The sequence below is a fragment of the Lampris incognitus genome, chromosome 20, assembly GCF_029633865.1.
Source record: "Lampris incognitus isolate fLamInc1 chromosome 20, fLamInc1.hap2, whole genome shotgun sequence".
In the NCBI taxonomy this organism is placed as follows: domain Eukaryota; kingdom Metazoa; phylum Chordata; class Actinopteri; order Lampriformes; family Lampridae; genus Lampris; species Lampris incognitus.
The window spans coordinates 23,950,284-24,021,422 of record NC_079230.1 but is presented as its reverse complement, the minus strand read 5'-3'; the positions used below and the strand labels follow the sequence as shown (position 1 = coordinate 24,021,422).

Below are 71,139 nucleotides of genomic sequence, written 5' to 3'. Positions count from 1 at the left end.
ATGAGTCCCCAGAGTTCATGACCCTCTTCCCCAGAGGAGTCAGCTATAAGGTGGGGCGCAAAGAAGCCTTAATTCTGCCAACGTCATACACAGGAAGTTAGTTAATAAAGTAATTGTTAATGTACTTCTGGTGGACCTGTAACATCAAATGCCTTTTACGTTTAAAACTCTCACTTTTGCCTGGGCTTGGATTTCTTGTTTGCCACAAGTGCATTTTCTATCTTTTTCTGGAGATGGGTTAAGGGGAGGGGATGGATTCAGTGCAAAATCACAATACAAAGACAAGGTGAATTTCTGGAGACAATTGGACAATGTAATGGCAGGCATACCAGGAGATGAAAGAGTTTTTATTGGGGTAGACTTGAATGGACACGTGGGGGAAGGAAATGGCGGCGATGAGGATGCTACAAGGAATGATATGGCTATAGTTAATACATATTTCCAAAAGAAGGACGATCAGACAGCAACCTATAAGTGTGGAGGCAGAACTATGGCAATAGACTACATTTTATGCAGAAAGCACCACTTGAGGGAAGCTGTGAACTGCAAAGTAATACCAACCAAGTGTGCAACAAAACAAAATAGACCACTGATCTGCCAAATAAAGACAAGCAAATCCAGAGTACAAAGACCAGCAGCATGGAAGATTCAATGGTGGAAGTTGAAAGAGGAGGCAGGCAGGCGAGTGCTAGCAGAATCTCAAGGGGGTAAAAAGAAGGGACAGGAACGTTGGTAGTGGGAGGAAGAAGTGCAGCATTGCATGAAGAAGAAAAAGTTGGCCAAAATGAAAATGGACAAAAATAAGTATGAGCAAAACAAGAATGAATACAATTCAATTCAATTCAAAACTTTATTGCAGACTCAGGGTCCATAACAGACAAACACAAATAGGTAAAAGACAAACCCCAGACAATAAAAAGAGTAAACACAATAAAATAACATAAATGGAACAAATCAGTGTCTTATAAGAAGGCAGCTATACCAGTGGTCCCACTGCCGGGATTGGTAGCGTGTGGCCCTGAATCTTATATTAGTTAAACCCTTGATGATTACAATATCAGAGTCATTGCGCCGGCAAATAAATTTATGCATGAGATTTCTTAGAAGAGCCTGAAAGGTATTGACTCCTGCAGCCACAAACTTGCAGACCAGTGCTACGGGGACTAAGAATGACAAGGTCATCTGCATACATAATATGGTTCACCAAGGTATTACCAATCATGCACCCAGTGTTACAGGCTTTCAACTGCTTGGATAAATCATCAATATATAAATTGTAGAGAACGGGAGACAGAATTCCCCCTTGTCTGACACCATTGCTAACCCCAAATGGGGCTGAAACACTATTACCCCATTTTACTTGCATAGTCTGGTGGGCATGCCAATAAGCCAGAATTCTCACAATGTATTTAGGCACCCCTCTTTGACTCAATTTAACAAACAACACCCTGTGATTAACACGATCAAAAGCTTTAGAAGCATCAATAAAACACATAAGAACTGATGAGTTTTGGCCTCTGTATTTGTTTACAATTTCCTTTAAGGCATACGTATATACATAAGCCAGTGCCGTGTTTAGCTTTAAAACAAAACTGGTTATCCGTTGAGTCGATAAAATTCATGCACTCTATCCAGCAGTATTCTTTCTAGGACTTTTCACAGTATGCTGACTAGAGCTATAGGCCTGTAGTTCTCTAGGCTGCATACTTTACCTTACCAGCTTTGTCCTTAATGTCTGGCAATAACAGTACAGACAACATTGAGCCTGGTAACAAGCCATGGACCATAAAGCCAGTAAAACAAATAGCAAGCTATCCTTGGACTGGCATATTTAAGGTGTTCAGCAGTAACATGATCTAAGCCACTTGCTTTGTTAACAAGACAGCTTGTTTATAGCTTGGTACACCTCGTGTGACATGATCACCATTGAATTATCACTCTCAATATTGTCCACCTTATACAGAGCACTTTGGGCATAGTTGAATAAGGTACTATAATGCTGTTGCCATAACTCAGCAATATTTTCTGTACTGGAGATACCATCAACAGTGCATGGTAGAGATGTTTTATAGTTGTTGAGAGCTCTCACTTCTTTCCAAAAATTAGCAGGATTATTTCTTAGCAGCTTCTTAGCCAGGGAATCTGCCCTCATGGCTTGCTCATTTTTACAGATGAAGCGAATGGCATACTTGTATCTTGCATTAGTGAGCTTCTTGTGTTCAAGCTCAGGCCCTTGTCTGGGTCTGCGTGCCATAACCCACGATTTAAAGGCTTCACGGACTTCTTCATGATACCCAGCTACATACTTGTTCCAACAGGCCTGACATTATGTTTCTTATTTTTATACTTATAGTAGGACTTACTACCTTCTTACAGAGCACTAACAATATCATCATACATGCAGCAGAGATCTCTGCTATGATCTCTCCTAGATTCCTGCAGATAACCACACTTAACCAAGGCCTGTTTAATGTGGGATTTCTCCCCTTCCCTGACCACTGTGTCGGTGGGGACATTGTCAGCTGTCACCATCTTACAATGCTGTGATTGCAAACACTCCCAAATTCTCTGTGACTAATACACATAGCCATTGAAACTCTAGTTAATGGTCACACCCATATTTGCATATGAAACTGGTCATTGGTTTCGGTCGTTATGCAACGGTATTGTTTATAAGGGGTGGTGATACCTGCAATCAGTTTAGACCGAAGAGGTCACTTAGATGAGTGATGAAACGTATATGTCAATAAACGTATCCAGGTGAACTGATTCAACCTTCTTTGATTTTCTTACTTGGATTATTGAGCATGCATCAAGAGAACATACAATAACATTATGGGAGGGAGTTACTGAAGTGAGGAAGTGAGACTTTAGGAAGGAAGTCATGCCTGGAAGAAGTACCACAGATTTGATATTTGTACTCAGGACCTTAGCTGAAAAATACACTGAAGGACAAAAAAAAATGCACTGTGTACTTACTGATTTGGAGAAAGCATATGACAGAGTACCAAGAGAGGAGTTGTGGTATTGCCTGAGAGCAAAGGGAGTAGCAGAAAATAACATCAGCATAATTCAGGACATGTACAAGGACTGTAAGACCGCAGTTTGATTTGCAGTGGGAACAACAGGCGAGTTGAGGTATAGGTAGGACTGCATCAAGGATCGGCGTTGAGTCCTTTCCTGTTTGTGATACTGAGGGACAGCATCATAGAACATCTTAAGAAAGAGCCATCCTGGAGCATGATGTTTGCTGATGACATCGTGCTAGCAAACAAGGACAAGGAAAGGTTGGAGAAAGATCTTGAAGATTGGAGAGAAGTGCTAGAGATCAGAGGACTAAAGATAAACTGAACAAAGTCAGAATACCTGTGTATAAATATGCAAGTAGAAAGTCTAGGACTGACCTTTGGGGGAGAAGATGCCCCAGAAGTTAACGAATTCAAGTACTTAGTCTAAAAAAATACAGACAGAAGGCAGTGGTAAGAAGGAAGTCAAGAAAAGGACACAATCTAGGTGGAATTCATGGAGAAAGGTGACTGGAGTACATTGTGACAAAAGAATGCCGTTGATGGTAAAGGGCAAGGTATACAAATCAATGGTCAGCCCTGCCGTGCTCTATGGTATGGTAGCAGTGACAACAACAGAGAGGTTAGAATCTACATTACAGGTAGCAGAGATGAATACGCTGCGTTGGTCCATGGGAGTAGCTAGAAAAGTCCGAAAGAGAAATGAAGAAGTGAGAACTATGTTCAAGATCAGAGGAATTGATGAGAAATTGAGAGAGACAAGATTGAGATAGTTTGGACATGTACAGAGAGGAGGCATAGACTATATGGGAAAGAAAGTATTGGACATGGAAATAACTGGCAAAAGAAAAAGAGGAAGACCAAGGAAAAGATGGAGGGACCAGATAGAAGAGGAAATGAGGAGGGTGGACTGCGGGAGAGGGATGCGTCAGACAGAAAGCTATGAAGAGCAAAAAAATGCTGTGGTGACCCCTGAGAAGCAGGGAACAAGCCGAAAGAAGAAAATCATGATACAAAGCCATGAACAATCTTAATATTGCAGCATTTCCCCTACATCACAATGCTGAAGTACAATGAACAGATACTGTTAAGAGGTTTGAGTCAACGATTTCTACATCTGTGAATGTTTGAATTTGAATTGTCTGAATGTTTACTCAGGTGAGCATACTCATGTTTTAAGCCTTTGCAATGCATGAGATTTAATATATATGCATTTTGTTATACTTTACATTGTTGCAGTTTTCATGTTTTACTGTAGATATGAGGGCATCAAGCCTTATAGAAATCATAATACCACATCACAATATAACATTATGATATTTAAAAACCACAATATGCATTGAATCGACACTCAAATATTGTAATATCAAATTGGGAGGTACCTGCCAATTCAAAGTACTATCTTTGTCCCAGCCATTAGCACTCATGGTGCTTGTTTGATTCGAACCATGGACAGTTTATTTTAAAATATACTTCTTATGTTTGTGTAAGTGAAGTTTGAATGGATCACATATGCCATGCAGTCCTAAAACAATTATATGTGACCTCACAAAGCCAACTATGTCCCCTTCTTTCCACAAATGATTTATCTTAATGTTTTTACTTGCAGGAAGGTGGTGTGGAGTCGGGCTTCAGGCGGGCTCAGGACTCTGGGACGGTGCATAGATTGTACCAAATCAAAGGGAAACGCAACATTCGTGCCAAGGAAGTGGAGCTGTCCTGGGAGAGCTTTAACAAAGGGGATTGCTTCATTTTGGACCTTGGAGAGGTGAGGAATAAAAGCTTTATTCATTTACAGTGGATATAAAAAGTCTACACACCCCATTAAAATGGCAAGTTTTTATGATGTAAAGAAAAAAAAGAAGCCAAGATAAATCATGTCAGAACATTTTCCACTTTTAAGGTGAAACTGAAACCTATAAAACATTTTAGGGGAGAAAAAAAACATAAAACTTACAATAACCTGGTTAAATTAGTGTGCACACCATTTTTATAATTGAGGATGTGGCTGTGTTCAGAATTAACCAATCACCTTCAAACTCATGTTAAATAGTACAGTTAGTATACACCTGCCATCAATTAATGTGACTGTGATTAACCCCCAATAAAGTTCAGCTGTTCCTGTAGGATTTTCTTGACATCTTATTGGTTGCATCCAACTGCAAAAGCCACGGTCCACAAAGAGCTTACAAAGCATGAATGGGGTCTCAATGTTGAAAGGCATCGATCAGGAGAGGGGTACAAAAAATTTCCAAGGCATTAGATATACCATGGGACACAGTGAAGATAATCATCAAGTGGAGAAAATATGGCACGACAGTGACGTTACCAAGAACAGGACATCCCTCCAAAGTTGAAGAGAATACGAGGTGAAAACTGGTCAGGGAGGCTGCCAAGGGCCTACAGCAACATTACAGGAGCTGCAGGAATTTCTGCCAAGTACTGGTTGCTCCCAACATGTGATAACATGTACTCTCCATATGTCTGGGCTGTGGAGCAGGTTGGCAAGACGGAAGCCTTTTCACACGGGGGGGGGGCAAACATCCAAGCCTGGCTAAATTTTGCAAAAAGATACATCCAGTCTCCCAAAACCATGTAGGAAAATGTGTTATGGTCTGATGAGAACAAGGCTGAACTTTTTGGCCATAATTCCAAAATGTATTTCTGGCACAAAATCAACACAGCACATTACTAAAAGAGCCCCATACCCACGGCAAAACCTGGTGGTGGCGGCATCATGCTTTGGGGCTGCTTTTCTTCAGTCGGAACTGGGGCTTTAGTCAAGGTGGAGGGGATCATGAATATCTCCAAATACCAGTCGATTCTGGTGCAAAACCTTCAGGTGTCTGCTAGAAAGCTGAAGATGAAGCGGAATTTTACTTTTCAGCACAACAACGACCCAAAGCATACATCCAAACCAACAAAGGAATGGCTTCACCAAAAGGTCAGCATTTTGGAAAGGCCCGGCCAGAGCCCAGATATGAATCCAAGAGAATCTGTGGGGTGACCTGAAGAGGGCTGGGCACAGGAGATGCCTTCACAATCGGTTCTACAACGTTTTTACAAGAGAGGGAAAATATTGCCAAGACAAGATTTGCCAAGCTGATAGACTCTTACTCAGAAAAACTGAGTGCTGCAATAAAATCAAAAGGTGTCTCAACAAAGTATTAGTTTAGGGTGTGCACACTTATGCAACCAGGTTAATGTCAGGTTGTTGTTTTTTCCTAAAATGTTTTTCGCTTGAATTTTTACAAGTTGCAATCTCACATTAAAAGGTGGAAAATGTTCTGACGTGATGCATCTTGGTTTCCTTTTTTTTCCATCACAAAAACCTGTAACAGGGGTGTGTAGACTTTTTATAACCAGTGTATGTCTGTGAATCAGCCGAATCAACCATGCATGGATTTTTCCAGCTGTGTCCTGCTGCACATTCAGTTTCAGTCTTTTTTTCATTGTATGTCACAACCCTGTGAAAAATTGTAAAATTTAAGTATATATTTTTAAAGTTTGCTTAAGTATAAAAAGTATTCAATAAGTCTAAAAGTACAAGTAACGTTCATCTTCTGCAAGTACAACGGAATTAAAATAAAAGTACATATGCTTACTTTTAGTTTAAACGACTTATACTAAAAGTGTATTTGTAAACTTTTTTTTTTCTAAGGGACTAAGCAGTTCATCTAGAGTAGTTCAAAGTTGGTTGCCCTTTTTTTTTTTTGCCTCAGTTGTAGTTTTCATGGGAGGGTGTTCACGAACTGTGCTGGGGTCCAAACCAGCAGCTTTTCAGTCACACATCTCCCCTAACCTCTAGACAACTACAGCTTTGTGCTGTATGATATGGGAAATATTATTATCATGATTGGGAATTTTATGTGAAATCAATGTGTGTGTGTGTGTGTGTGTCATGATATTGGCTTACATATGCAAAAACACCATGTTTGAGAATCCAACTAAGGTTCATCACATTGAACTGTCTGGTAATGTAAAGTATAATATCAAGCCAAAACTAGTTTTCACATAATACTTCCTCAAACACTTCAGACACCATTTTGTGAGAAATTTTAGGTAACAGATTCTCACTATCATCAATTTAGACAATAAAATATTGTACCATGATATGACAACATTTGAATTTTTGCCCGATAGAATACCATTGAAAGACAATAAACGATTATATTGAATTCATGCCCAGCCCTACTACTGACTACTGTGATTATATTGGGCAAAACTGACATTAATTTCCAGAGCGGTGACAGGCCCCTGGTAATATGGACATGGAAATAGACATTTGTGTTTTGGGATTGTGTTTGGGGTCTAATCGGTCTTCCTTGGCCCTCAGACCATAATTTCGTGGATCGGCTCCCAGGCCAATATCTTTGAGAAGCAGAAGGTGCGGGAGATCGCCTCACTGATCCGTGATACAGAGAGACATGGTAAAGCCCGCATCAGCGATATCAGTGAGGGGGAAGAGCCACCAGAGATGCTGAAGGTAAACGATGTGAAGACCAGTTCTGCCTCTTTATGGTTATCCTCTCAATTCAGCAATCACTGTTTAGCCATCTTCAAATATCTAAATTTATTCAAAAGGCCTGAGTAAAAGTTGAACTTAGGAAACAAAGTTACTTGCAATCTTCCTCTCTGATTGGTGTTCACTTTCTCTTACTTTTTATCATAATCATGAAGGACATCATCAGTATTAACTGGGATTTGTCACTTTCATCAGTCGGTCAGGTGATAGTTAAGTCGGTATACAAAAAAATATTTTGGAATCCAGACTGACCAAAATTGAAGCAATAGTGTTTTCTGACATCACTTACTTTAATCTTCATGTACTGTCTTTCTACAATATCAAGAATCAGGAACACTTTGTCATTTCACTTCATGCACTTGCGTACATGAAATAAAACGAAATGCCGTTTCCTGCAGCCCACAGCAATACAACACAAAGACAAAAACACATACAAAAACTACAAGAACACACATACCCAAACTAACACCTATGTCCAAACTAAACAAAAAAAAATCACTGTCCAAGGGAACGAACGCCAGCCAGGATGACTGCCGTAACCGCCGGTCTGTATGGGTTAGCAGTTAGCTTAGCTCGCCCTGCTTCCGTGTCCTGTCACACCGCCCTCGGCGTTTCTTCCTCGGGCGCAGCTCCAGGCAGGGGCCGTGGTCCACGGGTCCACCAGATGAAGCAGACCAAGCTCTCCCATCCGATCCAATGCCAGTTCTCCCAGCCAGACACCCTCGACAAACCTCCCCGCACTCCTCACGACGACATCAAAAACACCACAGACAACGCCAGCTGAGGCCACCGCCAGACCGCCCTTGGTGTTATCGGAACTGCCGGTTTGCATGGGCTAGCAGTTAGCTTAGCCTACCCCGCTCTCCCAGCCGATCCAGCGCCAGCTCTCCCAGGCATCAAACAAAGAGAAAAGTTAGACGCAGACATGGACAAAGACACTGCATGGACAGTGCTGGGTGAGGCCACCGCATATGTGAATTCGCGCTGCCATCTTCCAACACCGGCACTGGGTGCGGCCGCTGCAAATGCAAATTCGCGCAGCCATCTTCTCCAGTGTGTGGGGGGAATATATATATATATATATATATATATATATATATATATATATATATATATATATATATATATATAAAAAGATAGATGCTGGGGGAAAAAATTAAGTTGCCCCTCGTTAGCGTCACACACCTAGTTATGGTGGACAGCAACCAATGAGAGGATAGGAAAGATTTGAAAAATTACAACCAATGAGGTAGGTAGTTACGATGCACAGCAACCAGTGGGGGGGGGGTGAGTTTCCTCCGTAGGGTGTCTGGGCTTAGCCTTAGAGATAAGGTGAGGAGCTCGGACATCCGGAGGAAGCTTGGAGTAGAGCCACTGCTCCTTCGCATCGAACGGAGCCAGTTGAGATGATTTGGGCATCTGATTAGGATGCCTGCTGGGTGCCTTCCTTTGGAGGTTTACAGGCACGGCCAACTGGGAGCAGACCCCGGAGTAGACCAAGAACTCGCTGGAGGGACTACATGTCCAATCTGGCATGGGAACGAACGCCTTGGGATCCCCCAAAAGGAGCTGGAGGGCGTTGCTGGGGAGAGGGACATCTGGAGTGCCCTACTTAGCTTGCTGCCACCGCGACCCGACCCCGGAAAAGCGGCTGAAGATGAGATGAGATGAGCAACCAATGGGGGGGATGGAAAACATTACAACCAATGGGGTAGGGGTTGGGGCTTGTTTTGAAAAAGCAAAGATTTAAAGGGCCGGGGCTTGTTGAAAAAGCATACATTTAAAATATAACAAGATAACGTCAAATGAGGTACTTTACATATATATCATTTAGTGGAGTGGTGCAGGGGCACAGTTGGACAGGCAGACAGTTAAAATGTAAAAATATAAAATATATATTAAATATACATGGGTATAAATATAGAATTCCGTTTTTCTATTTTTCTCTTTTTAAAAGCACTCTCCCACTTCAGCTTCTTTCAGCAAATTTCTTTATACTCATGATGTCATCAGACACATCATTTACATACAGCCAATCAGATCACATCATCAAATTATGAAGCCCTGCCCACCTTTACCACCACCTCTCACTCAAATGGCAGCTTGGGAATATTAATGAGGACTAGACCACTCCCTCACAGTTTTTAAACATTTTGATTTTGTTCTGACTTTGAAGAAGCTCAACCCCAAAGAAAAATTTTTTTTTTCAGACACCAATGTTCTGTGGCATTTCTTTTCAATTTTCTTATTCAAACTCACTCCAACCAACCCCGTTATCTTGATGGACAGGTGTTGGGATCCATGCCAGAGCTTGCAGAGAGCACTCCAGAAGAGGACAGCAGAGCAGATGCCTCCAACTCAGCCTATCTCTACAAGGTAACTTCAATTACAAGACGCTGAAGCTTCAGCAATTTGCCAAACCAGCCTTCTTTTTGTGTCAATAAAGACCAAGTTATCTTTTCTGTTCTTTCGTTCATATTACTGGTAAAATAGGACATCCATCTAATTCTAAAAGTTAAAAAAAATTCTCGTGTGTGTACTCCACAGGTGTCTGATGCCACGGGTTCAATGACGATGACCAAAGTGTCAGAGAAGTCCCCATTTGCCAAGGAGCTGCTGGTGCGTGATGACTGTTTCATCCTGGACAACGGAGCCAACGGGAAGATCTTTGTCTGGAAAGGTGAGGACATACTTGACCCTCAAGCGATGACTTGCACCCACTGAAATGCATACTGGGCGATGCAAGTGATACTGAATATCTCATTGAATTAACCTTTAATGAGCATCATGAAAATGCTGACTATCATTCTAATGGTGAGGTGACATTGAGGCGAGACAATAGTTATTAGAGCAGCTCAGCCACGTCATCACTTTCTAGGACAAAATTAGCTGCAAGATGGCCGATGGTTCACGTGGCAAAATCCCCATTATATTTTCGCGTTTGAAAAAAAACTACATCTCCCAAATAAGATCAGCGTTTCACACACAGTTAAGTCACTTTTTAATTTTGTGCTCCAAGTTGAAAGCTTTCTTATAGCAGCACTATTATGATCCCCCCCCCCTTTTTTTCTCCCAGCCAATTACCCCACTCTTCCGAGCCGTCCCGGTTGCTGCTCCACCCCCTCTGCCAATCCGGGGAGGGCTGCAGACTACCACATGCCTCCTCCGATACATGTGGAGTTGCCAGCTGCTTCTTTTCACCTGACAGTGAGGAGTTTCACCAGGGGGACGTAGCACGTGGGAGGATCACGCTATTCCCCCCAGTTCCCCCTCCCTCCGAACAGGCACTCCGACCAATCAGAGGAGGTGCTAGTGCAGCAACCAGGACATACCCACATCCGGCTTCCCACCCGCAGACACAGCCAATTGTATCTGTAGGGACACCCGACCAACCCCGAGGTAACACGGGGATTCAAACCACCGATCCCCATGTTGGTAGGCAATGGAATAGACCGTCACGCCACCCGGACGTCCCATGATTTTTAAAAAAATTATATTCTTATTCAAATTTTACAGTAGTTACAGGGCATTACAAACAGCAATAGCCCCCACCCCCGCCCCCAACTCCCTTCTTCAACCTGTAACAACAGAAGAGAGAATGGTAAAAGCAAAAACAAAAAATAAATGGATATAAAAATATAAAATAGTAAGGGCTGCAACAATTAGTCAATTAGTCGATCGACAGAAAATTAATTGCCAGCTGTCTTTATAATTGATTAATCATTTAGTCATTTCAAGGAAAAATACTGAAATTCCCTCGTTCCAAGTTCTCAAATGTGGGTATTTTCAGGTTTCCCAAGTCCTCCATGACAGCAAACCACAGATCCCTAGTACAGGTCAGCAAGCCCGTTGGGTCCTGACACGCTGAGTCAGTTTGGGCTGGGCTTGGGCCATTTTTTTTTTTTAAAGACTCACTGAAAAAACTTTTCATTTCTTCATTTGTGTGGGAGGTGTGAGTGCAACAGGGTTATCAAATTCGTCTCATAAAAGCAAATTAGTCTCATAAAAGCAATCTCATAAATTTATCAGCCTTTAATTTCATGTACTTGGTGTACCAGCACGGTGGTGCAGTGGTTAGTGTGGTCGCCTCACAGCAAGAAGGTCCTGGGTTTCGAGCCCCAGGGTAGTCCAACCTTGGGGGTCGTCCTGGGTCGTCCTCTGTGTGGAGTTTGCATGTTCTCTCTGTGTCTGCGTGGGTTTCCTCCGGGTCCACCGGTTTCCTCCCACAGTCTGAAGACATGTGGGTCAGGTGAATTGGCCATACTAAATTGTCCCTAGGTGTGAATGTGTGTGTGCCGGCCCTGTGATGGTCTGGCGGCTTGTCCAGGGTGTCGCCACGCCTGCCGCCCAATGACTGCTGGGATGGGCTCCAGCATCCCCGCGACCCTTAGTAAGGATAAGCAGTTTGGATAATGAATGAATGAATGTATTAGAAACACCATTTGCTTGCAGAGGTAGTGGGAAAGTGAGCCCTGAGCGTGGCCATATGTACGAAATTCACCATATTACGAATTACAAAACCGTCACTCATGCAATGATATGCAGACCTACTAATTATGAGGATAACATAACAAATAGGTAGAGAATCGAAGACTAAATGGAATGGTACGGGGTATAAATGAAGCAGAAAAATAAAATAAAATGGCAGCGTAGAGTCAGTGGCATTAACGTGACTCAGTACCCGTGAACACTTCAAGTTACAGCTCCTCATCTGGAGGAAGTCTCTGCAGGGCATTGAACAATGTTAATCATTTGGGGCGTCCGGGTGGTGTAGTGGTCTATTCCGTTGCCTACCAACACGGGATCGCTGGTTCGAATCCCCGTGTTACCTCTGGCTTGATCAGGCGTCCGTACAGATACAAATGGCCGTGTCTGTGGGTGGGAAGCTGGATGTGGGTATGTGTCCAGGTCGCTGCACTAGCACCTCCTCTGGTCGGTCGGGGCGCCTGTTCGGAGGAGAGGGGTAACTGGGGGAATGGCGTGATCCTCCCATGTGCTACGTCTCCCTGGTGAAACTCCTCACTGTCAGGTGAAAAGAAGCAGCTAGTAACTCCACATGTATCGGAGGAGGCATGTGGTAGTCTGCAGCCCTCCCTGGATCAGCAGAGGGGGTGGAGCAGCAACCGGGACGGCTCAGAAGGGTGGGGTAATTGGCCAAGTGCAATTGGGGAGAAAAATGTGGGAGAAAAACAATTATCATTTGAATCCGTCAAAGATTATTTAACTTTCTCCCGCTTAAGAAAGAACATCACATGTTCAAGCCATGTACAGATGGGGGAGGCTGTGCGGACTTCAGTTCAAGAAGAATTCTGCGACAGGCTAACAAAGTTGTGAAAGCGACAGTGTCTGCTTGTTTAGAGTTTAATGAGGACAAATCTGTGGAGACACCAAATATGGCTATTACAGGTTGCAGGTTAATTCAAAGAACATCAAGAAAGGGTCTTAAAGATTTAATGCCAATAGGTTTGCAAACAAACATATGACTGAGTGAGGTCACAGGGGGAAGCATGACATATGTCACACATGTCACTTATGTTCGGCTAGATTTTGGATAGCCTGGATTTGGAGAAATGTAATCTATTTAAAACTTTGAACTGTATGAGCCCGAGATGGGCACAAGAGGTGGTAGTTTGGACCTCGTCAATCGCCTTATCCCACCATTCCTCAGCGAGTTCAACCCCCATTTCTTGTGCCAAAGCAGTTTTTATTGTTTATAGAATGTGCATCCAGCGACATAATAAATGAATAGATGTGGAAAATGGCTGCTGTCTGTTGGGGCAGTAAAGGTATGAGATCATCCCAGACCTGATTGGGAGGTAGAGCAAGAAAGTTAGGAAAATTGAAGGTGACATAATGCCTAATCTGAAAGTAACGAATGAGATGAGATGGAGGTAAAGACAATCTAGAGAATTTAGAGGCCAGGGTAGGGATGTTAACGAAAGTGTCATTTACAAATAGGTCTTGGAATGTCTTTATACCTTTCCTCTTCCAGAGAGAGAATGTGTCATCTGTTAGGGATGTGGGGAAAATGGGTGATTTCTATCGACAGGACTCCGAAGAGATGCAGAGAAAAACTTCCAACTTCAACTTTCAACTTTAACTTAAAAGTGTCTGCAAAATTGGTGCCAAATCTTCAGTGTAGAGAACGGGATTATTGGTGAAGCAAGAAGGGCTAGTTTAGAGAGAGGAGCAGAGTAGGGCAGGGAGCGACATTGAGTTAAGAGATTGAGCCTCTAGTTGGCACCATGGGGCATTGGGAGTATGCAGCCAGAACAGGAATTTATGAATATCCGCTGCGTCCCTGTGGGAAGATGGCAGCGCGAATTCACATTTGTGGCAGCCTTACCCAGTACCGTCCATGCAGTATCTTTGTCCACGTCTGCGTTTAAGTTTTGACTTCATTTGATGGCTGGGACAGCTAGCGCTGGATCAGCTGGGACAGCATGGCCTGCTGCGTCTTGTGAGCCCAGGGACCACGGCCCTGCCTGGAGCTGTGACTGAGCCGGTAACACCGAGGGCAGTCTGACAGGACACGGAAGCAGGGCAGGCTAAGCTAACTGCTAGCCCATGCAGGACCGGCAGTTTCGATAACACCGAGGGCGGTCTGGCGGAGGCCTCGCCTTGCCTGGCGTTGACTGTGGTGTTTTTGCCGTTGTCGTGTGGTGTGCGGGGAGGTGTGTTGAGGGTGTCTGGCTGGGAGAGCTGGCGTTGGATCGGCGGGAGGAGCCTGGTCTGCTGCATCCAGTGGGCCCAAGGACCACGGCCTGGAGCTGCGCCCGAGCAGCAAGCACCAAGGGCGGTGTGACAGGACGCGGAAGCGGGGCGGTCTGACAGGAGCTGAAAGTGGGGCAGACTAAGCTAACTGCTAGCCTATGCAGACCGGCAGTTCCGACAGTCTTCCTGGCTGGCATTCGTTCCCATGGACAGTGACTTTTTTTTTCTGTTTGTTTGTTTAGTTTGGATATACGTATGTGTTAGTTTAGATATATGTGTTAGTTAGTATGTGTGTTTTTGAAGTTCTTGTAGTTTTTGGATGTGTGTTTTTGACTTTGTGTTGCACTGCTGTGGGCTGGGGGAAATGATATTTCGTTTCTTTTCATATAATGAAATGACGAATAAAGTGTTCCTGCTTCCAGAAGTTGAATACATATTTGCTGCCCCGTCGCACTATTGTGAATTTTGAAATGGTAATTAACACACAAGAGCAATGTTGCTAATAAAATGGCTGGCTGGATGGCTGCTCTATTGGCTATAGTCATACTTGCATCTCGTTAGCAATAGCTTTCTTGTGAGTAAATTGCTGCTTCCAAATTCATAGCATTTAACTCAAAGAAGAAAATCAGTTGGTGGATTTTCTCTGTGTCAATCACAGACATTCTTTCGGGCAAATGTATTTTTTTCAAATGTAACAACAGAATGGGGTTTGGGACAATGAAACACCCGCCATCTTGTACTGCTACAAATCTACTTTCCTGTTGACTGACAGGTAGTGGAGCCAATGCCGAGGAGAAGAGAGAGGCCCTAAAGATGGCGGATAACTTCATCAAACAGATGGACTATCCGAGGATGAAGACACAGGTAAGACTCCAGCCACTCTGAACTTTTGAATTTTGCTGTAAAATCTGTACCGCCCCGTGCCGAGCCAACTAAAAGAAATGCCAGCTTATTTCCACCCTTCCCGTAACATCACTGACTACGTTTACATAAAGTTAGAAAAAAGTCGATTTATTGTGTTAGTCCCACTAAAACCGGACTTTTAAAATACATGTAAACGTGTTAGTCTGACTGAAATCGTACTAAATCGAATTTCTCGAAGTCAGACTACCACACCTAGATAATGCGGTTGGGGATCGATTTAGTCTGGCATGTATACATTTCAATCAGCCCAGAACTGGCCTAGGCATTCTGTGCATGATCCATAGTTCCCGCTGCGGTCTTTCATCCAATAGCAACCAGCTGAAAGGGGGCGTATCGTCACCTACCGTACCAGGGTCGGACATACTTCCGTCAATAAATCGATTCTTGTATACTGGGAGGACAGCAGTCCAATTACATGGCCTAATCGAGCTAGAACCGTGGCTCGACTTAGCTGTGCATGTAAACCCATTGATTGTAAGCCCTCAAGTGAAGCTATCGTCGACTTAGACCCTTCAGCCAATAACAGTAGCTTGTTACAAGGTAAAATAATTGTTTTATAGGTCTGAGAATGTGGGAATAATCTGGGAATGCACTATTAATCACAGTAAAACAACCTTTACTACTGAGAGTCGTTTTCTGTGGCTGGACAGTGATATTCATTACATCTGGTCATGTCATTTCACACTGACAGATTTCAGTTAGGTTTTACAACATTTTGGTTTTGTCTGCAGCTTCTTACCCTAAACTCTGTATGTCTTCTTACAGGTGGAGATACTTCCACAAGGCAGGGAGACCGTCATGTTCAAGCAGTTCTTCAAGAGCTGGAACTGAACATTTGACATGAAAGTCACAGATGTTGCACTCGTGAAATTATTTCCAAACCAACTATCTGTTTTTCAGCCTTTTGTCAAGAGAGCATCTGATACACATTGTTTTTTTTTAACGTGTCTTCTTATGTGTATATATTTGTAAGGTACTCTATACTAATATTAGTTACATTAGACATAAGTAGACTCAGGTCTCACAACTTGTGTGTTCAAAATTTGTCTTATCAAGATGCATCATGTGGGCAAAATTGGCCACTCCTTCTACATGTCAAATGGTATTCTAATTGTTTTAAAGCCAAGAGGACATTATATAAATTAGCTTGTTTTTTTACATTTGTTTAAGAGCATCATAGATGTATTTTCCTACATTTGAAAATATGAAAATAAATCCAAATCTGAGTCAATTTGCATGATAACTGGTTTATACATTATTTTCGTTTGCCAGTTGTGTTGGTTATTAATGAAAACTCCATTGTGTGCCTAAAGACCTTTACCCACCGGAGATATAACATATCCACACCTTATTCCTAGCCCCCATGATACCTTGCCTGAATTATGGGCGCGACTTCTGGCGCATCCTGTCACTGAACTGGAACTGGTTTTTTCCATGGTAACAGTACACTAACTGTCTTTCTTAGAGTGATTTGTACGGGGTCTCATTCATTCATGAAGATCTAGCCAGCCAAATTAGCTAATGATGTGGGAACACAACCTCACGGAGCTCAAAAAGGGTGAAATAATAATACCTTTGCCGTCCGGAAAAGATGGTTGGGAAGATGACGTGAAGAAGTGGCCTCATATCAGGTACGGTAGCATTTTTAGCTTTTTTGTTGAGTCCGTTGCCTGTGAAGGTAAGGGGATGAACAATTTAAAAAGCCCAGAGGCGTACCAATATCTACACAGCAAAAGAGTCGGCCAGGTGTTATTCAAGGATGTTGGAAATGACTTTGTCTACCTAAAAGCAGACATAGAGCCGAGTCAGAGCATGCACATATCTCATCATAAGGCTTGGGTGTTAGCATCAGTGACAGGTGACATACAGACAGCGGGTTGCTCATGTATTGCAGAACCAGGACGCTGTTATAGTCATGCAGCAGCAATTCTGTGGAAAGCCAGTAAAGTAATGACATGAAAAGACATGAAAAATTTGATTTTACTGTGAAATCTTTACAAATAAATTTACTGAACTGGAAATTGTACTGTACTTACATTAATTCACTGCTTAATATGATGTTGCTGCTGCTGTTGTTGTTGTGGCACAAAACCTCAAATCTTACAACTAACTACATACATTTAGTCATGTACTGTGCTTGAGTACAATTTTGAGGTACTTATAGTAGGTTACTTGAGAATTTACATTTTATACTATACTATACTATTTCAAACGTTAAAAAACTTAAAAATGTATAATAAAAGAAAACAAAAGAGAAAAAATCAAAACAAGCAAGCAATATCATCATCAAACATTTGTTTTAAATCTCGGCAGTTCGAAAAGGAGTACGCAGAAGTTAAAAAAAAAACTTTTCTAGTTCTACCCCTTTTTCTATTTTAGTATTTCAACAGTGAACTGTGTGATTTATAAATGAAAACTCAATCATCTACCACCAGTGACCATGACGTCTCTCTAGTAAACCATACAAAGATCATTCATTTAACACAACAAGAACAAAGCAAGTGCAGAGCAACATCAAAACAACTCAAGAACAATTCACACAAGATGTCACAGCTCCATCCCATATCTGTTCAACATATTATTTTTAAAGAGTCTTAAATTTGATTATTGATTCACATGTTTTCATTTCATCACTGCAATTATTCCATATCTTGATACCTTTGGTTGTGACACAATGATATTTTGCATTTGTCCTTACTGGGTTTTGTTTAAACGTACATGTTCCTCTCAGGTCACAATTACTTTGCCTCAACTGGAACAACCCCTGGATACTGTCAGGTACTTAATGATTTAACACTTTGTACATGATTTGAGCAGTTTTAAAGTCCACCAGATCTTTGAATTTTAGTGTTTTTAGTTTGATAAAGAGTTGGTTTGTTGGTTCTCTGCAGTTGGCTTTGTTTACTATCCTTATGGCTCTTTTTTGAATAATAAAGATTGAATCGGTGTTGGTTTTATATGTGTTCCCCCACACTTCCACATAGTGGGTGATGTATGGAAGTATGAGGGAACAGCACAAGGTGTGAAGTGAAGCTTGATTTAGAAGATCTTTGACTTTGAACGGTATTGCAATTGATTTGGATACTTTGGCCTTGGTATAATTTATATGTGGTTTTCAACATAATTTATTGTCCACTATTACCCCAAGAAATGTAATTTCAGTCACTCTTTCTATTTCTACATTGTTAATCATGAGTTTCTTGATTGAGTTAATTTTACAGTTACCAAAGATTATAAATTTTGTTTTACTTAAATTCAATGTTAGTTTGTTAGCATCAAACCATGTCTTTAACTTCATCAGTTCCTTTTCCACTATATCCAGGAGTTGATCCAGATGATCCCCACAGCAAAATAAATTTGTGTCATCAGCAAATAAAATGGCTTTCAGAGATTCAGACACTTCACAAATATTGTTTACATACAGAATAAACAGTAATGGTCCCAACACTGAGCCCTGGGGGACCCCACATGTGACTTACAGTAGGTGAGACTTTAAGTTTTGTAATTCAACATATTGATATCTGTCTTTTAGATAGCTGGTTAACCAGGAGAGTGCGGTTCCCCTAATTCCATATGATTGTAGTTTTTTCAGTAATAATTCATTATCTACGGTGTCAAATGCTTTTTTTTAGATCCAGAAATACCCCTATTGCATAGTATTTGTTTTCTATTGCCATTGTTATTTCATCTACAAATTCTATGAGTGCAAATGAAGTTGTTCTGTTTGCTCTAAAATCATACTGCTGATCATACAGTACATTATGTTTTGTGATGAAGTCATGTTTTGTTGAAAAGTATATTTTTTCTAGTATTTTTGAGAAATGTGGAAGCAAGGAAACAAGTATAGTATAGTATAGTATACTATACTATACTATACTTAGTACCACCTTGACCAACTACATTAAAGTTGCCTAGTTATCAATTCAAGCACATGGAAAGGTACACAAAGATTGACAGAAATTAAATATACACAAATTTAAAGTACAATGTTCAGATAATACGAATCAATGTTTAGTTCATGACATTATTTGTAAAGGATCTATAAAGGCAAATAACAAATTAGGGTAACTTTAAATAAACAAATTTTAACACTGTGCCTTACTTGTAGCTGTTGACAAGACTATTCTCTACTGCAAATAAGCACTCTAAACCAAGTGGTGTTGTATGGGGGACTAGGGTTGGCTAATAAGAATCTAACTTGCACACAGACATCAGGATACATAGCCTGGGTTTAATATTTTCAAAATAAATATTCTGTATGTTGGTTAAAACAGGAACTGAAATTGGCACCTGCCAAATAAAGGGTAACGTTAAATGTCCGTGGCAATGTAGGTCACCTGCCTGTCACCATGGCAGACAGGTTTTTCTTATACTAATAACATTCTTAAAAACAATGCTTAAGTTAAGAAAAGTCAGGGATAGTCAGATTCTGAAAGCTGAAAAAGTGGTGTAAACAATGCTAGCAAACTAGTCGACAACACATTAGCTTACCTGTTGTTGTGACCTGATGAGTCCTGATGAGTGGGCGTCGCTTCTTCTCAGGTGGCCTCTCGTAATCCAGAAAATGTGTTGGGTAAAGGTTATCCAGCGTTGGCTTCTTATCAACAAAGTGAAACGAGCAAAACATAAGGAGTTTGAGGGGGCTTTTTTTCTTCAGCCAAATATTTTTTTCTCGTCGTCTTGTGGGAGGCAATGGAAAGTGTACCACCGCTGACAGGCAGTCTGGTTTAGTTTGAGGCTTATGATCGAAGCACTCCCGTTTAAGCCACACGTTACGTTTCGTCTGGTTGTACGTACAACCACGAACAGCACATGTAGTCCCCGAGCTCCGTAACGACATTTTATATGTCAGTTAGCAACTTTTATCGTCTTTTTTAAAAAAAAACACGAACAGCAATAGCTCTTAATACTTCTTCAGTCAAGTCTGCCGCCGGTCTGTGATTCTGCTTCCGCCGAACACCGGAAGTATTACCCACAATCGTTTCCCCAGTGACACCCCAGGAAACTCGTGGATAAACGACACGAATATGCTAAATACTCGCCTGCGGATATTTCGCATCAAAACTATTCAAACCGGCAGCTAATAAAATAATGTTATCTTTGTTCTGATTAGGATGCCTCCTGGGCGCCAACTGGGAGGAGACCCCGGGGTAGACCCAGAACTCGCTGGAGGGACTACATGTCCAATCTGGCCTGGGAACGCCTTGGGATCCCCCAGGAGGAGCTGGAGGACGTTGCTGGGGAGAGGGACGTCTGAAGTGCCCTACTTAGCTTGCTGCCGCCGCGACCCTACCCCGGCTGAAGATTAATGAATGAATCTTTGTTTTTCAATAATGAAATAGGGTACGGATCGGGCAATGACAGGGCTCTCCTCCTCTTCCCTTTTGGGTCTCGGAGGGACCCCACCCGTTGCCGTTCCGGCCCCTGCCGGGCGCACTTCCTCCGTTGCGGTGCCTTGCCACCAACTCTACTACATCCAAAAGTAAACTCGTTATCCTGGTAGCCTAGTTGTTCGGTGATGCTCCTCCACACGTTGTCCTTGAGTTCATTGTCTTTTTATAACTTTTGTGTCCTGTCATACAATACAGGGCGATGAGAAACACAATCAACAAGTCGGTCGTTGTCATTAGAGGTTGTGACACGTGACATCCGTTCCGCGCAACGTGTTTGGTTGATGCCTTTATTCGCGGCACGGAAGCTCAGAAAAATCGACCTCGTTCCGACAGAAAAAAAATTACGCCGCTTTTTCGTCGCGTCATATTGGCGTTCTGTGTGAAAGTACTCTCGACAAAAACAACAGTTCGAAAAAAATATTATAGCGAATTCGAGGGACAGTCCGGGAACCGCCATAGCTGGGACGCGAACCCATGTTCACCACTCCGCAAGCGACAACGTTAACTAGTTGACTAAAGGGTGTGACTCTTTAGATGAGGACCAACGTGTCTACTTATCCATGCACGTTATAATATATTGACGTGCGAATTAATTGCACGCAACACAAAAAAACGCCTCCCGTGTGTAAAGGCCGTGTGTAAAGGCAAAATTATCATAAGGTGGGTCACTCTCCTTACATCTGTCCAGGTGTTTCCCTTGTCTGGTTTCACTTCCTCCCTCTTCTGGATGTATGGTGAAGAGTTTAGTCACACCTCCCCCAATGAGTAACAGCACCCACGAGAGCCACTTCCATTAAATTTGGGCGTCTCCTTGCATGAATATTCATAACATTGTAGTCAGGGTACCCTGTACGTCAGGCTCACCCCCTGGATTCAGATTTTATTCTGGAGCCTGCAATTAAAATGGTTGGTTTTTTTTTTGCACGAGCTTCTAGGGTCGAATTTTTTAAAATTAGTAGAAAAAATTATGAAACAACTGAATGCCATTTTCACTCCGACCTACACACAGGTCATGCAACGAGATTTGGGAACATGCAGCTGAAAATCTGTCAGATTCAGTGAAAGTTGCAGGCTACTTTAGAGCTAAACTCCGCAAGAACCAGTCAATTTGGCGACCATGCGAGGTAGAGGCCCTATCTATTGCTGCTGCACTGAAGCACTTAAAGCCCACAATCCTGTTCCCAAAGAAAGCCTGTGTTAACAGACAGCAAGCCTTGCGTACAAGCCTTTGAAAATGTATGCAGAGGAGAGTTCTCAGCTAGCCTCCGTGTAACTACCTTTCTGTCTACAGCCAGTATGTCTCCATTCGGCATGTGGCTGGTGCCCCTATACTGCCTTCTGATTTTGCCAGTCGCAATCGGTCTTTCGGTCGATGTCACACGCCGCCATCTTCGAAGTAACGTTAATCATTGTTGTTAGCTGTTAGCACAGATTTTTCTTACTAGCTCTATTAATATTATTTCAAATTAACATTAAGATCACAAATTTTCTCTGGTAAGATTTTCGGTTATATATATATATATAAAGGTAACATTTTCTGTTAGATTGGATATATAGCTATATGTTAGATTAGATGCACGCAGGCGAGATGGTTGGGTGTTCTTGTTGTGTGAAGAATTGCCACAGCAAATCCCACGATCGCTCCGGTATTAAACTCGAGAATGGGTTACGCTTTTTTCTTTCCCTTCTTGGAAGAGAAACAAAGGAAAGAACATCGAGGACTTAACCAAGAGGTGCAGGATGGCCTGGGTTGCAGTAGTGAGACGCAAATTGATCACATTCTTTAAACATCTCAGTGAGGTAAGGGTAAGGGTAAAGGCAAATGTAACGCTAATATATAGCTAGGTCAATGGCTAAAGTGCTAGCTAATTCGTAAACAATGCTTCTGATCCTTGGAAGATGGCGCCCGGCATCGCGTTGCCCTTGGAAACGGCCCAAGTCCGAAAGACCGATGCTCCTGACTATGACAATACCATCTGCCAGATCTTCACTTCTTTCCGCACCACTATGAAGTCTATTGTACGCCAGGTTACGGCAGAGGGTATTCTTCAGGGGTCCCAGAAACTCCCTTTTAGCATGGCTAGCCATACAGGCCGAGTGCGCTGACCTCCGAAGGACTGTGCTCACCTCCATCAAGGCATCTGCCCCTCAAAGAAGCTAACCAACATATGTGATGTTAAACGTTAGCTGAATGTAGCCACATTATCCAACGATGGTCTTTTGGTGGTGCGTCACCATACCCCCCTTGCTTCCTCAGCTGACTGTATCATAATTCCCAGGTTGGTCCTAGATGGCTTCCTTATGTCCCTTCATGTAAGTGCTGCACTTAAGAAAGTCCCTGCCTTTGTGGTGGACCAGTCAAAATGTGATCCGCCAGTCATTGTCGGTGCATCCTTTGTAGCTGATGTGTTTAAACGTGAACGCCAGCTCATCCTTGTGGTCCGTGAGTGTGTCCCCTCTTTAATAGCATCCACTCTCATTGACGATGAACAGCACCAGACCCTTCATGATGCTCTGATTCACTTATGTATTGGCTTGCGGCCGCTGGATGGTCCATTTACTGTGATCAGAACTGACCCAGCTCCTGGCTTTGTGGCATTGGGTGACGACACGGCACCTGCCAGGCATAGGCTGACTGTTTAAGTCGGCAACGCTAAGAACATCAACAAAAATCCCATCGCTGAGAAGGCCATTCAGGAGCAAATACTGCGTCTTGAGCCAAATTGCAGAACTGTCATCCCCCTGCTTCTGTCAGTTGCCACTGCCCACTTAAACAGCCGCATCAAATCCCGCGGTTTGTCTGCCCGTGAGATGCTATTACAGAGGGACCAGGTCTCTCACAATCAGTTGCCTGTCAACGACCGGGACCTTATTATGCAGCTGCGCGCACAACTGTTGATCAATCATCCATATAGCATGAAAGCCAAAGCCCCCACTGGTCGTGTTGCATCGCCTTCCATGGTCCGTCCTGACGACCTTATATATCTCTATAGTGATCGAAATAAGTCTAGAGCCCAAGATGGATACCTTGTCGTCAGCGTTGAAGGGTCATGGTGCAACATGCTGAAGTTCACAGGTAAATGGTAAATGGACGGTGTACCCAACGCTGTCGCACTTCATACAGGGTTAGATTGAATGATTGCTATCAGGTGGCGAGTGCTGCTTCTGACATGGTCTTCTGTGATGACGCTGATGAGGACACGTCTGACACGGATCCTGATGTCTCCCCTCCCCAGGGCCCCGACATTCCCCCTGCCATAGCCAAGCCTGCTCCAGTGCCCTTTCTGCCCGCTGGGGTTCTCAGTTCTGTTCCTCCAGACGAACCCTCTGCTGGTCCAGTTAGTGATCAGCATGATGAAGAAACCCATGGGGCTTATTCCACATCCATGTGGGGCTCTTCAGGATTTGTTGCTTTGTAGCTTTCTTGTTTATTCCCTGAAGCCACTGTTGGGCATTCCCGTAATTCCTTCGGGGTGTGTGTGATCTGCCTTTGCAGCATGTTTCAGGTTCTGTTACTTTTCTATCCTATAGTGCCTTATGCTCTGTGCCCTTTGTAATGTTCGTGCCTTTAGCGGTGTTTTTCGACACTGTTTGTGAGTTGCCTTATGGCTGTTATGGCTGGGTTTGGTTGTAGTGGAAAAGAGGGTGGCGCCAGGAATGTATTGTGTACTTTTGGGTTACTTGGGTGTGTATGTCTGTCTGTTACCTTGACGCCATTCAGTAAATCATCTATGCACTAACTGGATCGTGTCTGTGGCTTTGTGAGTGTCCTCACCTTATACTGATGACAAGCATCATAAACCCTCCTCCACTGTATTAATAAACTGGCTGTTAGTCATTTGCTCGCTGGCATGGGGACTTCTTTGTGCACTGACACAAAACGTTATGCTCGTGACCCCTGTGTTACTTGACCAAAACCCACTTCTTACCCTGTGCCCCAATAAAGGTTCGTATCTCCCACCTCACACCCTGATGGGGTTTGTGTTTGTTTCTATTGCTATCCTTTAGCTTTTCTTGCCAAGTAGCAGTTGCATTATAACTATTCCTATTACTACTACTATTGCTACTGCTGATAATGATAAAAAAACAATGAGAAGCTTTGAAAGTGACCCAATGCACACCTCAACCAGCGGCGCACCTGCGTCACTCGAGACGGTGTCAAGGACGCAGCCCAAATCATTAACACTGTTATAAAAGATTGTTCCGTCTTGTGTTTACTGCTGAATCACAACCATAGCAATCTCGGAACACTGTGATTTAGCTCTGGGGACAATGGCTAATATGTGGGGGCTTCCTGTGTAGCTGCTGGCTGTTCGCCAGCTGTTCGCTTCCGTTTCCTATGAAAACTTACTCTTTGTTTAGCAACTTGAGACACGAGAGTGGAGTTGGAGTTGAGAGACGACGTCTATGACTATTGTTTCACAAGTAGTCGACACGAGTCGAATGTTTCTCCATACGATACACAAACATCAACACTTTCTGTAGGTGTTGTAGGTCCAGACGACATTTTGGCCAATGCGTTCCACCTCTTTCACTCCCCACACGGATTGTTTACCTACATGTAACTGAAGCGTGTTCCTGTAGAAAGCGCTGCCTAGTCAAATGTGATTGGTCAATACTACTCGGCCTACAACGGAAACCAGAACGTTTCCGACACCAAAATCTTGACCCGTGCCTACAACCATAGACGGAGCCATATTAGGGACATGGTGAGAAAAAAAATTAGGGGGCAGTATTGCGTTCCCTCGCAATACCTTTTTTCACCAGTGAAGAAGAAGAAGAGAAATTGAATTCCCCCCCCCCCTCTTTTTTCAAATTATTTCAAACAAATTTCAGAAGACACATTCCTATTCAGGCGGCACGGTGGCGCAATGGTTATCGCGGTCGCCTCACAGCGAGGTCCTGGGTTCGAGCCCCGGGGGTAGTCCAATCTTGGGGGATCATCCCGGGTCGTAATCTGTGTGGAGTTTGCATGTTCTGCCTGGGTTTCCTCCGGGGGCTCCTGTTTCCTTCCAAAGACATGTAAGTCAGGTGAATTGGCCGTACTAAATTGCCCCTAGGGTGTATGTGTATCTGCCCTGTGATGGCCTGGCGGCCTGTCCGGGGTGTCTCCCCGCCTGCCGCCCAATGACTGCTGGAATAGGCTCCAGCATCCCCGCGACCCTGAGAGCAGGATAAGCGGTTAAGATAACGGATAGCTGGACATTCCTATATTCAAATCACAATAGCAGGATGGTCAGAGCGGCAGCCATTTTTATTTGTGTCAGTAACCATCGGTTGTACACTACTCCCCTTTCCCACCAAAATTAGCGGGTTTACCTGGGTTTTCTAAACGCGGGTGAACCCGCTAAAAATTGCCGATTGGCAACTCTCCCGCTGCCCGTAGCCGAATACGCCTTTCTGTTTTGGTTTGTTTTTTCTGGTGCGTCATGTTCGACGTCACGAACGTGCGCCGGAAAAGGTTTACAGTGTGATTTAGAAGTAAACAGTAGAAAGCAGCATGGAGGACAGTGAAAATGTTACGGTGGTTACTTCTTTTTTATATGTTACTTATTCCGTCTCTCTTTCAAACTCGGTGCCGACTAATTTGGAACGATGTTCAAGCGCTGCTTGCACGGAGACGGACGGAATTTGTGGCTGAGATAACTAGGAGTTGTAGAAGTTACCGACAGAGGCGACAAGTCTTCATTGCCTCCATGATAGCTATTGTTGGCAGTGGGGCCCCCACCCGGAAGGCTTCAGCGCCATTAATTTGTTTATAACTTGCCTTGGGTTGCGAACAATGCCTCTTTCACTCAGAATTTTCGATATATTGCTGTATATCGCAGCATCTCTCACAATGCCAGAAACCTGTCTCCTTATTTCCTCTTATCCTCGAATCAGGAGAAGCGCTCTCACTTCGCTGTCTTGCCAGTGTTGCATCTTGCACGATATGAAGAACAAAATCGCCGTTGCATGTTATCTGTTTATTTACGCGCCCACGTCCGGACTTCAAAGCGCGTCATAGCGTCGCGCCGGAAAAGGAGCGAAAATGTCCTGTTCCCATCAATGCCGATCGGAGCCGGAGCCGATAAAAAACCCATGTCTGTTGCAGTCATTTGACCCGGGACTGAATGCCGATTGTAACCTTTCTTACCCAGTCTCACGGCAGTTAGTGAAACAGTCACGACATTTAACCTATTGATTCGTGTACATGGACACAAATTTTCAATTTTTTTCGTGACACTCAGCTCGTTAGTTTCAGCAGCGGAAGGCTACGTTAGCCTTCCCATGGTCCTCAGTGAGTTTGGAAGTTGTGCTGAGTGTCACGAAAAAAAATGTGAAAATTCGTGTCCATGTACACGAATCAATAGATTAAATGTTGAGTTTTTCACGAACTTTCGTGAGACTGGGCTGACCTTTCCCGCTGGCCAAAAAAGCCGGATGTTAGCGGGTGTTTGCGGGTTTTGATCCGGAGTTTTTGGCCAGTGGGAAAGGGGTATGCACATTTCACGATGCATTGTGGGATACATTGAGTCCGCTATCATTATAATATATTTATAATGTAAACTACTAATCACACACGTTAGTCCTTAGCTAACGGGTCTGACCCTTTAGCCGAGTGATTAGCGATATCGAATCCCGCACTGGGCAAGAAAATAACCGGTTACAATAATATAATTATAATTAAAAGTTTAATAATTCCCACTATACATTGGGACAGCACTACAAAACGGCGAAGACAGTAGTGATGTGATTTGTGACACAGGCGTGGAATTTTTTTTCTTTAAAAACTTTATTGATAACATTCAGACAAACAACAGTAACATACACAAGTTTAAAGAACAAAAAACAATAATAAAAAAAAGGAGACAAATCGCCAGGGAACTCAGTTAAAAATAACAGCCGTGGAGTCGTATGAACATTTACGGCCCCGCTGACGTGTTGTCACCACGACAACCAACAACAATCACCATTTTCTTTTGAGTGGTTCAACGTTCGTTCTACTCTCATTCAGTTTCCATGGCCACAGCCATGTATGATTTCCCTGCTGGTACCCTTTTTTCCCGCACCACAGCCAATAAGAATAAAGTCCAAGGGTCATGAAAATGGACGGGGGAACAAATAGGCGCCTCTCATTATGCTGGCTGACTAGTTTTCCCAACCAGCGGACCGCAGACGGGCCCTCCCTTCAAGTCTTTGAAACGGTAGGATAACATTTACATATTCAAACCCGCAATTTCTGGAAATAAGTTTGTTATTATTAAATGACCGAACTGGTTTTTGGGTCTGTCTGATGACACCCAGTGAGCAAGTAACACGTTTTGGTTTGGATATTTTTTTACCCTTCGGAGCATGGGATTTTTTTTTAATGTAAAATGTGAATTCGTAATTTATCATTGACTGTTTGGGCTTTGTTATTACATATTGTGATTATATATAACACCTCTAATCAGCACAGCGAGAAAATAAACTTAGATGTTAGGGGAAAAAATCATCTTCCCAGGAGTTTGGATAAACTGATTTTTGAAGCATTTTCAACCCAGATAGCAGACACACTTGGGCCTAATCTGGGGCACTTTTGATACTTACGGCTCAATTACGGCACTGGCAACTGTTGTGTGGGCCAGACATGGCCCAAATGTAATGAACCGGGCTTGACTTGGGTTATGGCACATTCTATGTGGGCCAGATGTTGCCCAAGTGTTGTTGAGTTGAGGCAGCCACACTCACCCTGAGTCAATGTCATCATTCAAGGCCAAACGTGGGCTGTAAGATAACCGCAGATGTGGGCCATATTTAGGCCAAAGATTCTTTGCTATCTGGGAAGGTATTATGGACACTTTATCAATTCTTTCTAATGGTTCGCCTTGCCCAAAATTATACATGCGATGGGCAATTATCATTTAAGAGACAGTTCTACTTTATCATTAAAAAAAATAATAATAAAGAAAAAGGGCACACAACATCCATTGCACGACTGTTCGTCTTGGGAGAGAGATCCCTCCTATGTTGCTCTCCCTGAGGTTTCTTCCTATTTTTTCTCCCTGTTAAAGGGTTTTTTGGGGAGTTGTTCCTTATCCAATGTGATGCTCTAAGGACAGGATGTTGTGTTGCTGTAAAGCCCCTTGAGGCAAATTTGTAATTTGTGGTATTGGGCTATACAAATAAAATTGACTTGACTTGACTTGACAGGTCATATATCATCAATCATATATTGTATTTGTGAAAAAAAATCTCTCTTTTTTGGCTAGAAAGACAAGGTTTCTGCTGGATGCCAGTATACGTACTAATAAAACAGACCGGTCAGTATGTAAAAATATTTTGCCGGGTTTGGCAGTAGTCTTTCACTCCCAAAAAATAATAACTGAAGTCTTTTCACATTAACTTTCCATTTCATATTGTATCAATATGTGTTTTGCAAGTCTGCCTCTTGGTTAAGAGTATTTCTTTTTGCAGGAGTAATGGTGCCATCTTTTGAAATGAAGGGCATTCTGAAGAGTAAATTCAGTAAGTCTCTTCCTCCATCTGTAAAATGTGCTGTATGTTGTGGGAACATTGGCGACTGATAATTTGCAACCTTTGTTCGGATCAAGTCGGCCTAGTGTGCGACTCTAATAAGTGCTTATACAATGACCAGATGTAATATAAGTAGAAATAAGGCCGTGGCCGTCGGTAATATAATTTGATTGCCACTGTGGATGACGATGGTCCACTTCAAAGGTCGTTTTAGGATGCCGTGTGCCAGGTTTTATGGTTGCATGGCATTAATACTGTCAGGGTCAAAGGTCACCCAGGGTCCCCCATCCTGGAACATATGTGAATTTGTTTCACTGTAAAGGGTTTTGAGTTGTAGAGCTCGAAATGTACTTGGTTTAATAATCAGAAAATAATATTTCATCCAACTTTGACTGTATATTTTACTTTTTTCCTCATTTAATGGTAATACTATTACTATTATTACTATTACTACTGCTAATAATGATGATCGACTACTCATATAGCACAATTCATACATGAAATGCAGCTCAAAGTGCTTTACATTAGAAAGAATCAGACAAGTTAAACCAATCACACGCAGAAAAGAACACAAGAAAAAAGTCAGTTTAAAAGCACTTGAGCATCAACAACTGAGAATGAGAATTGAAAACGCACTAAGAGCATATAAAATAGCAATAATGATGGTGAAAAATTACAACAACCTAATGAATGTGAAATATAATAAAATGAATAAAATAATGATCAGAGTGAGGAGTTTGGACACCTGGGGGGAGCTCGGAGTAGAGCCGCTGCTCCTTCGCATCGAAAGGAGCCAGTTGAGGTGGTTCGGGCATCTGATTAGGATGCCTCCTGGGCGCCTTCCTTTGGAGGTTTACCGGGCATGGCCTACTGGGGGAAGATGCCAGGGTAGACCCAGAACTCGCTGGAGGGATTACATGTCCAATCTGGCCTGGGAACGCTTTGGGATTCCCCAGGAGGAGCTGGAGGGTGTTGCTGGGGAGAGGGATATCTGGAGTGCCCTACTTAACTTGCTGCCACCGCGACCCGAACCCGGAGAAGCAGCTGAAGATGAATGAATGAATGAAAATAATGATCAAATAAAAGGCTGTGAAAATGGGAAGGAGAAAAAACAGTTTTGATAAACACCCCCCCCTCCCCCAAAATCTCTTCTTTGTCAGAGGTATCCTCACAATCAAAGGCGGAGAGCGCCACACAGAGCAGCTCCATTGGCGCCGTGCGCTGGACTCTCCCTGAAGAGAGTTGCCAGGCCCACAGCTCAGCACCCATTAGACCCGTCAAGAACAGCAACCCCTCCTCACACTCACAGGTACCCCCCCCACACACACACACACACACTCCCTATGGACACACATATACTATATGGAGGGACACACACACACACACACACACACACACACACACACACACACACACACACACACTCATGCACACACCCTATGGACACATATATGGAGGGACACATGTATGGGAATACACACACACACTCATGCACACACCCTATGGAAACACATATGTGGAGGAACACATATATGGGAACAGACACACACACACGCAAAACACACACACACACATATGTGGAGGGACACCTGTATGGGAACACACACACACACACACACACACTTGTAAAACACACACACATATGTGGAGTGATGTGTACTGGAACACACGCACATGCACATATCCTATGGACACACATATGTGGAGGAACACATGTATGGGCACACACACACACACTCACGCACACACCCTATGGACACATATGTGGAATGTGGTGGAACACATGTATGGGAACAGTCACACACACCCTATGGACACACATACGTGGAGGAACACACACACACACACACACACACACACACACACACACACACACACACACACACACACTCACACAGACACACACACACAATTAATCCAAAATTAACCTACTCCTCACCCTTTCCTTAACAGTAACAGTAAACCTAAGCATCATTCCTTACATTAACCCAAGGCTGAGCCTAAAACAACTCAAATACAGACACAACTTTAATGCTGGGCCTGATCATGCCAACTTCAGAACAAGACCTACCATAATCCCAGCTGTAAGCCTAGCTGTCAACCTGACCCCGACACGGGAAACAAATCTTTAGTTACCAGGTTCATTTGTCCTCATAGTAACTCAGGGCCAAGTAAATGTCGCAAGAAAAAGGAAGAAATTGCCCACACGCTTTCTTTTTTTTTTATTCCGAAAAAGTTATGCTTCACTCTCGATATGAAATAACTAGAAAACCACACTTGGGAACTTAAAATAACTTTGCAAGCAGTTTCTTCTCTTTTCTTGTGTTTGATTTGGTTGCTGAAAACCTGCAACAACAAAAAAACGTTTTTGGATGGACGTGCCTTTCTGAATGTTGATAGTTATGTCCCTGTGCCAGTGCCACCAGGGTGACTTTGCAAATGGCAGCAATTCAATTCTTATAATGACTGGCAAATCCAGTGCATTTTTTCTGTGTAATGTAGTGTTTTGCATTGTCAACGTCTGGCCATGTTGTGCCTCTGTCATGTTGAAAAGTGTTGAGTTTGATTAGTTATGTCGATTCAATAGGCCTCGAGATCAATTTGACCATCTTATCCCATCACTCACACAAATTCACAGATGTAAACCTGTGAAATAGACTTTTTGTGTGACCCGCCATGTTGTCCCACAGCAACACCCTCGTCAGAGCAGCCTGAAGGACCTGCGCAGCCTGCAGGAGTGTGTCCAGTTCATCAACCACTGGATGGAACAGGTGGACCAAGTCTGCAAGGTACAGTAGGTTACCACACACACACACACACACACACACACACACACAAGTCTGCAAGATACAGTAAGGTACAGTAGGTTACCAGACACACACACACATCTGCAAGGTACAGTAGGCCTCCAGAGAGAAAGACAGAGACATACACACAGAAACGGTGAGAGGGAAAAAGAAAAACTGAAAGAAAGAAAGACAGAAAGCAGTCCAGATGTAGGAGAAGGTAAGGAGGGCAGGGTTTCCCACTAAGGTGGTGTCGACAGATTGCACGTACATCATATTTCATTTCAGTGCAGTCAAATGAGGAGGACGGTGTGGGAAGGACACGGGAGCGTGTAAAACAGGGAAACAGGAAACAGAGATGTGTCTCCACAAACAGACGTCACAAACAAACAGATACCAGTTGATATTAGGCACTGGGATTTTCGCCAACTCTGCACTTTATGGTAAGAGAGGTCTACAACACATTTCAGGAAATAGATAAGAGCTAATCCACTCGTAAGGGAGTTTCAGATGAACCGATGTAGGGAACAAGATGGCTCGCTGCTTTACAGTGGAACCATTTCACCTTGCACAGATCATGTCAAAGAAATGTGGATTTATGACCCCGTGTCGAGGTTGGTTAAACGTCGCAACGGGCAACAATTACGCAGTTGTCTGCAATGACGACTGAGATGGCTGGGAGCTCGCTGATAGGATGTGTTATCGACTCTTTTACAGCGGTGTTAATAAGCTGCTCGGCGTGTAGCAGACAGTCTGTCTGTCCATCTGAGCAGAAGAGCGACAGGTGCAAAGGTTTTTTAAAGCGCTCCGGATAAAACTGTAGATAAGTTCTTTAATTGAGTTGCTAACCGCCTCAACAATCTCAGGTGTAGAGCAGGGCTAGTCAGCTACTTTCTTATGAGGGCCAACTTATTCAACTGTAAGTGGTAAGGGGGCCAAACTTTTTTCAGAGTAATTACCGGATCTTAGCACTTACATGTGAACATGAAAAACAACACTAAATACCCTTAATACTGTGTATCAAAAGTGTTTATTAACAATGTGTTTATGTAACATACAAAATAGGGCAGCCATTTCATACGTTTATCCATTTATATAGGCTATGTTTATTTTAGCTAATGAATCACTTCTCACCGTCACCAGTACTGAATGATCAAAAGGCTCCAATTAAGGATGCATTCAAAACAAATTACATTACATTGGCAGATGAAAGAAAACATTGAATTACTTGTTAAAATATTGTGATCATCTCTCACCTTCTCACCAGTGTGCTACTACTCAACACTTGTCACTCAAATTTCATAAGTAATTTCAATTCAAAAGAAATGGTCTCAGCCATAAACATCTACAAGTGCTGTTTGTCTTCTATCAGTGAGTCATGCCATCTCACCCCTGCAACCTCACCTCTTATCACTCATAAGTAATTACATAACAAGGCTTTTTTTTTAGTTTAATCAAATGAATCACTTTTCAAAAATGCTTATGATCACAGCCCCCAAACAAAGATGCATTCAACACAGATTGTGGCAGATGGCCATGTACAAGTGCTCTATTTGTCTTCTAATCAGTGTCATTTCACATCTGCTACAACAGACCACCTCGCTTTCAATTCAAAAGAAATGGCCTCAGCCATAGATGCATTTAGAAACCAGTGCTCCGACTATATGTTGTCTAATCAGTGACTAAAGCGTCAGGAGCCGTTAGGGGCAGGACAAAGCAGTCTTCTCCCATTGGAGGAGATTGAATGGGAGCGCATTGTTGCCCCAGAAACAGATTTTTCTTCGCGGGAAAATGCATTATAATTTTTAATGTTCTAATAAAAATTGATCAAAGGGCCGGAAAAAAATAATCCTCGGGCCGGATTTGGCCCGTGGGCCGCCAGTTGACTAGGCCTGGTGTAGAGTTCCAAACCCCATCTGAAAATGGACGATAATAAAAACATAAAGATTACCACAGTATTCAATTGACTGTTTCATAATATGATCTTGAATCTTGTACCCTGTAGTGTTTCCATTGTGTAAAACATTCACTTAAAATGTTCCCATCGTTTTACTGAAGAATCGCTGTGGTACATGTTTATGGTTAAAAAAAACAACAGGAAATACTATAGTTCATTTTTCAATGGTTTTACTTCAATCAATTTTTGTACGTTATAAGCCACAGGTTACCGATGACTGATGGGTGGTGTAAACAAAAACACCACCCAGCTATGTTATACTGACCTTTGACCTTTGCAAGCCATGGTAAATTGATGGTTTGACTGTCGCTGCAGAAGGGCAAAGACGACCCAGGCTCCAGTAAAAAAGAAGCCGAGAGTTCAGACCACCGCACCGAACGCAGTCTGGAGCAGAGCCAGAAACTCATCCTGGAATGGGCGAGCGAGCTCAACCACGTTGATGAGGTCAGTACACAGACAGTATGGCGTATATGCATGGGTCTATTACCGAGCGGGTCTACCAGGCCCAGGCCCAAGGGCTCAGGGGGCACCTAAGCCAGAGCCTCTGCGTGAAGTTGCTGTTATTATCCAAGCCCTTCGTTCATGTCAATGACAGAGCCCCAAAAGTCCTACTGAACATCTGAAGGAAACTGCAGGTGACTGTATGTCTTGGTTAATATGCTGTTGGCGTTAATTGCATGTATGTGCGCTGTAAATACTGCTGAGATACAGGTGAATTTAGTTATTGTGCTGTTGGCTGCATGTCTCTGTATCTTCCCTGCAGGGGGAGGGAACTTTTTTTCCCTCTTTTCTCTCCCCAATTGTATCTGGCTAATTACCCCATTCTTCCGAGCTGTCCCGGTCGCTGCTCCACCCCTTCTGCTGATCCGGGGAGGGCTGCAGACTACCACATGCCTCCTCCGATACATGTGGAGTCGCCAGCCGCTTCTTTTCACCTGACAGTGAGGAGTTTCGCCAGGAGGACGTAGCACGTAGGAGAATCACGCTATTCCACCCCAGTTCCCCCTCCCCCCTGAACAGGCGCCCCAACCAACCAGAGGAGGCGCTAGTGCAGCAACCAGAACACATACTCACATCTTGTGTCCCATCTGCAGACATGGCCAATTGTGTCGGCAGGGATGCGCGACCAAGCCGGAGGTAACACAATGATCCCCGTGTTGGTAGGCAACAGCATAGACCACCACACCACCCAGACGCCCCTCAGGGGGAGGAGGGAGGCTTTTATGCATCTGCCCAGGGGCCAATTTTCTCATAATCCACCTATACATATATGGGATAAGCTAGTATGGTGGCGTACTTGTTAGAGACACCGTCAGATGTCTCTCAGGGGACTCTGATGCAATGAGAATCAATGCAATTAGAAAACTTCCTGGTTTGCTAGTGGGCTGCATTTTGTAATAAAATGCCCAAAACAGTGCTACATACATGACCTGTAATGAAGAATGTATAGTGCAGTGTTGTTATTCGTATGTTACTATACAATGTAGCCATCAACAAACAAACAAACCAGGAAGCAGGTTTTCATATTCAGACTGTCCACCAGTGATGTCACCAGCGGACAAAATTTTGGCGGCCTTTCAGAAACACAGAGAAGACTGCTCAATATAATGGGTGATAATGGAGTGTTATATTTTATATATATAGTATATATATATATATATATATATATATATATATATATGTGTGTGTGTGTGTGTGTGTGTGTGTATAACAATAATATATAAATATATATATATATATATAAATAACTTTGTTAAAAGAAACCCTCGATGGTAGGGGAAGTGCTCAACAAATAAAGAGCAAAATAATCCATTGTGTCAAGTAAATTTTTTATGAGACAGTACAAGCCTGTTTCATGCCATAAGCAATCATCAGCTGATGATTCATGAGCTGATGATTGCTTATGGCATGATATATATATAGATAGATAGATAGATAGAGAGAGAGAGAGAGAGAGAGAGAGGGATTGATAGAGAGAGAGAGAGAAATTTGTTGACAATCATTGTTTCCCTTTGGATATGAGTACCAGCCTTTGGAAATGTGCATTTAACACGCGATTAAAGCCAAAAGACCAAACTTGTTGTAAAAAACCATGGATCTGAGGAGAAAGGTCTTTAAAAAGATGTAGGGCAGGAAGGGACAGTCATATTGATCAATACGTCTGTGTGCCCTCAGTTACTGAAAGCGAGCTCCTGGGTGACACAGGAAGAGGAGAAGGAGGACGATGAGAAAGATGCCAAAGAAGAAAGGCAAATGAGGGTGATGGAGTGGGCCAAGGAGCTGCATACAGCCACTGAGGTAAAGAAATATGAAGCACAGTGGAGCTCTAAGTCAGAGACGTGTGGAAAAGAAAGGGGTCAAAATTATTGGTACCAGGACCAGAATATGTGAGACTTGTCTCGTACGACGTTGCCATTAAACTCACTTCTGCTGTTTGGCATACAGTCGCATGAGAGCAGGCTGCCCCCTGTGTTTTGTGGAGCAGAAGCGAGATACATATAAACCAGATGAGATTCAGTGTAAAAACTATACAGGGCCTGGTGATACTCCATGTGGCCCGTAGATATTCACTTACTGCAAAGGACCAAATGCATTAAGAACAAGGAGGTCACACTTCCAAACAGTAAATATACCTATACACTGTTTGAGAGGCAAACCACCTCTGTAATAGAGAGAGAAATATTAATTTAAGCTCAAATTTACAAAAAATAAAACAGTAAATGTCTCATGTATGTACAACGCGTGTCAACTGTAGTGCAGTGCATTGTGGGAGAAAATTATCTTCCTCATGCAGCAAAACATTGGCTCCTAATGTTTGATAATAATATCAATGCAACTGATATTTGACCAACAAAGACACTGATATTCATCACCATGATATTCAGTCACCTCAGGACAGTGTTCTTGTCAGGTGTGAACGTCGATTTTCAAGAGTAAATTGTCATTAACAGTGATCAGAGGAGGTCAGAGGAGTCGTCAGCAGTTTCTCTACTGCCGGCCATTTTCATTTATGAGCAAAATTTTTGAACAAATGAAACTCAGTGTGAGGTCATCCAGTTGATGTAAGATGTTTTGGCACGTGTGTATAATGTGTGTGTGTGTGTGTGTGTGTGTGTGTGTGGCAGAGCTGTGGTGTGCAGAGTGAAGAGTTGGGTCAGATGCTTCGTCTGCTCGGTCGGAGGAAGAAGAGGCTGGGGAAACTTCTGCCTCTGCTGGAGTTCATCACCTGGTCTCTGCTAAAGGAGGACAACCTGGTGAGACACACACACGCACACACACACACACATGCACACACACACACGACGCTAGCCGCTTCTATTCACCTGACAATGAGGAGTGTGAGGACAACCTGGTGAGACACACACACGTGCACGCACGCACACACAGACAGACACACACACGACGCCAGCCGCTTCTTTTCACCTGACAGTGAGGAGTTTCGCCAGTGGGACGTGGGAGGATCACGTTATCCCCCCTCCCCCCAGAACAGGCGCCCCGATCGACCAGAGGAGGCGCTAGTGCAGCGACCAGGTCACATACCCACATCCGGCTTCCCACCCGCAGACACAGCCAATTGTGTTAGTAGGGACGCCTGACCAAGCGGGAGGCAACACAGGGATTCGAACCGATGATCCCCGTGTTGGTAGGCAACGGAATAGACTGACCTTCTTTCTTATGTGGCTGTACAACATCTTTGCCAACCATGAGAAAAAGACTCACAAATTTTATCAGCCAAGCCTCAAAGGCGCACATTGTCAAGCATACTGTCATGAAGGTAAGTAGAATTAGAGAGTTGTCATGTTCAGGCTTTTATCCTGTATTTACTTTTTTTTAAATTTCTTATTCTCTTTTCAGAAAACGGTTCCACGGCTGTGGTTGCTGGCGAAACAACGCACCTGGAAAGCTGGGGTTCCTCGATACATCCCAAACTCAGGTAGGGCCTCAGTGTGCCTGACACCACTACTCTGTAATGTGAAAGACGTACACACCCTCATGGATGTGATGATACCAAATGTGTTTCTGTTGTCTGTGTCTTTCCAGTGTGGAGTTGGATCTGCAGCGCATCTGGTAGGCTCACCTTCCACTTTGAACAGGAAATAACGCTTCAGCTCAGATTTCCAAAACCTCTCCAAATTACTCATCTTGTGTCTCTGTTCATGTGTGTTGAACACATTTGTGTTAAAATAGACGTTATACATATAACATTTTGTGGTTACTTCAATTTTTATAAGAGTACAGGACAAAAATACAGGGTGTTTACTGGATGTTTGGAGATGGCCTCATGAGGGCCCCCCATCCCGGGGTCATTTTCACCTCTTGGACCCTTGTCCCTATCACGACCCTGGCACTTCTTCAAAATGATAGATTAACAGGGGGCGTCCGGGTAGCATAGCGGTCTATTCCGTTGCCTATTAACACGGGGATCGCCAGTTCAAATCCCTGTGTTATCTCCGGCTTGGTTGGGCGTCCCTGCAGACACAATCGGCCGTGTCTGCGGTTGGGAAGCCGGATGTAGGTAAGGATCCTGGTCATTGCACTAGTGCCTCCTCTGGTCGGTCAGGGCGCCTGTTCTGGGGGGAATAGCGTGATCCTCCCACGCGCTACGTCCCCCTGGCGAAACTCCTCACTGTCAGGTGAAAAGAAGTGGCTGGCGACTCCACATGTATCGGAGGAGGCTTGTGGTAGTCTGCAGCCCTCCCCGGATCAGCAGAGTGGGTGGAGCAGCGACCGGGACAGCTCGGAGGAGTGGGGTAATTGGACGGGTGCAATTTGGGAGGAATTACAGATTAACTTTCACTTTGTTTCCTGATTGGAAAAATACACAAGTGGAGACTGGATTTCTCAGAATTCTTTTCATTCATCTTTCACGACAAATTGGACTCCATCTTACGAAAAGACCAAGTCACATCTGCTCGGCTCTGGCATCCCGCCACCTCATATCGAGTTTGGTGCCAAGTTGTAAACTGCAGATGTTTTGATTTCCTTGTGACCCTAATCACAACCTGAGATCAGTTAGCATATAAAATCTAAAAACAGAAACCAAATCATCCTTTGCCGTAAAGGCTTCTAGAGGCTCGGCCAAATAACTTTTTAAAATTTCGTCACTGTTTATGTACTGATCTGGTACAGTTCACTTTTATGTTTCTCACCTTGTGTTTGCATTTATAACCTGGTTTTACTATCATTTTACGTAATTGCTTTTTTTTTGTTACTAATGTCTAAAGCAAATTTTAAGTTTTTTGAAACTTGCTAGATTAATATTATCATTATTTTTTTTATTATTTGTATTATTAGTAATAGCACTAGTTGTAGTAATACACTGCAAAAATGGTCTATCTGAGCAAGTTTGTCAGTCTTAAAATCACACAGAAATATATAATCTTGTTTCATTCATCCAGAACTATGCAGAATTATGAGCTCATTCTGTCAGATGATCGATGGACTATTGTTGTGTCGATGTATAGGTATAATCAATAATGCCAATGTATTTGTGCCAACCCTTTCCCATTCTCCAATCAGCTGATGTAACGCTGGACCCGGCCACCAACCACCCGTGGCTGCAGCTGTCCAACGACCATCGTAAGGTCCAGGAAGGCCTCACCAAGTCCAATCTCCCTTACAGCCAGCAGCGCTTCGACAAATGGCCCTGCGTCCTCGGCTGGGAGGGCTACAGCTGCGGTCGACACTACTGGGAGGTGAACATAGCCAACAACGGCTACTGGCGTGTGGGGCTTACCACCGCCAACGCCAAACGCCATGGCCGCTTCCCCATGACCCCGCAGCAGGGCATCTGGGCCCTGTGGCGCAGCACGCACAATTTTTTCGCCTGCACCAAGCCAGAGATGCTGCTGCCTTTGGGCTTGGTGCCACAGCGCATGGGTATCTATTTGGATTACGAGGAGGGTCAGATCTCCTTCTACAACGCAGAGTCCAAGTCCCACATCTTCACCTTCACCGGCACCTTCAAAGAAAAGCTGTACCCGATGTTTGCCCCGCTGGACGGACGCACCCTCATGACCATCATCCCGCCCCACAAGATCTCCTTTGGAGCCTGGGACTCCACTGCCGACACAGGTGCTGATATTCGAAAGTTGACCTTCGGAGGATTTTGAATTTTGGATTCAAGGAAATTATTTATTATTTATTCTCACGTAAATGGGCAGAAATGTTCTGACATTGTCATTTGAACCAATGCATCCCTTCACTTGAAATGGCACTTTAAAAATATGCTTTCAACACAAAAACAGGCCAGGTTTCACAAAGATAATATTATAAATATTTCTGTTGCAAATTATTGCTGTGATAGAGTCTGAAATTAAGATTAAGATTAGACCGGTCAAATGGGTTGACCAAAAGAGCATAGCAATACAGTACCTACAGCAGAATACGTAGGTAATGTCATTGTTACGGCAAAAATGCACCCTAGCTAGTGGTCACGGCATCCACGGGTCCAGCCACTCAAAGTCCGTTGAAAAGTTGGAAGAACAACTTTTATTCCACAGGTGCCGCCAAACTGAAAACAAATGCACTCTCTTAAACTGACAGTAGACAATTACCACACAATGGATGAAATAGCTTACTGTACACATAGATATTGAACTTGAAGTCAACTTTAATGAAAAACTTATTTATTCATTATGATTAGTTTACTTTTAATTTTCTAAAATTCAAAAGTTATAACTCACATGTATATCCTCTAGGCATGGTATAAGAAAACTGAGAAAAATAACCTACTCCTTCCCTCACACAGTCATTTTTGCTGAATTTGTACATTATATACAAGGATATGGAAGTAATGATCTATGTAAATGTATTTGTCTGTATTTATTCAGTTTGTAATTCACTTTAATGATTTGCATTATAATAAAATGTCACTGTAGGGAAACTACCGTGTGCTTTAATGTTGCTCATCTCTTCTTTTTATCACGTTTTTTTCTGAAAGAAGAAATATTTTCAAATGTAAGATTAAATTATCTGGGCTCTATTAAGATATGCCCCCTTTACTTTTGCCTTTAAAAAGTCTAGCTTCCTAAAGTTGTTCAACCCTAACTTACATATACTACCATATCTATCTATCTATCTATCTATCTATCTATCTATCTATATATAGATATAGATATATATGTATGTATATGTGTGGGTGTGGGTGTGTGTGTGTGTATGTATGTATATATATGTGTGTATGTATATATGTATGTGTATATAAGTATATATATTATATATATATATGTGTGTGTGTGTACATATATATATATATGTATATAGTATATATATATATATATATGTGTGTGTACATATATATGTATATATATGTATGTATGTACATATAAAAAACTTGAAACAGGCTTGTACTGTCTCAAAGAATTTACTTGACTCACTGGATTTTATATTATATATATATATTTAAATATATATATATATATATATATATATATATATTCCGCTCATTTGTTGAGCACTTTTATCAACACCATTGACGGTTTAAAAAAAAACAACCGTTTTATGTGTATATATACTATATATATATATAGTACACGTAATGTGTGAACCAGAGAGCACGGGACACAAATATGAGTGTTAAGTTCAGTTTCAGTGCTCTGTCTCCATGGTAACAGTGTGACCCATATGACCTTTCCAGGCATGTCTCAGGCCCTTACAAAAGGCTTCAAGTCTGAACGAGCACATCTGAAACACGACAGGAGCTCCTCGACTGTGGAAAACTGTAAACGCCCCAATATCTACATCATGATAACCGGGAGTTGCGAAATAAAGTTTTCGTCTGCAGACGCATTACTGGTTATCACAGAGATAAATGACAGTCTGCTTCAGCAGCAATGTCAGATAATGGAAATCTTCTTGGAGGTGACTGAGAAGTTATAGACCCACAAGAGACCGGCCTTCATTGGCTCATGGAGGCCTGTTGGATGAGATCGGCAAACTTTTCAGGATGTTTCCGATGTGAGATACGGCTAATTTATGGAAATACACAACTTTTTGCGTTTCTCTTGCCTGCTGTTTTTATGTATGAGGCTCTTGGAGAATGGAAGTGTAAAACTAAACTACTGCTGAGTTTGCTTTAGACCCTGAGTTACATCAGTTGAATGGCGTAACACTCCTACGGGGTAAAAAAAAAACACCACACAGTTCTGCATTGACGTCTTTCTTATCTCCTGACCAGAATTATCCAGTGGTTATCTTCCTATCTGTTATATCCTGATTATCCACTGAAGCTATCGGGTCAAGACGGGCCTCAGTATGGAAAGAGATGGCGTAGTCTTTATCAAAATTACAGAGATTTCTGCAGTTTTTGCAAGTTTGATTCCTGCAACACGCATGTTATCTGCGTTGTAATTTGACTAGAATAGAATAGAACAGAATATAATATAATATAATGGAATAGAATAAAACATAATAAGACTAGAATAGAGTGGAGCTTCATATGTATTAGCCAGTTTGAATCTGACAAAATGCAATTTACAAATACATGAAAAAGATATGAAACTCAAATTATATTTAGAATTATAATCATATGTAGCAGCACAGTGGCGCAGTGGTCAGTGCAGTCGCCTCACAGCAAGAAGGTCCCGGGTTTGAGCCCTGGGGTCGTCCGACCTTGGGGGTCGTCCCAGGTTGTCCTCTGTGTTGAGTTTGCATGTTCTCCCCGTGTCTGCGTGCTCCGGTTTCCTTCCACTGCCCAAAGACATGTAGGTCAGGTGAATCGGCCATACTAAATTGCCCCTAGGTATGGACGTGTGTGTGTGTGTGTGTGTGTGTGTGTGTGTGTGTGTGTGTGTGTGCGTGCGTGTGTGTGTTGGCCCTGTGTCATGGCCTGTCCAGGGTGTCTCCCCACCTGCTGCCCAATGACTGCTGGGATAGGCTCCAGCATCCCCGCGACCTGGTGAGTAGGATAAGTGGTTCAGATAATGGATGGATGGATGGATGATTATAATGAACATGATGCTCTGAATTACAGGCCATTCATTACTCAAAATTAGTATAATGTGGTGCTATTTGGGCAAAGGAGAAGGAGAGGGGGAAGGCATGTCCAGAGGCAGCGGAAGAGGAGGATGAGTAGGAGTGTGGAGGTGAGAGTTGGAACTTTGAATGTTGGTACTATGACTGGGGTAAAGAGAGAGAGCTGGCTGATATGATGAAAAGCAGAAAGGTAGGTATACTGTGTGTGCAAGAGACCAGGTGGAAGGGGAGTAAGGCAAGGAGTATCGGAGGTGGGTTCAAACTCTTCTACCATGGTGCGAATGGGAGGAGAAATGGGGTAGGAGTAACTCTGAAGGAAGAGTATGTCAAGAGCGTGCTGGAGGTGAAGAGAGTGTCGGACAGAGTGATGAGTATGAAGCTGGAAATCGAAGGTGTATTGCTGAATGTTATCAGCGCATATGCCCCGCAAGTTGTGTGTGAGATGGAAGAGAAAGAAGAATTCTGGAGTGAGTTGGATGAGGGTACCCAAGGAGGAGAGAGTGGCGATTGGAGCGGACTTCAATGGACATGTTGGTGAAGGGAACAGAGGTGATGAGGAGGTGATGGGTAGGTATGGTGTCAAGGAGAGAAACGTGGAAGGACAGATGGTGGTGGATTTTGTGAAAAGGATGGAAATGGCTGTGGTGAATACACATTTCAAGAAGAGGGAGGAACACAGGGTGACGTATAAGAGTGGAGGAAAGTGCACACAGGTGGACTATAACTTATGTAGGAGGCGCGATCTGAAAGGGATTGGAGACTGCAAGGTGGTGACAGGGGAGAACATAGCTAGGCAGCATCGGATGGTGGTCTGTACGATGACTTTGGAGACCAAGAAGAGGAAGCGAGTGAAGGCAGAGCCGAAGTTCAAATGGTGGAAGTTGAAGAAGGAAGACTGTTGTGTGGAGTTCAAGGAGGAGTTAAGACAGGCACCTGGTGGTAGTGAAGAGTTGCCGGATGGCTGGACAACCACTGCAGAAATAGAGAGGGAGACAGCTAGGAAGGTACTTGGTGTATCATCAGGACAGAGGAAAGAAGACAAGGAGACTTGGTGGTGGAATGAGGAAGTACAGCAAAGTATACAGAGGAAGAGGTTGGCAAAGAAGATGTGGGATAGTCAGAGAGATGAAGAAAGTAGACAGGAGTACAAGGAGATGCAGCGTAAAGTGAAGAGAGAGGTGGCAAAGGAAAAGGAAAAGGCTTATGGTGAGTTGTATGAGATAAGACACTAAGGAAGGAGAAAGGGACTTGCGAAAGGACTTTGCGCCCTCGTGCGGACAAGAGTGGTAGTTTTTGCAGAAGAACGACTTCAGTATAAGCATTCTTGTCGCAAAGATCTCCATTCCCCCTTTGTTAGCTGGAGCGTTTTTTATGTCCAAGCGAAACGTGAGAGATGTTGTGGTGTTTTTGAAAAACAGCTGTTTGCGAGATATACAGCCATGAGGTGATGTGTCTCCAACTGAGGCGATGTGTCCCATCCATCTGCCGTAAATCGTTTTCGTCAGCCGACCCGGAAACAAACATTTGAAAATCATTGTCCAACATAATCTAATATCCTTGCTGACGGTCTCATTTGATTTCGTCGGTCATACAGAGGCATGAGATGAGATGATGAATCATCGGTGGGAAACTCCTGGTAGCAGCTGTTTAACCAAGAATAGCCGAATAGATGACACCTTCGCCTCGCAGCGAGGGGTTACTCGGTCGGCAACAGCCATTCTTTATGGATTTTGCATGTTTTCTCTGATTTATTGCAGATTTCCTCTCACAATCTAAAGCCATGTGTATGGTTTGGTGAATCGGCTCTGTGCGTAATTGTAGTCCGCCGACTTCCGGTTTCTACTGCAGTGGTCATACCAGTTTCCTGTGTGTTGGCGTGCGCTATTGACAATGGCGTATTTTTCGCGATCCCTGCAAGTCCAAAGGAGTTGAATCAAGTGCAACTGGACTTGGTATATATACCAATGCACTTGATTCAACTCCTTTGCATAACCATGACCTGGATGAATGAGAACATTCACAGACATGATCCCTGCAAGATTTACCGTGGATAAATGTCAACGACATGCACAGAATTGTCGACAAACTGTCACCTGCAAACGGGTGAAAAGTTTCAAGTTGTACATACCAAGTTACGTCCACAATTATGAGGATGAGCGGGAGGACGGACTTGTGGACGTAACTTGATATTGTAGCGAATTCAGGGGATAACGCAACCACATGAACTGCCGCAGCCGGGAAGCGAACCCGTATCGCCCGCACCGCAGGAGGCATCGCTAACCGCTCGACTAAAGGCTCAGAGTCGCCAGCCAGCGGCCAGCGTGTCTTCTTATCCATGCACGTTACACTATGGTCACCGATCATACATGCACGATAAAACATATAAATTATAACCTGCACCAACTTGTTACGGTGAGAGTTCGTTCTTGTGGACGTCGGTCTAAACCAGGGCTAGTCAACTACTTTCTTATGAGGGCCAACTTATTCAACTGTAAGTGGTAAGGGGGCCAAACTTTTTTCCAGAGTAATTACATGTGAACATGAAAAACAACACTAAATACCCTTAATACTGTGTATCAAAAGTGTTTATTAACAATGTGTTTATGTAACATACAATCAATCAATCAAGTTCAATTTAATATAGCGCTTTTCTAGCTGCAACAGCCACTCAAAGCGCTATACAAAATAGGGCAGTCATTTCATACCTTTATCCATTTATATAGGCTACGTTTATTTTAGCTAATGAATCACTTCTCCCCGTCACCAGTACTGAATGATCAAAAGGCTCCAATTAAGGATGCATTCAAAACAAATTACATTACATTGGCAGATGAAAGAAAACATTGAATTACTTGTTAAAATATTGTGATCATCTCTCACCTTCTCACCAATGTGCTACTACTCAACACTTATCACTCAAATTTCATAACAAGTAATTTCAATTCAAAAGAAATGGTCTCAGCCATAAAATCTACAAGTGCTGTTTGTCTTCTATCAGTGAGTCATGCCATCTCACCCCTGCTACCTCACCTCTTATCACTCATAAGTAATTACATAACAAGGCTTTTTTTTTAGTTTAATCAAATGAAACACTTTTCAAAAATGCTTATGATCACAGCCCCCAAACAAAGATGCATTCAAAACAGATTGTGGCAGATGGCCATGTACAAGTGCTCTATTTGTCTTCTAATCAGTGTCATTTCACATCTGCTACAACAGACCACCTCTCTTTCAATTCACAAGAAATGGCCTCAGCCATAGATGCATTTAGAAACCAGTGCTTCGACTATACGTTGTCTAATCAGTGACTAAAGCGTCAGGAGCCGTTAGGGGCGGGACAAAGCAGTTTTCTCCCATTGGAGGAGATTGAATGGGAGCGCATTCTTGCCCCAGAAACAGATTTTTCTTCGCGGGAAAATGCATTATAATTTTTAATGTTCTAACAAAAATTGATCAAAAAATAATGCTCGGGCCGGATTTGGCCCGCGGGCCGCCAGTTGACTAGGCCTGGTCTAAACAGCACCGAGAACCGCTTTACTCTAGTGCGTAACAACAAAACAAAAAGGTGGAGCCACCACGTGGCAATATTTAGCATTGCATCTATATTAACCGGACTGCCTGTTAAACCGTGACGGACCGGTGACCTGATGAAGACGTCTCCGCCTAATGCCGGCTGAAATGGGCACCAGCAAACACTTGACCCTGTCCTTTGAGAATAAATTAACTCACTGAAAACTAAAAAATATTTCTCTAGGACTATTTGAAAAAAAAAGCCATACTATAAGTGAGGACAATAATATAAGATGTTCATCATGTGTGTGTGTGTGTGTGTGTTCGTGTGTGTGTGTGTGTGTGTGTGTGTGTGTGTGTGTGTGTGTGTGTGTTTATTCCGGTTCATAGCTTCTTCCACTGCAGTTCCCAGAAGACATTATCCCCCAGCAAGTTTTCGAAATAATTCTTCAACTGCGTCCAAACACAAACAAGAATTAAGACGATCCAAAATAAGACTCAAATATCCCATTTTGCAATCAGACTAACAAACAATATCTCGACTATCCCTTCCCTTCCAAGTATGATTGAAAGCACAAAGGCAAATACTCGTTTTACATTCGGTTTCAGTTCAACTAGGGTCTGCTCAGTTGTACCTGGACGTTGTTTGTTTATTTACCCCCCCCCCCCAAACTGTAGCCGGCCAATTACCCCACTCTTCTGAGCCGTCCCGGTCGCTGCTCCACCCCCTCTGCTGATCCGGGGAGGGCTGCAGACTACCACATGCCTCCTCCGATACATGTGGAGTCGCCAGCCGCTTCTTTTCACCTGACAGTGAGGAGTTTCACCAGGGGGACGTAGTGTCCCCCCTGAACAGGCGCCCCGACCGACCAGAGGAGGCGCTAGTGCAGCGACCGGGACACATACCCACACCCGGCTTCCCTCCCGTAGACACGGCCAATTGTGTCTGTAGGGATGCCCGACCAAGCCGGAGGTAACACGGGGATTCGAACTGGCGATCCCTGTGTCGGTAGGCAACTGAATAGACCATCATGCTACCCGGACACCCGTATCTGGACGTTTTGTCTAAGCCCACTAATGTGAGTTGTGATGGTAGAGGTGAACATACCTCCTTCAGTGCGTCTGTCATGGTCGAGTTTGCATCGCAGCGCTTATTTTCCGTTGAGGAGCACAACATGGACAGGGTGAGCTCCCTCTTATCCGCTTCTAATAGAGACAGACAGAAACCCTTACTCAGGTGGACAGAAAAAAACATTCTGTAATATTAGCTGCAAAATATGTCCTGCTGTCACACTCTGAGGAAAATGAGCATAGAATGAACCATATTGTCAATATTAAAAGATCTATATAAAGTCCATCTGGAGATGCAAATAAAAAAAAGTGACTTCTAGATGGACCACATACAACTTTAAGCAAAAAAACAAAACAAAACTGGAGCACAAGTTAAAGGTGGCTTTATAAAATTATTTTATTTTTCCATTGGTGCGCATGGTGTTAATAAATTCAGACAATCTGTCAGACAATCTTGAGGGCTAAAAAAATTCCATGGGTGTGTACACACAAATTTGGCCGTAGTAACGATTGACACGAGGCCCCTGGTACCTACTGCTTCAATGTGAAACACCTCTCACTTGTGACTATCCGGACATGCGCAAGCACAGGTTTTAAAAAAAAAACAAACAAACAAAAAATGCTGTTAAAACGTTTGTTAAACGATATATGATGAAGGAACAGCGGTCTTACGTGTGGACCCTGATATATTGGTGGGATTGCTCTGCAGATGCTCCACCACAGTTCGCACTTCAAACACATACTTGGTTCCCGCATGCAAGCTGCCGATCGTGATGTTGTTCTCATTAGTGGAAAAGGGATGCTCGCTGTTATTCCAGAAGTTGGAATGGTAGCTGACCAGGTACGTGACGTTCCCTACGTTATCCGGTGGGGTCCATTTGAGAGTTATGTGGCTCTTATTAGAGGACGTTATCTCGGCCTGACTGGGCCTGACTGGCTCTGCAAGGGGGAGAAAGAAAGGGAGCACGGTCATAGTTCAGTAATTGAATGGGGGAATAGAAAACAGAATTTTGACCCACAAGGTTTCTCAGTAGAGGGATGGTACAGTGCAATATCTATAAAAATGGTACGATTTAGGGACATTTGAATGACATATTTCACATGTCCACTTCTTATGTCTAGGTTTTTTATCTTAATATTCTTACAAAACACTGATCCTAATCTGGAAATGAAGCACAGGTTTAATTTTCCTTCATTTTGAGAACTTGCACCTCAAATCTTGAAGATAAGCAAAAGACAACTTGGGATAAATGTCCACATAATGGTAATAAACAACACAAGTACAATTTAGTGGAGCACAAAGAAACAAAAAACTGAATGAGGTTGCTAAAGTTAAAATGTTTTTAGTGATGCTCATGAAGCTTGAAAATGAAAGCAAAGAAATTCTGAAGAACATTTAACAGTTTCAAATGCAATGCCGCAGGTTCCCTTCCGATGGCTCATTCCAAACACTGCCGGCGCCAGGGGAGGCGAGAGCTTGCACTGTGTGACAAGAAGACGCTCAAGTCATTTTTGCATTAAGCGGTAGTTCAGGAGGTAGAACATGTTTGTCTGGTAACTGGAAGGTTGTGGGTTTGATCCTCGGCTCCCCCTGGCAAAAATGTTCAGGTGTCCCTGAGCAAGACACCTAACTGCTCCCGATGGGCTGGTTGTTACCCTGCATGGTTGACACCACCATCATCTCTCTCTCTGTCTCTCTCTCTCTCTCTCTCCATCCCTCACTTCCCTCTCTCTCCATCCCTCATTTCCCTTTCTCCCTCTCCATCCCTCACTTCTCTCTACATCCCTCACTTCCCTCTCCTTCCCTCTCTCTTTCCCTCCCCTCTCTCTCTCTCGCTTGCTCTCTTCATCCCTCAGGTCCCTCTCCCTCTCTCCATCCCTCTTCCCTCTCCTTCTCTCCCTCTCTCTCTTCATCCCTCACTTCCCTCTCCATCCCCCACTTCCCTTTCCTTCCATTTGCTCTTCTCCCTCTCTCTCCCTCACTCTCTCCATCCCTCACTTCCCCCTCCATCCCCCACTTCCCTCTCCTCTCTCTCCACCCCTCACTTCCCTCTCCTCCCTCTCTCTCTCCCCCGTACATGCGGGTGAATGTGAGGCATGAATTGTAAAATGCTTTGAGTAGCTGTTGCGGCTGGAACAGCGCTTTATAAAATGCCGTCTAAAGAGAGGGAGTGTTTCCCAACAGGGTGAAACGAGGGGAACGCTCACGTTTTACACCACCGATAAAACCACCGGTGACTCTGTCGAGGTCCAATTTTGATGTGCAATGTTTTCAGGTGATCAAGGCGAGCTTTCGGGTGCGTTTGTCATGTGGTCTGGTACGAAAAGGAAAAAAGGAGACGACATTTCTTTCTCTGAAGTTGTGATTCAAAAAAATTAAAGATAACTTGTGAGCAATACCACATATGAGGCCCTGGACATATATGAAACGGTATGGTTTTTATATGATGATGATCAATACTTTTAGTTATGGCTACAAATTCCCTTGATTTATTGAATGTTATGCCTCTAAGTTGTCATTCAATAAGCTAGTTAATGATCTGGTAACTGATCGCATGTGACTAGCTTATCTTTAGCTTACCTTTATACTACTAAACTGTATACCCTGAAATTCAGCTATGCTGTGCAACCCTGTGATTTTCCCTGGCCCCATCTTGTCCCCACCAAATTAAAATTTTCTGGAGGCACCGCTGATCCAACAAATAGAGAAAAAGTTACTCACGGGTGAAGTTGGACGTGACTTCAGGCTCGCTGAACAATTCTTTAAAGACGGTGTAGACAGTCACCGTGTACTTGGTCGCTGGGTTCAGGTTGTTAAAGGTCTGCGAAGTGTTGATCGGGTGACTATTGGATGATTTGTTGGCGCCGACCAGCTCAACAGCAAAACAGTCATAATTACCCTCCTCCAAGCGCCAGTTAGCCGTGAGAGATGAGTTGGTGGTGGTCAAATCCAAGCCTGATATTGCTGCAGGTCCTGCAGGTGGAGGAATAGAGAATAGAAGGGTAAGAGATTACAACCAAGCAAAAGTTGCAGGATAGTTCAGTTTCCGGGGTTTTGCCTGTGTCCTGCTTACACAGAACCAGACAAATTCGCGGATACCTTTTTTATGTCTGCGTGTAGGTCGATGGCACATTGAATGGCGAGTTTGGCCTAGCTTAGCTCAATTGCTTGTTGTGTATCGGGATCATTAGCAGCTCCTCTCAAAAGAATGAAAATAAACATTCAAACTTCACCAAAACTGGATCAACGTACCTTCACACTGCACACACACGCACGCACGCACACACACACGCACGCACGCACACACACACATACATACATACACACACACACACACGCACACACGCACGCACGTGCACACGCGTAAAAAAGGTATCCACGAGTTTGTCAGACTCTAGGTAAGAAGGACATAATAAAGTAAAATCCCTACTTTTGGGGGCATCCGGGTAGCATAGCGGTCTATTATGTTACCTCCCAACACGGGGATCGCTGGTTCGAATCCCCATGTTACCTGCAGCTTGGTCAGGTGTCCCTACAGACACACTTGGCCGTGTCTGAGGGTAGGAAGTCGGATGCAGGTATGTGTCCTGGTCGCTGCACTAGCGCCTCCTCGGGGGGGGGGGGGGGCAATAGCGTGATCCTCTCACGCGCTACGTCCCCCTGGCGAAACTCCTCGTTGTCAGGTGAAAAGAAGCGGCTGGCGACTCCACGTGTATCGGAGGAGGCATGTGGTAGTCTGCAGCCCTCCCCGGATCGGCAGAGGGGGTGGAGCAGCGACCGGGACAGCTCGGAAAATAGGGGTAATTGGCCAAATACAATTAGGGAGAAAATGGAGGGGGGGATTCCCCCCCAAGAAACCCCCCCTACTTTTATGCAGTAATTGTTTGGTCTGAGTAGTAGAACTTAAAATGGTGCATATCTCATTTCACAAAGAGACTCCTCATATGCATATGTATGCAGTTCATATCTTACTTAGACATGGCTTTGTGTCCACACATCAGAATTACACAGCATTATACCAAATCATTAAACAATCAAGCAACCATGCAAACCATTGGGAGCCAATACTCACTGGTGAAGCCTTCGAGCAGGGCGCTGTCTCCCTCCAAGGTGTCGTTGGCCAGCGCCGCCACACTGAGATTCAGCTTGGAGCCGGGTGTTAGCTCGGACACCATCAGACTGTTGTTCATCCAGTCCAGTTGCTGAGGAAAGTTAACGCTACTAGAGAGGAAAATAATTTCAGAGTTTTGCCATTCGATGAAAACTGTGCATCTAACAAAAATAAATTTAAAAAAAAGCTATCCTAATTTGTTTTCCAGTTGCGTCTTAAGACAATTATCCACTTGGGGTGGACAATAAAGTTCTATGCTATTCTCTCCGAAATGGAGGCAGCATGGTGGTGCAGTGAGGAGGGAGAACTTTCCTTCAAACGCACGTCAGTCAGACCATGTCAGCACGCATCCACCTGACATTTCACCTTAACATGGTCTTCTAGTATCTACAAGACTATCATCCATCCATCAATCCATCCATCATTACTTATTTATACATATGTACAGCATTGATTTGCTTGCCATCTGTCCAACCATCTGCCCATCCATCCCTCCATCCACCCAGTTGTCTGTTCATTCTAAGTCCATCCATCCAACCTTGCATCCATCTATCATCCATCTTTTCGAAGTCCATCCAGCCATCCATCTCTCCAGCCTAACAGACAGGAATAAAGCTACTGAACCTACGGATGAGAGCCATTTGAAGCGATCACCCTGTAGCCTGTTGCGTTTCCCTCAGGAGGTTCCCATTGAAGCAGCAGAGAGTTCACTGTTTCATTTGACACTTTCAAATTCTTCACCTTGCTCGGCTCTGGACAGCAAGACAAAAAAATTAATATGGAAGACACTCTCACCTACAGTCGCACAAGTTGTGACAACAGTTGACCAAACTGAGCCCACAGCCACACAGGTGTGACCATGAACAAACGTATTGTCCAGCAAATGTTGTCCAGACAATGACCAGAGGAGTCACTAATTCACTCACTGATATATGTGGTGATGTTGACTGGGTCTCCCTGTTCAGAACCGTTCACGACGGCAATGACGTCCAACGTGTAAAGGCCTCCTGATAACAAACCATCGACTTCTATAGTGTTTGTTGTGACTTTGCACCTCCGGTAAGGATGATCTCTCACAGATCTCTCATGAATGCAGTACGAGTCTAGATTTCCTATGGGGGGACTCCAGAACAGAATGATCGACTTTTCCGTCACCGCCACAACGCTGAGGTTTCTGACCATCTCAGGCTCTGAGAGAAAGTGAGAAATCAGGAGAACTGAATTAGAAAAATTCAGTGTTTTGTTTGGCGGCATGGTGGCCCAGTGGTTAGTGCTGCCACCTCACAGCAAGAAGGTCCTGGGTTTGAACCCCGGGGTTGTCCAACCTTGAGGGTCATCCCAGGTCGCTCCAGTTTCTCCCACCATCAAAAAGACATGCATGCTAGAGTTAATACTCCTGTCTGTGCCCGTGACCGAGGCATGGCAAAAGGAACTGGAGTTGGTCCCCATGCGCTGCATGGCGGCGGCCCACTGCTCCTAGCTACACAGCTAGGATGGGTTAAATGCAGAGAGGAATTTCCCCACGGGGATTAATAAAGTACCCCAAATCAAAATCTAAATTGTATAAAGGCATCACATCACACCAAATTTTCTACAACTGGGCGAGTTATGAGATGGTAACCTCTGGAAATAAGGCATAGTGGGTAATGGCTAGGCTACGAGGCTGTCTAATATGCAAGAGGTGACAATCGTAGAAAATTAATTACTATTCATCCACAGTACACAAAGCATTCAAAGTATTTGCATTCGACACAATGTGATTTGGGAGTTTATCCCATACAGTGTTTGATGTAGGTTACATTTAACAACACATCAGAATGACAAGGAAGCAAACTGGAGATGAAGAAAAGCCTCTATCTTACTCACATATTACTCGGTAATTATCTCATGATATTTCGTTTTATTTCATGTTCACAAGTGCTTGAAATGAAATGATAAATAAATGTTCCTGATTCACCAATTATCATAGTATTTTTTGGGGGGGGGGGGGGTTCCTCCCTTTTCCTCCCCAATTATAGCCGGCCAATTGCCCCACTCTTCCGAGCCGTCCCGGTCGCTGCTCGACCCGGTATCACGCCAAAGCGTGGAATACACCCGCCGGTCCAACGTGTCAGTGTCACAGTTTGCCTCCGCTCAGGTGTGAAAAGTACATGTGTGTATGAAGGCGCAGTGCCAGCAGGGGGCGATGATTAAGAGGTGAAGGCAGGTTAGGGTTAAGGTTAGGGGAGGGATTTTGGAAAATGCTGTATGCTTCTTTTCCCCCTTGAGAAGTTGCTGGCAATAAGTTAATCCTCGCCCCCTGCTGGCACTGCACCTTCATACACGCGTGTACTTTTCACACCTGAGCGGAGGCAAACCGTGACCCTGACACGTTGGACCGGCGGGTGTATTACACGCTTTGGTTTGATACTGGGCTGCGCTGCTCCACCCCCTCTGCCGATCCAGGGCAGGCTGCAGACTACCACATGCTTCCTCTGATACATTTGGAGTCACCAGCCACTTCTTTTCACCTGCTAGGAGTTTCGCCAGGGGGACGTAGCGCGTGGGAGGACCACACTATTCCCCTCCAATTTCTCCTCCCACCCCGAGCAGGCGCCCCGACCGACCAGAGGAGGTGCTAGTGCAGCGACCAAGACACTTACCCACATCCGGCTTCCCACCCGCAGACACGGCCAATTGTGTCTGCAGGGACGCCCGACCAAGCCGGAGGAAATACGGGGATTCGAACCGGCGATCCCTGTGTTGGTAGGCAACGGAATAGACCACTATGCTACCCGGACGCCTTAGAAATGGTATTCTAGCATGGGATTGTAGCGAGTTCAGGGGGCAGCCGGGAAATGCCGCAGCCAGGACGCGAACCTGTGTCTCCCGCACCAGGGGCGACTGTGCCAAATAGTCAACTAAAGGGTCTGACCCGTTAGCCAAGGGCTAGCGAGTCTATTTATTCGTGCATGTTACAGGGTATTGAAATAAGCCGCTGTATGTTAAGAGGATAGTGTGCTATATATCTGCATGTATGTATATCTTATGTGCATTATATGATGACTCGGGGGTGAGAAGTAAGAAGTAAGTGAGAAAAAGGAAACGGGTGTTTTCTCTGCCATTTCGTCCACTGTTTGTCATTCTGGATGTTTAATGTCAAAGCATAAACGTGCATAGGCACAAATAAAATGAAAACTCACTGGTATAGAAGGTAACGATCCCAGGGTTGAGGTCTCGCTCACACTTAACGGGGAACACCTTGACCGTGTAAGGGGTACCTGCTGTAAGGTTCACAAGGTCATAGGTCAAACCAGTGTTGTTCACCTTTGGGTTGATGTCACCTTCGACCTCCACTCGGTAATGGCTGATGTTACCGGGACCGGGCAACCAGCTCAAAGCAACACCGCTAGAGGTCAATTCGGTCAGCTTGATGTTGGCGTTGAAATAGTCTGGAGGAAACCAGAAGGTGACCGCCGTTATGGAATAGCCAAGAATGTGATCAGGGACACACACGCAACAAATAAAGCCCAAAAGCCAAAGCAAGAGAAGAAAAATATTGAAGATTTTTTCCTTTTTTGAGAATTTTCCCCTTTTTCTCCCCAATTGTGTGCAGCCACTTACCCCACTCTTCCGAGCCGTCCCGGTCGCTGCTCCGCCCCATCTGCCGATCCGGGGAGGGCTGCAGACTACCACATGCCTCCTCCGATACATGTGGAGTCGCCAGCCGCTTCTTTTCACCTGACAGTGAGGAGTTTCACCAGGGGGACGTAGCGCGTATGAGGATCACGCTGTTCCCCCCAGTTCCCCCTCCCCCGAACAGGCGCCTCGACCGACCAGAGGAGGCGCTAGTGCAGTGACCAGGACACATACCCACATCCGGCTTCCCACCCGCAGACACGGCCAATTGTGTCTGTAGGGATGCCCGACCAAGCTGGAGGTAACACGGGGATTCGAACCGCTGAGCCCCGCATTGGTAGGCAACGGAGTAGACTGCTACGCTACCCGGACGCCCCACACATACACATTTCTCACGTAAACATAATTTTTAGCACGCACTGGAAATGCGTGTCTCTAAGGTTACGTCGCTCTCTGTGCCGTGAAGGTAAGTGCAGTTTCAAATCATACATACCATCGTAACAAATATAAGGCAGTTGATTTGAGCAGCTCGTCTCAAACCAGGCCCCAAAGCTGTACACGGCCACGCAAGGGTCTTCGATGTATCCGTCATCTCCACCGATATCATTTAATACCAGACATGTTGTTGAAGAATTGTCTCCGAAATCTTCTTCACAGATACTTGAGCACTCACACTTGCAACAGGAGGAATTTGTTACAAATTCGTACGGTTTGGCTTTGGGCCACCCGGGGTACCAGTTCTGAAAGGTGAGCAGGTCCCCGTTGGCCCAGCGAGACCAGGACTTGGTAGAGTCGTTGGTGAACATCTTGCGGAGGCCGATCCAGTAATCAGAGGTGAGGTTCTGGACAATGGTCTGGATGTTTCCAGATGTCAGGGTAACCAGGTCTTTGTAACACACCTGGCAAGGTGAGAATGGTTAGCTGCTACATGGAGCCATTGTCCAGCATGCAGCAATTTGTGCTGGGGTTCATATGATGTTTTTTACCCAGAGTGCTGTGGTGTCACAGTTTCACTAACGGTTAATGTTGGACCGAAACTGAAACAATGACGACTTCCTATATCAGAAATGACTTTAATCGTCATGAATTTTGTACCATCTTTCTACTAAACAAATGGTAGCTTTCATTTTCTACTTCTTTAAATAGTACTCATTAGTTCAGCTTCTCTCAACTGACTTTTATGATACTCATGTCATCAGACACTCATTTACATACACCCAATCAGCTTAGACCACTGGAATAAGAAACCCCGCCCACTATTTGCTCGTACTTGTCACTCAACAGTCAGCTCATGAATATTACAACAGATAATGTACTAGAATAGAACATGAAGTTAAAGGCAGGCTTTGTATGAAAGAAGGGTTATGGGATCCAGGAAGTCCCATATGGGATAACAGATGTCTTCTTACTAAAAAGGGGATCCCCATATCCTTTAGACTGCACAGATAAGAGAAAATATGGTATGCTATGATATGGTGCAGGTAGAAGGGCGTCTGGGTGGAGCACTGCATCCAAACATCTTTCATGAATTTAACAATTATTACTTTTATGTCTGAAACGCTATACGACGCGACAAGAGGGTAGATGTGTTGGCGGCTTTCTACATAACACACAACTCTTGGTAGACACCATCAACAAAAGCCGCACAGAAGTGTCTCGGGTACCTGAAAACGGTTGGCCCCATGCTGTGTTTTCTCCGTTCTCTGTTCATACTATTAACTTTCATGTCCTACCTGGCAATGGTTCCTGGCCTCATCCCAGGAGCAGGTGTTGGACAGCAGGAAATGCTGTTGCTCTGCTGCACCGCACAAGAACAAGAGAGCTGTGAATGGAGGAACACAGCGGTCAGGTGAGGGTGCCACCCTGGAGGAGGCATCGGCGGAGAGTTCATAGGGGAAAAACGTCATTCTTTCAACATGTAAATTACAGGTACATCACCGGACAGCACAGTGAACAGCAGAGGTGGGACCAACTCATCACTGGCGTAACACATTTATTATGGGCCCTGGTGCAAGCAACCCTCGTAGACCCCCCCCCCGTCCCTCTCTCACTCGCTCACACACACACACCACCACCACCACCATAGGTGGGTTTAGTAAGTAATTTTAGCAATTTATTTGTATAGCACCTTTCACAGATATATAATCACAAAATGCTTCACAGCATAAAATATAACAAATAAAATAGAAATATCAAAGTAACAGACAAAGTTTACACAGATGAGTTATTGTAAAGGTCAGTACGTCAAAGATTGGCTACACTTCAGAACCACGGAGTGCGGACGCACCACGGACAGAGTTCGGAAACCTAAACAGACGGTCTCTAAATCACATCAGTCGACAAGGCAATGAAACAAGTCAACAAAGCAGCTAGGCTGTTATATAGCTAATGGCCTTGTCATTCGACAGTAACAGGGGAGCACACATCACACTCAAAACCTGGTAGATTGCATGGTTTGGCACACACGCAGCACACATTACAGCTTTCCTTTTTTTCCTTGCTCTCCTTCCTCTTTTTACATCCACTTTTATGTGAGTAACTCATGCTTGCTTGCTTGATTTTATTTTTTTAACGTTACTTAGGTAGGCTAGATAGGTAAATGATATTGCGCGCGCTAAACAAGCTATCATCACATGCTCAAAACAGACACGTAACATTGGACTAGGACAATGCATGCAGAAATATTGACGGCCCCCCCCTAGCGACGGCCCCCCCCTAGCGACGGGCCCTGGTGCCACTGCACCGGCTGCTCCACCTATATTTACGTCAGTGCAACTCATTGTTTTCCAAGACCCAAGTAAGCCTTAAATCTTGGCACTCAAGTCTCAAGTCAAAACAGGCAAGTCCCAAGTCCTATACTTCGAATTTCAAGTCATAAATGAAGTATTCATCAAATTTATGCAAATCATTAATGTTTTTTTTTATTTGTATTGATTGACATATTGAGTCAAAGTGGACCTGTACTAACGGAAATGAAGAGTTGACTGGCTGCACATTTTACCTCCAGTCTGGACAAGGTATTGAGTTTTCCGAAGACAGGCTAAAGTCCAGAAGTGAAGTCACAAGTCATTGACATTAAAGTCAAAGTCGAGTTGCAAGTCTTTTTGAATTTTGTCAAGTCTAAAGTCATCAAATATGTGACTTGAGTCTGACTCGAGCCCAGAGCTCTGGTAAAAAGCCTTAAAAGTGGGGTAGACCTCCAAAGTGGGCAGCAACGCCCTTCAGCAAATCTGATACACAATCCGTCCCATGCAACAACAAAAAAGTCATCAGACTTAAAAGCGTTACATCTCGGGGGAACAGTTTGCAGCCTATCAATTCAAGACACCCCCCTCCGACATTCTACCTAAACTTCGCTCAAATCAAAATGAAGGGGGCATCCGGGTGGTGTGGCGGTCTATTCCGTTGCCTACCAGCACGGGGCTCGCCGGTTCGAATCCCCGTGTTACCTCCGGCTTGGTCGGGCATCCCCAGACAATTGCCCGTGTCTGCGGGTGGGAAGCCGGATGTGGGTATGTGTCTTGTCTTGCTTGCCCCGGACGCCGTCTCCTTTCTCACTGTAGGTAATGTTACTAAAAATCGTTGCATTTTGCTCTAAGCATTGCTGAAGTTAACTAAATTTAGCTAGAAGTTTACGTTTTTTTTCTCTCACGCTGCGCCTCCCCTGAAGCTCTCTGGCGCCCCCCAGGGGAGGCGCGCCTCACACTTTGAAAACCCCTGGTCTAAGACTCTCGTACACGTTCATCGTGAGCACCGACGGGCAGATAAAACGAGTCTGGATTAAGTTGGGCCGATATACATTATATTAAAACCATTTTATCACGCTTACATTTTACACCTTTCAAGAGATCGGAGATAGACATGATTTTTTGAAAGTATCTCAAAGGTCACGGCAACACTCACCCCATGACATCAGCACAAGGATTTTATCCATACTGTGTATCTGTGCAGCTGTGTTGAAAAAAAAAACATGTCGTTACCTACACTCGAAAACATCACATACATTCAATTTCAAACTTAAAAAACGGGGACCGACTGACAGCTGATCCAACAGCGCCCCAAAAAGTGGGACGCTGAACCCATTTGGCGCCACAGACCTGTGATGAGCCAGTTGTAGCAGTCCCGGAGCACTTCTGCCGGATTTCTCCCCGAGTGTAAAACGAACCTCTTTGCTGCGAGGCGCCGACGAATGATGCGCGGTATAATAAACACCTAATGTATGCCGAGAAAAGCAAACAGGGGTTTAGGACACATTTGACTGTGGAGACAAGGCTCCATTCATCGGGGGGGGGGGGGGGGGTTAGTTTTGTTTTAGACTCCGTCCTGCTTTGCATCACGCCCCCAACACCATGCAAAGCATCAACACAGGACGCACAGGGCAGAGATGTGTGCAACGGTTATGAAAACACGCAGACATCACTGAAGGGCCGTCCTCTGGCGCGGACACGACTCTCTCGAACCGGAAATAAAATGACGTCATTAAACGCAGGAAAGGGAGCGTGAACAAACAAAACCTGCAGCGGCCATTTTTGCATCCCATTTATTTTAATCTATTTTTTTGACAAACATATTGAACAGATGCCAACAGCACCACCATTTTAAATGGGTACAAAAACCTGATATACAAAAAGTTAGGAACATGAAAAAATAAACAAAAAAACGATATAGAAAGATACTCGTACAAAAAAACTAAGCTTGCAAGAAAATATTTATCTATAGAAACAAGTAAAAAAAAAACGAACAAGAAATGCATATGCGAATCTTTTGGCAGTATAAAAAAAACAAAAGTGGTTTCTTTCAGCTTTTAGAACGATGCTTACATGATGAGCAAAAGTACTGACGGAAAGCAATATACAACATATTAGTCCAACTTGCCAAAACCTGGCACCAAAAACCACTAGAACACAACAGATGGAGACGAAACATGTAACACAAAGTAGACGGTTCAAACTTATAAAAAGGGGCTGTGTGTCAGGACATACAAAAATGAGTAAAGTTGTCAGAACTGAACACAAATTAAAGAACCAGTTTTTTTTTTTTTTTGTTTGGATAATCTTTAACACGCTCCCCATCAGTCGCTGTCGCTCTTGTCTCCCTTCCGCATCAGCCTCTTCCCAGTGGACGGCACCAGGGCTCTGGCTTTGCTGTAGAGGAAACACACAGGACAGTTCAATGTCTCCAGCCTTGCTCACCATCGCCACTTTTCAGAAAAACTGTGCTAGCTTCTTTTTTTTTAAAATTTCTTCTCCCTTTTCCTCCCCAACTGCACCTGGCCAACTACCCCACTCTTCCGTGCCGTCCCAGTCGCTGCTCCAGCCCCTCTGCCAATGTGGGGGAGGGCTGCAGACTACCACATGCCTCCTCCGATACATGTGGAGTCACCAGCCGCTTCTTTTCACCTGACAGTGAGGAGTTTCACCAGGGGGACATAGCGCGTGGGAGGATCATGCTATTCCCCCTAGTCCCCCCCGACCGACCAGAGGAGGCACTAGTGCAGCGACCAGGACACATACCCACATCCAGCTTCTCACTCGCAGACACAGCCAATTATGTCTGTAGGGACACCCGACCAAGCCGGAGGCAACACGGGGATTCGAACCAGCAATCGCTGTGTTGGTAGGCAATGGAATAGACCACCACGCCACCCATATGCTCCCTGTGCAAGAGATTTTCTATCCATTCATTATCCAAACTGCTTATCCTGCTCTCAGGGTCGCGGGGATGTTGGAGCCTATCCCAGCAGTCATTGGGCGGCAAGTGGGGAGACACCCTGGACAGGCCGCCAGCACAGCCCAGCCCCCCCCCCCCCCCACACACACACACACACATTCACACCTAGGGACAATTTAGTACAGCCAATTCACCTGACCTACATGTCTTTGGGCTGTGGGAAGAAACCGGAACACCCCGAGGAAACCCACGCAGACACAGGGAGAACATACAAATTCCACACAGAGGACGACTCCCAAGGTTGGACTACTCCGGGGCTTGAACCCAGGACCTTCTTTCTGTGAGGAGACTGCGTTAACCCCTGCACCACCGTGCAAAAGATTTTATCGGTTAAATTATAGTTTGAGCCAAAGTTTCTTTTACTTGGCCTCTATCCAGATGGGCATAATATAAAACATAGTGAAAAAATCTTTATAAACTTATTGCTTACAAGCATCAAGAGTGATCGCTTTAACATGGAAAAAGGTGGACAGTCGAAGTATTGCACAGTGGTTGAAGGAACTATGTGTACCTTCAGAAAAGAATCGCATACACTCTTAAAAATAAGCGAGATGTTTCAGAAAGTGTGGGGCCGATTTATACATTATATCAAGAACAATGCTTTATTCTCACTTAATGAACAAGTTTGGGGTAGGGTAACAGCACCCTCTGCAAAAATATGGTCGTCTAAGCCAGTGGTCACCAAACCCGCCCCTCGAGAGCTACCATCCTGCCAGTTTTCACTCCAACCCTAATTTAACACACCTGATTCAGTTAATCAGGGTCTGGTTAAGTAGGTAATCGTAGAATCAGGTGTTAAATTAGGGTTGGAGTGAAAACCGGCAGGACAGCTCTCCGGGAGCAGAGTTGGTGACCACTGGTCTAAGCTACTTACACAGATGAATGTGGTGTAAAATTTGGATGGACTAACAGGGGTGGGCAATCTTATCCTGAAAGGGCCAGTGTGGGTGCAGGTCTTTGTTCTAAACAAGCAGTTACACACCTGATCCCACTAATCAACCAGCAGAATCTTTGCTGAGGAACTTGATTAGGGGAGACAGGTGTGTAATTGCTTGGTTGGAACAAAGACCTGCACCCACACTGGCCCTTTCTGGATAAGACTGCCCACCCCTGGTAGAGGCTTCATTGAACGTGCCTTTTTAGTACCCCCCCCCTTTTCTCCCCAATTGCATCCGACCAATCACCCCACTCTTTCGGGTTGTCCAGGTCACCACTCCACCCACTCTGCTGATCCGGCAAGGGCTTGCAGACTACCACATGCCTCCTCAGATACATGTGGAGTTGTCAGCTGCTTCTTTTCACCTGACAGTGATGAGTTTCACCAGGGGACGTAGTGCGTGGGAGGACCACGCTATTCCCCCCCAGTTCCCCTTCCCCCCTGAACAGGCACCCCAACCAACCAGAGAAGGTGCTAATCCAGCAACCAGGACACATACCCACATCCCGCTTCCCACCCACAGACACAGCCAATTGTGTCTGTAGGGACGCCCGACCAAGCTGACGGTAACACGGAGTATCATTTTTTGTTGTTGTTGCATGTGTGTGGATATATAAATTTGTATACAGATGTAATTTTCATGTATGAAGAATGTGAGTATGTTTGTGTATATTTAATATATACACACCCACACACCCGTGTTGTAATCGGAGTTGTAGAAAATGTAATATATTGATGAAAAAAAAACTGTGGGAGAAAAAACCTGAGGCCAAGGTTGTTGGTTTTTTTAGATCTAAAAATAAGCCAACGCAGATGAAAGCCAATGGGGGGGAGAAAAGAAAAGCAAAGCAAAGCAAAGTAAATGGAAGACTGACAATACTGTACGATTGGTCAAGTAAACGTCACCAATCCACCAAAACAAGAATATAACTGCCATGCTCAAAGTATAGTGCTTTGGTTTGTATGCAAAATATTAAGAGTTTCATGAGGCATGTTGGTATTTTGTTGGGTTAATAAGTGTTCAGACTTTGTGTATGTATGAGGCAGATTACACCGTGTCAGACACAGGTCCAAATCAACTCTTAATGACAGTCCAGCTTGCTTACTTCTCTTTATCCAGCAGGTCCAGGCCATCATTGATCTTTTTTAGAGTTTCATAGCGCTCCCGTCCATGAATCTGTGGAAAGAGATCAAACACCCGTCTAGTCACGTATATGGACATCTTTATTTTTATTGCTTGTTTTTTTTTTTTTATAGTTTAAATACATGTGAATTTTAAAAAAGCGTTTTGAGTCTAAATACTTGGGGTCAACTGTCCCAAGTAACGGGGAGTGCAGAAGAGTGCAGGCAGGGTGGAGTGGGTGGAAAAGTGTCAGGAGTGATTTGTGACAGAAGGGTACCAGCAAGAGTTAAAGGGAAGGTTTACAAGATGGTAGTGAGACCAGCTATGTTACATGGTTTGGATACAGTGGCACTGACGAAAAGACAGGAGGTGGCAGGGTTGAAGATGCTAAGACTTTCCTTGGGCATGACAAAGGAGGACAGGATTAGGAACGATTATATATTAGGAGGGACAGCTCAGGTTGGATGGTTTGGAGACAAAGCAAGAAAGGCAAGATCGAGATGGCTTGGACATGTGTGGAGGAGAGATGCTGGGTATATTGGGAGAAGGACGCTGAATATGGAGCTGCCAAGGAAGAGGAAAAGAGGAGGTTTATTATGGATGTGGTGAGAGAGGACATGCAGGTGGCTAGGAAGATGCAGAGGACAGGAAGAAATGGAAACAGATGATCCGCTGTGACAACCCCTAACGGGAGCAGCCAAAAGTAGTAGTTTGTTTGGGTTTTTTTTTGTTGAGTCATTCTGAGCTTGATACTGAGAATGACACTCTGATGTGTGGAAAAACTAAGTTTATTATTTGAGCAATAAAGAGGGGGCAGGACATTTTAAGTAGTAACTTCCTCCTGCTCCTTTTCGAACATATAGTATTTGCTGGATTCTCTACTGCAGCGGTCGGGAACCTATGGCTCGCGAGCCATATATGGCTCTTCCGGTGACGGCATATGGCTCCCAGACAATTTTGAGTTGAAAAAAAAAATCAGTTTGGAACTGATTTTAAAATACTTGATATTTCTTAATACTACTGTGTCATTTTAAAGTAAACAGAAATTAGTTTTGAAGATAAATTTCACGGGTCACCCGTGGGTCGGGAACCAATGGCTCGCGAGCATGTCCGGGTCATTGTAAAGGCGAAGAAATCAATTTTATCAGATAGCCAACTAGTTTATCCGCTTCAACCCTTGTAACGGAAAAGATGGCGGAAAGAAAAAAAGACGATGATTACCGTGCATTCCAGGCTGCGTGGACAGAGGAATTTGCATTTGTGGAGAGAGCAGGATCTGCGGTATGTCTAATATGCAATGATAAAATTGCATCGATGAAACGGTCAAATATAAAGCGGCACTTCGATACGCACCATGCAGCACCAGAAGTCGCATTAAAAGTAAGACATATTTAATTTATTATACGTTAAAAATACTATATGGCTCTCAGTGAAATATATTTAGAAATATTTGGCTTTTATGGCTCTCCCAGTCAAAAAGGTTCCTGACCCCTGCTCTACTGAGAATTATTTTTGTTGAATTCTTCTGGTTTTATTTTTATCATTTGTTGTTTTGTTTTATTCACACTTGCTCATTTTTTCTTTTAGTTTGCATGTTCAAAATAAAGACATTTGATTTGACAAAAATTCAGCACCACTTGGTTTGCCATACTCGGTGTGTTTGAGTTTGTGTGTGTTTACTCACATGGAGCACGAAGACCTCTTTCTCATCATCCTCTGTGCCAGAGGTAGTCTTTGCTTTTCTGACCGCCGCTTCTGGGACAGGTGGGAACTCTGGACGAACAGGAAGCAGTGTCAGTTGGAAACAGGACGCAATAGATGCACACGTTTAAAAGGCAAAGGGGGAAAACAAAAACAGAATTACTCACTTCTTTTCTTGACCAATTTGGTGCCATTCTGTGCCTTGTTGGCATTTGCTTCTTCGGTTTTGCGGTCCCTGCCAGGACAAGCACACACGCGCACCTCAAAGCACCTTCGGCCCAAGACCTGACCACTGAATTTGGGGGGGGGGGGGGGTAAGTGTGAGAAAACCTGCAAGGTCAAATGCACACTCATCCACATATAAACTCTAAATTATCTTTTTGTTTGTCTGGTCTGGTTCTCTGGGAGGTTATGGCCAAGTCAGCAGTTACTGACAGACACTTTTAACAGAGTTGCTGCAGACACATGGGCAACTGAACCGAGTCATTTGTATCCCCTTACTCCATACTCACTATACCAAACCCTGCTCCTGCCAGCAAACAGATACACCAGCACTTCCTCCCCCACTCACAAAGAGGAGAAACTTACTCAGCTGTCTCCAGGGTGAGAATGGTGAGGATGGGACGGCGGTTCATGCCCCCCACGCAGGAGCTGTTGCACATAAAGTTCAGCAGAACCGTGGTAATATCAGAGCCCAGCTGCAATAGAAATTTTTTTTTTTAAAGTTGCAATGTGTAAAAGTTAAGCAGTCGTGGCTAGATGGGATACAGCCAGACGGAAGTGATGCAAAATCTCGCCGGGTGTCATTTTGTTGCTATGGTGACAGCTAGCCTAGCTAATCTCCTAAGCTACCGCGAGTTTGGGCTTTGGTTTTTAAAGCCACATGAATGATGAGTCAGATGATTAGTTTTACTTAAAATAACTATTTCACTTAAAAACTGGTAATATTTTAAATGAAATATTCCTGTTGCTTATGCGTAGATACTGCTTCCCAATGCTAGCAAGCCAGCCAAGTCTACATAAAACGGTAGCTAGTGCCTGCGACACTGTAGCTATTTATTCACAGCAATAACATATTCAAAATGTTAATTCTGTGCATTTATCCCCATTAAGTAATCGCGTTTGCTACGCTCCGCCAGACATGAGGGGTGGGAAATAAACTACAATGCATCAGATTCATCACCAGTGCATGGACACCGTATAACCAAACATTTGTCCGCTAAAGTTACATGCCTAGTGTGGTCTTTCGAAGTAAAACAGTCCTACATTGATTACCACCCATTATCTGCACACACAAATTTTGTCAGTGTGTCCTCATATTTATTTATTTTTTAAATACTCTCAAAAGATCTATGCGAAAGGAAACTGTGAAAATAGCCTTTGTGGGGTTCTTCTGAATTTGCCGCCATGTCTCTCAGGAGGTTAGCTAGGCTAGCTAGCGCCATAGCAATGAAATACACCCAGCGAGATTTTGCCATGGCTGTACCCCATCTAGCCACAACCAAGTTAAGCCTCCTTGAAATGCATGTGACTAGTAAATATCAGCAGGAGTTGCTGAGTGGTGTGCACTGAAAAAGACATGACAGAAAAAAGGCAACACCCTGGGTGTTACAATAATAATAATTCCAGGGGCCCCTTTGAGGACCCTTATGGGGTTGACCAGACCTCCTTTCAAGAACCACTACAACCTGAAATTCCACAACACCTGGTTTTTAAAATCAGTAAGATACAGTTGGTCACATAAGGAAAACTTGAATTTCCTATCTATGCACTATGGCTATGAACGCCATCTTCTTCCAGACATGGTAGGAGGGACAGCATTACCTGTGGGGGCTCATATGGTACAAGAACACTGTGCCTCTTGGTGTGGGGGTCCTCCAAGTAATTGGCTCTTTGAGTGCCCTCCAGCCGGATCAAATGGCTGCAATGTTCCACAGCTACAGGACATAAAAGTTGAAAGAAAAAAAAAAAAAGCTGAAATAATAATAGTGGAGGGTGATAACGGCTATCACTGGTCGATTTAAAAAAAGAAAAATAATTTAAGTTTCATCTACTGAGTTTTAACTTACTACCAGTTCAAAAAAAAAAAGAAAGAATTTTTTTGCCTCTCATTTAATTCTTCAGACTACAACCACAAACATTCAAATGCACAACTTCCACTAGCATGCTCACGCACATATTTAGCCACCTTTCACTTACAATCCTTATTCTGGTGGTGGGGACAGCGGCGAACCACATCGGCCACATGCTCAGTCTTCTTGTAGATGGCGGTGGCCCTGAGCAAGACACCTTGTGGGGGTTCTTTGGCCACATAAACCTCCACAGGGCATGTCTTATCCAGCTGACAATACAACTTATTCAGCTGGTCGGAATACTAAAAATCAGATAATAGGGAAAACAATGCAACAATCATGAGTTTATGGTCAAGACCTGTACAAAGTTTTTCCCATGTCACTGAAAAAAAGCTGTATGAGTTTTAAAAGCAGGCCTTTAAATAACTAATTTCAATAACTCCACAAGAGATGAGTATACAAACCACATGAGAAAAAGAAAACCTAAAATCATTGAGGATATAACCATCAAATTTAAAGATCTTTTTCATACCTCTCATTTGTCCATTTCTAACCTTTCCTGTGCTGGAGGAGGGTGAAAATGGAACATGCCCCATCACATCAGAGCAGCACTTTGCAACAATCCCACAGACAACTGAGCAGACAAAGGAGGTGGTAGCATGAGGCCAGACCACCCTAACCTCTGACTCCACTGACCAATCACACTGCCCAAGGACTGGTGACTTACCATGCAAACCTTCATGCTACTGGCTGTTCAAGCAGAGTGACTGACAGTCAGGCCTCAACTTTCATCACAATGAATAAGATTCTACTTGAATACTATCACGAGGTGTCCAGGGGAATGAATCTTTGAATGCTTCACTATGGTAACCTAGTTTTCAGTTTCTCATTAATTTAATATATCACTATTGGAGTGATAAAAGCTAAATGCAACAAAAAGGGGAAAAAAAAATACTAAAAAAAATATTTTCTCTCAATCAAAAAAGAAATTGCGTATGCTAATGTTAAGCGCTAAGAACTCTTGAGACCAATCAAGCAACAGAACCATTTTGGTCCAAAACAGAATACAGTCAAATGCTGGAGTAAGTTAGAGGCTCTTAAGATGTTCAGATAGTATTTGCTGTGAAAAGATCTGCTGAGGTCACTTATTGGGGATGGCCATCCCAGGGTAACTCACAGTAGAGGTGACAGATTTGGCTGTGCCAGACTTCTGGAAGCGCAGTTGGAAGCCATATTCCCCAGGGTAGTCGGTGGCAGTCGGCACGGTGGAGGCTGAGGGAGTCTGGGTCTCAAGCACATCTGGGCGCAACTCAAGCACATCCTCATCAAAACCAAGTGAGAGACTAGGGTCTGGTAAGAGCTGTGGGGTTGGGGAATAAAGCCCCAGTTGAGGTTACACACTCATTTCATGTTACCTTGGTTATAAAAGAGTTCTGACTATTATTTACATGTATATTGACATGTGATTTAGGCTCAATCCAATGTTACATATTGCCAAAGCTTAGCCAACTTACTGATAGATCCTCCACGCAAGCATTCCAGCTGCTGTGACCTGAACTATTATCAATGGGGGAAAAAAAAAATATCAGTTATGAATATGTGGTTTTCCCATAAAAACGACAGATTGTGAAATTATTTGAAACACTTAAAAAATTTCTACTTCCTCCCCCAAAGTGCATCTACCTCTTTGGCGCTCCTGTTGACTTAAGATTAAAAACCTCTCTTAACCTTTAAATGGTCTCCAGTGGCACTTGGCAATGAATTGGCACTTGTTACAATTGTGCAAACACCATAACTACTACCGTCTACTGTTGAGCCCTCTTCTCTCACTTGATGGCAAATTTGACCATTTTCTGACTCATGGCAATGCGCATCCAATTTGTACTTTCTCTTCTTCACCACCTCTTAATGCTTTAAGGTGCAGTTAATACTAAATGCTTTCAACTTGAGATGCATTGATGCTAACTGGTACCATTCAATTTTATCTGCTGGTTGCTGACTCTACTGTAAGTAGTTTTGGATAAATGGGTCTGACAGCTGAGTAAACGTAAATAACTCACAAGGTGTCCCACAGCTGCTTGAACGAGTCCTGACTAAGAGGGAGACTCTGACTCAGGGACAGATCATCATAAGCCTGCTGCTCCATCCTGTATCCCTCATTCACCTCCATCACTTGCTGAGAGAAAAAGGACTACAGGCGAACGTGCAAGCGAAGAAGATGCAGTACGGTTTGTGGGATCTAGGAGGAAGGGAAACTTTTGATTAGAAAGGTATGCCAGACATTTCCACTGGGAACAGATATGCGCCCATGTGCAACTCTAAAAAATAGTCATCAGACGAAACAAAAGTAAAAAAAAAATAATAATTTGGTTCATAAAAGGTGTAATATTAAATAAACTTGAAACCAGTCTACATAATGAAAACAAAAAAGTATGGTTGAAAATATGGTGTGGATGACGTCAACCGAGCCGTGATAGCCTTCAATAAGAAAGGAAAAACTTAAATCTGTCTCATTCAAAATTGGAGCGGGTCTAGAAGTAGGCCTTCGGCCTCCGTTAGCTTGTTAAGGCCAAGCCAGGCTAACGATTGGTGCTTAAGCCATCTTCAAAGGACAATGAGAAGTTAAAAGTCGATAAAATCTGTCGGAAGTTATTTGTTTGTCTTTAAACAATCAGACCAACTGATCAATAGCGGAGCAAACTCGACGGTAGTTTGCACAGGGTTGGCCTGGGTGAATGAGAAGCGTCCGTTTTCCGGTGGTCGTGACAATACATCTAGTCAAATGTGCGAGATTCAACCGTCGAGGCGCATTAATTGACAAGTCTTATTAAATTTCGCTAATAGCGTTTTTAACAGCAAGGCAAACTAAAGAATAGTATCCCATCCGTCGTAAAGACCGTACCAAGCAGGTTACCATATCGCTTAGCCTAGCTAGCTTAGTGTTATCCTTCTGTCGTGGACCTTCCGACTGTCTATTAAAACTTTTCGATCGGACAAATAAAGTTTTTTTTTCTCAAAAAAAAAACATGAAATTTGAACGACTCCCGCGAATAAGACAGCAACCTTGTCTTGGGGGGGGCATGCGCGCCGTCAAGGAGATCGCCGAGTCACAGCGGCCTATGAAGGCAACCGAGGCTCGGGACGGAGGTGAAACGAAAAGCTTTTAAGGACGACAGGAGCACGTTGTTGTTTTGTCGGGGATTTCCGGAAGACTTGAGGGGGAGGTGATGCGCCTGCGCGACGTCAGGCCCCTCCAATCAGAAACGGCGTAAATTGCACGTTTTTTTTAAACCGAATTAGCGCGACGTTAATTCATTCCGTTATTTTACATATTCATTCGTTTCGCAGACGCCATTTAACGTCGACCTGCAAGCTCCGTGCATAACCGCAGTCCGCTGACTTCCGGTTTCTACTGCAGCGGTCACACCAGTTTCTTTTTGTTGGCGCGTGCCACCGCTGACAACGGCGTATTTTTTGCGACGCCTGCGAGATTTGCCGTGGATAAATGTCAACGACATGCACAGAATTGTCGACAAACCGCGGTTTTTAAACTATATTCTGGCCAGATAAATGGTGCAAGGAGTAGAGGTGACGAAGGCATATCAAACAAATTGCATTTTATATGAGTTTAAATACTTGGGGTCAACTGTCCAAAGTAACGGGGAGTGCAGAAGAGAGGCGAAGAAGAGAGTGGAGGCAGGGAGGGGAAGAGTGTCAGGAGTGATTTGCGACAGAAGGGTACCAGCAAGAGTTAAAGGGAAGTTTTACAAGATGGTTCTGAGAGCAGCTGTGTTATATGGTTTGGAGACAGTGGCACTGACCAAAAGACACAAGGTGGAGCTGGAGGTGGCAGATTTGAAGATGCTAAGATTTTCATTGGGAGTGGTGAAGGACAGGATTGAGTACATTATAGAGGGACAGGTCAGATTGGACGGTTTGGAGACAAAGCAAGAGAGGCAAGATTGAGATGGCTTGGACATGTGTGGAGGAGAGATGCTGGGTATATTGGGAGAAGGACGCTGAATATGGAGCTGCCAGGGAAGAGGAAAAGAGGAAGGTCAAAGAGGAGGTTTATGGATGTGGTGAGGAAGGACATGCAGGTGGCTGGTGTGACAGAGGAAGATGCAGAGGACAGGGAGAGATGGAAACCGACGATCCGCTGTGACGCCCCTAACGGGAACAGCCGAAAGTAGTAGTAGATTCTGTCAAGATAAATACCCAAATATGCATTATATACGTTAGTATGTCTGTTATGAAACTGACACCAAAATTAACATCTTACACACACAACTTTGTAATACCATTTTTTTCAAACAATTTAAAATGGCGGCTGTCCAACGCCTGTAAATACTGCAAAGCCTCGGTGGTTGTCATGGTGCGTCTGTAACCAGACATGTTGGCAATAATCAAAAATCAAACTTAGACTCTTAGACGCGACCAAAATACGTCATAAATAAGTGACATG

At 43.9% G+C, this 71,139-nt stretch overlaps 4 protein-coding genes across 8 annotated transcripts in view; 2 read left to right on the top strand and 2 right to left on the bottom strand.

Moving 5' to 3' along the window:
• The window catches only part of capgb (capping protein (actin filament), gelsolin-like b), a 33,985-nt gene extending 17,559 nt beyond the window's left edge, over positions 1-16,426 (top strand). For both annotated transcript variants that reach the window (XM_056300515.1, XM_056300518.1), the window contains exons 3-9: positions 1-50; positions 4,636-4,794; positions 7,363-7,512; positions 9,841-9,927; positions 10,099-10,231; positions 15,038-15,129; positions 15,955-16,426. The exon at positions 1-50 is cut by the window's left edge and continues 105 nt beyond it. In XM_056300515.1, coding sequence (XP_056156490.1) covers positions 1-50; positions 4,636-4,794; positions 7,363-7,512; positions 9,841-9,927; positions 10,099-10,231; positions 15,038-15,129; positions 15,955-16,020 — 737 coding nt within the window. In that variant the 3' untranslated portion in view covers positions 16,021-16,426. The remainder of the gene's footprint in view (positions 51-4,635; positions 4,795-7,362; positions 7,513-9,840; positions 9,928-10,098; positions 10,232-15,037; positions 15,130-15,954) is intronic.
• An 11,303-nt stretch (positions 16,427-27,729) lies between these two features.
• On the top strand, positions 27,730-40,704 carry si:dkey-219e21.2 (E3 ubiquitin-protein ligase TRIM39). Of its 3 annotated transcripts, none has more exons than XM_056300675.1 (11): positions 27,730-27,769; positions 28,817-28,867; positions 29,022-29,072; positions 30,242-30,390; positions 31,772-31,870; positions 34,140-34,268; positions 36,000-36,122; positions 36,950-37,078; positions 37,680-37,758; positions 37,866-37,892; positions 39,345-40,704. In XM_056300675.1, the coding sequence occupies exons 2-11, from the start codon at positions 28,837-28,839 to the stop codon at positions 39,935-39,937; spliced, it is 1,410 nt and encodes a 469-aa protein (XP_056156650.1). In that variant the 5' UTR covers positions 27,730-27,769; positions 28,817-28,836; the 3' UTR covers positions 39,938-40,704. The 3 variants fall into 3 exon arrangements, with proteins under 3 accessions (XP_056156650.1, XP_056156652.1, XP_056156651.1); XM_056300676.1 differs by having other exon boundaries at positions 27,738-27,769; positions 28,821-28,867; XM_056300677.1 differs by lacking the exon at positions 28,817-28,867 and having other exon boundaries at positions 27,732-27,769.
• Positions 40,705-45,375: 4,671 nt separating this feature from the next.
• On the bottom strand, positions 45,376-59,271 carry LOC130130486 (fibronectin). The gene is made up of 12 exons (XM_056300195.1): positions 59,209-59,271; positions 59,015-59,062; positions 56,845-56,933; positions 55,605-56,010; positions 54,676-54,924; positions 52,420-52,683; positions 52,122-52,245; positions 51,455-51,603; positions 50,104-50,355; positions 48,054-48,320; positions 47,419-47,516; positions 45,376-46,763 (listed from the first exon to the last, which is right to left on the bottom strand). The coding sequence occupies exons 2-12, from the start codon at positions 59,043-59,045 to the stop codon at positions 46,695-46,697; spliced, it is 1,998 nt and encodes a 665-aa protein (XP_056156170.1). The 5' UTR covers positions 59,046-59,062; positions 59,209-59,271; the 3' UTR covers positions 45,376-46,694.
• A 368-nt stretch (positions 59,272-59,639) lies between these two features.
• Positions 59,640-69,827, bottom strand: tp53 (tumor protein p53). 2 transcript variants are annotated; one of them, XM_056300065.1, is made up of 11 exons: positions 69,738-69,827; positions 68,735-68,913; positions 68,189-68,231; positions 67,852-68,034; positions 66,802-66,976; positions 66,427-66,539; positions 65,191-65,300; positions 64,770-64,894; positions 64,586-64,674; positions 62,885-62,955; positions 59,640-60,255 (listed from the first exon to the last, which is right to left on the bottom strand). In XM_056300065.1, the coding sequence occupies exons 2-11, from the start codon at positions 68,842-68,844 to the stop codon at positions 60,183-60,185; spliced, it is 1,092 nt and encodes a 363-aa protein (XP_056156040.1). In that variant the 5' UTR covers positions 68,845-68,913; positions 69,738-69,827; the 3' UTR covers positions 59,640-60,182. The 2 variants fall into 2 exon arrangements, with proteins under 2 accessions (XP_056156040.1, XP_056156041.1); XM_056300066.1 differs by lacking the exon at positions 69,738-69,827 and adding an exon at positions 69,577-69,717.
• Between the last annotated feature and the right edge of the window lie 1,312 nt (positions 69,828-71,139).

What these genes read in the sequence shown, in the direction of transcription:
- LOC130130486 (XM_056300195.1), bottom strand. Translation starts at nt 59,045, where the DNA reads ATGGATAAAATCCTTGTGCTGATGTCATGGG. An exon ending in AGGCCAGGAACCATTGCCAG is followed by an intron (nt 56,011 to 56,844) that starts GTAGGACATGAA and finishes TCACCTTGCCAG; the next exon opens with GTGTGTTACAAAGACCTGGT. An exon ending in GCCTTATATTTGTTACGATG is followed by an intron (nt 54,925 to 55,604) that starts GTATGTATGATT and finishes GGTTTCCTCCAG; the next exon opens with ACTATTTCAACGCCAACATC.
- tp53 (XM_056300065.1), bottom strand. Translation starts at nt 68,844, where the DNA reads ATGGAGGTGAATGAGGGATACAGGATGGAGCAGCAGGCTTATGATGAT. An exon ending in CTTGCGTGGAGGATCTATCA is followed by an intron (nt 68,035 to 68,188) that starts GTAAGTTGGCTA and finishes CCAACCCCACAG; the next exon opens with CTCTTACCAGACCCTAGTCT. An exon ending in CCACCACCAGAATAAGGATT is followed by an intron (nt 66,540 to 66,801) that starts GTAAGTGAAAGG and finishes TATGTCCTGTAG; the next exon opens with CTGTGGAACATTGCAGCCAT.
- si:dkey-219e21.2 (XM_056300675.1), top strand. Translation starts at nt 28,837, where the DNA reads ATGCCAGTATACGTACTAATAAAACAGACCG. An exon ending in CATTCTGAAGAGTAAATTCA is followed by an intron (nt 29,073 to 30,241) that starts GTAAGTCTCTTC and finishes CTTCTTTGTCAG; the next exon opens with AGGTATCCTCACAATCAAAG. An exon ending in TGCTAAAGGAGGACAACCTG is followed by an intron (nt 37,079 to 37,679) that starts GTGAGACACACA and finishes TTCTCTTTTCAG; the next exon opens with AAAACGGTTCCACGGCTGTG.